We start from the raw sequence: 59,181 nt of genomic DNA on the forward strand, positions 1-59,181 counted from the left end.
TAGGTGGTCATTGACGAGTCCCCCGTTGCACCGATCTGCCTAACTCTGTGGATTACTTGTACAAAGTAAACAGAAAAGAGTGAGTTTACATAAACCCAGTGTGTAACCCCACAGAATTAAACATGCTCACAAATGTAAAATCGAATCGATCGAGATCTGATTCGGCTTACGCCCATTACAGATCTGATCTGAGATATGCAAATCAAAATTAGAAATCAGATATCCTACCCCCATCCTCTACCCACCATCTCCGACCATCCCTATACACCATGTGGAGTTTAAAACACCCACCCTGCCCTACACACTATGTTGTACCGATGTGGCACATAACAGATATAATGCAACCATGCTGCCAAATAATAGGCATAAACTGCCTTTCAGAACACTTCCTCCAATAACCATCACCCCACCCCAGTAACAATATTATAAACAGAAACAGTTATGCAATTTAACATGCTCAACATGCTATCAATCAGATTACAAATAGTCATATAAATCATACAGTTTAGGGTTTGTTAACCCTTACCGACCCTACCGTATGCTCACAGTCATTCGGGATGACCCGTGCAACCTTATGGAAAAATTTAGATAAATGGGCCCACTTGCCAGTATGGGTTGCCCATGTGGGCCCACATGTCCGTGTAGCCCACACGTCCAGATTGGCCTTACCAGTGTGGATCACATGGCTTGGCCCAGTTACTACACACTCGTGTAACGTGCCCGTGTTGGCCCACACGCCCAATTTGGCCTGGTCTATGTGGCTCACATAGCCATACACCGGCCATCACACGGCCGTGTCTTGTGCATGGCCTGGCCTTCGTCGATCACACGATCGTGTCATTGCATACAGCCTACCACACGGCTTATCACACGGCCATGTGGCATCGACAGTGGGGTTTTTTGACTTTCACTAAATCTCGTTTTTCTACGTTTCGGGTACACACCTTTTATTGATTTGATACACAAACACTCTCAAGACCACCAAACCTAAGAAATAATATTTAAAAACCCTAATTCAGTGCACAATTACGAAACTCAATCCAAACTAATCTACACAGGTGGCTTAAAAACATCAACCAACGAGCTCAGAAACATACCACCAACGAACAGAGACCCTTAACAATCAAATCGCTGAAGGAGTAAGACTTGCTCATTGTCCTTCCCCTAGCCAAGGGTAACCACAAAGAAAACCCCTTTTAGAATACTAATCACAAAACAACAAAATTGTAGCAAAGCAAGACTTACTCGACAAACACAATCAAACGTTTGCACAAGAATGAGGTAGATTGGAATAATCGAAAGAAGAAAGAGAAGCAAAAATTCTGCAAGGGAAAAGGAGAAAAAGAACGTCAAAAGATGGAAAAATCTTGGGGAAAATTAACGTCAGAAAGTTTTTGGAAGGAGAGAGAAAATTTGAAAAAAAGAAAACAACATAAAATCAATAAAATAAAATAAAAATAATATCATATTAGCTTCCAATCCTTCAAATCTCTCCACTAACCCCACTAATAACCACTACTCAGACTTTTCGTTCAACCGAAACTTTGCAAGCCAACAAAGCAAAAATATTAGTAATCACACTTGCGCAAAGATTCAAACACAAGACTTCCAGCGAACCCACACTCCACCTAACCACCAGACCAGCAGGCCCATTCTAATATCCAATAGCAATAATTAAAAATAAACCTACTCACCAAAGGTAACATTTAATTCAAGAAAATAACAAATTTCGCTCAAGGTAAGTCTTAAACTTGGGGCCTCTCACACGCACCCAGAACACTTAACCACTAAAGCAGATACAAATTTGTGTCAAATTTCTACAAAAGCATTAATAAAAAGTTGGGGTGTTACAGTGTCGACCCAAGGTAAATTAATGCATACACAGTAACATAAAAGATAGAAAAGGTACCAACAATGACATCAGGAGCCAAGGCTTCCTATTGTGCACAAATCGCATAAGTTTAGTTGGAGATTAAGCTTCAGGTCAAAACATTGTATCTTTTGTCCCACTTCTACTGATTCCAGTTGTGCCACTATTTCCTAGCCATCTACCTCTCGTAGAAGTAGCAACAAATTTCACATTATGATCTCTGTTCAAATCAGCTCGATTCGAGCAGTCTTTCTTATAATGATCGAGAGATCCACAAACAAAACAAGACTCACCTTTCAATCTTCATACACAAAATGATTTTGACCACAATAACCATATTTGTAACGCCCCCACGCCCGAAACCGTCACCGGAGTCAAGCTTGAGGTGTTACTAAACTTATCTTACCTTTTAAACAACTCTAAATCATTATTTTAATTTTCGGAATAAACTGTTTTTCTGCGTCATGGTTGCTTAAAAATTCATTTCTCGAGTTTCAAAACTCGAAATTAAGATCCGTAAGTTTTTCCTGAAACTAGACTCATATATCTATCTATTAATTTTTTTCTATAATTTTTTACTTAGCCAATTAGTACAGTTTATTAGCTAAAGTTATCCCTGTTTCAGAATTCGACTACACTGGCCTCTACTTACTACGAACCACTTTTCTCTTTGTACAAAATTCATATGACTATAACGTTTGTTTCTATTAAAACATATAAAGTACACCACCTAGTTATTTTTGTAAAATTTATGGTGAATTTCTAAAGTTGGAACAGGGGATCCAAAAATCGCTCTGGCCCTATTTCACTAAAACCCAGATATCTTATAAAATACAAAACCTTTACCTGTTTTGCTTATTCCATATGAAAAGAGACACAATGAGATTTAATTTCATATATTATTCACCATCAACCCATGTCTCTACAATTTCTTGTGATTTTTCAAAATCACGATATTTCCGATACTTGAATCTGTTTTTAAGTTACTTTCACATTTTTCATAGTTTTCATGTGATAGTTACTACTTAATCATACATACTATTAAACATGTATATCATCAGCCATTCTATTAGTTAATCACTAGAAATTATTTACACATCATTCATTAATCATATCATATTAAAAGAAACTAAGTTCCTATACATGCCATACACAAAACGAAACATTTAACTATACCAATGTGGTTTCTTCGATAGTGTGATCGGTCTCCGACGTTTCCTTCGATCCCCGAGTGTCTTGATAAAAACTATAAGAAAAAGAAAATAAAGAGAGTAAGCACTAGGCTTAGTAAGCTTACAAGCAAATAAATTACAACATTCAACATGTTGAATAAATATACATAATGTCACCTAGCCTCATAAACTTCCTTTACTTCTCATTTTCTACCTTCTTCTTTACTCACTTACCTTCTTTCTTACCTGACCTTTCACTATTCATAAATATAATCTACCTTCCCTTTTTGCTGATAATTCACTGTAATTTAACATGTACAATGACCCATTGAACCACTCGAATACTAAGAATACTAGGGTCGTTCACATCATCAATATCTCGCTAATGCCATGTCTTCGACATGGACTTACATGAATTATTCCTGCCTCCAATGCCATATATATATCTAATATGGGCTTACATGGCTCATTCCTGTCTCCAAAGCCATATATTTGATATGGACTTACATGGCTCATTTCATCTGTCTGTCTGTCAACCCCAATATCCTAACATTCCTAAGGTTCAAACGGGGCTTCGATGCTTTTTCTCTGTCACTTACGCTTTTAATTCGACTTTAAATATTCTAAAAAAAATAAGTATATAAATTTTGGAAATTGACAATAATAATGTAAATAAAAGAATATTGCATTTATTTACTGTAAACTTACCTTGATACAAAATGTGACTAAACCTTACAATTTAGTCCTTTACTTTTTCTTTTCCTCGTTCTTCTTTGGATTCTTGATCTATAATATAAAATATTTCTACTCATTAGCATTTATTTGATTTCTATTTCACTTCACAATTTATGCTGTTCAAATTTTGAAATTGCACTTTTACCCCAAAATTTATAGTTTTTACAATTTAGTCCCTGCTCAATTCACCCATCAATTGAACTAATTTTTTCTCAATTAACACTTTTATTTTATCATTATAAACTATTTCACAACCTTTGATATTCTGAATTTCAACACCAACATCTAATTCACAATTTTGCTCACAATTAGGTCCTAAATACCATTTTCTATCAAAATGACTTAATAAAACAACCTTAATATGAAATTAGAACTTCAATTTCATAATAATTCATCATAAACTTCCCTTAATCAGCCAGGGTAACTTCCAATTTCAGCCACCAAATCAAAAACTAATGAATTAGATGATTGGACCTAATTGTAAAAGTCACAAAAACATAAAATTACTAAGAAATAGTAAAAATTGAACTTACATGGTGCAAAAAATATGAAAAACCAGCATAGGAGACCTGCTACGGCGTTTCTAGCTGAGAAAGATGAAGAAATGTCTAGATTTTCAATTACATCATTTTTTTAACTATTAACTTTTATGCTAATTCCAATTTTGTCCCTTGTTCACATTGTTTTCTTGCTTATTTCATACCCAAACCGTCCAGCCATTAACCTTTGGGTCTAATTGCTCTTTAAATCCATCTTTTTAAATACTTAAGCTATTTACTCACAATTTAACAAATTTTGAGCTATTTTCAGTTTAGTCCTTTTTAATTAATTAGCTATCCAAACATAAAATTTTCTAACGAAACTTTAATACTAACTCAATGACACTCCATAAATATTTATAAAAATATTTATAGCTCGATTTTCAAATTCGAGGTCTTGATACCTCGTTTTTGACCCGTTTGACCTAATAAATTATTTTAATTCACTAATTTCACCATTTCACAAATTCTTCTAAATTCTTACTTGACTCATAAATATTAAGTTACTATCTTGTTCAATCTTATTTGTCCAATTTAGTGATCTCAAATCACTATTTTCGACACCACTGAAAATTACGCCGTTACATTCTACCTCGGATTTGTGGTTTCGCAACCACTGTTCCGTTTAGGCCCTATTTTGGGATGTTACAATATTCAAGTCTATTTACATTCTGAACACTTCTAGCTCTAGATATTGAAGTCATCAATGGTCTCACATTACTCTATTTTGATCTATCTCTATCAGAAAACTCTGATGGTGCTGAAAAACGACTACTAGATTCTTTCATTTTTTTCGGCGAGGGGAGCAAGAAATGCTCTAGATATATTTCTCTTATTGAAGTCATGAGCTTCCATTTCACTCTATTTCTTATTGTTGCATATTTTTTCCATTTTCTGAGCCCGATAAGATAAAACTAGGAACTCATAGATTTCCATTGCACCAACCAACATCTTGATTTTATCATTTAATCCATCTTCAAAATGAATACACATTTCATCTTCAATCGGTACAATCTCATGAGCATATTTACTAAGCTATACAAACTCGCATTCGTATGCAACAACTGATCTGTTTCCTTGCTTCAACTTAAGGAATTCATTTTTCTTCTTATCTAAATATCATTTGCTAACATATTTTTTTCGAAATTCAGCTTGGAAGAAATCTCAGTTAACCCATTCTTTCGGTACCATTGCAGTTAAATTTGACCACCAATGGAATCTTTCATCTTATAATAATGATACCGCACATCTCAAACAATCCACAAGAGGACACAACATCTCATCTAAAACCATCTGCATATGCTCTAACTAGTACTCGACTCTAGCTTGATCATCTCCCACTTTACAGCGAAACTCTTTGGCTTTGGATTTTTGAACTTTATCTATAGAAAGCTTGTGAACACTCTGTTGAGAAATATGCTCATATTGCAGTAAACATGTAATTATTTTCTATGTATTTGAATGATGAATAAATAAATTTCACATTTCATGTTATGTCTTCTATATTTTTTTCTTTCATATTTTGCATACATAACGAAATTGTGACAAGCAAATATTAGCTCATTGATTGTCTGAGTTCAAACTGATGATAAGTGGCATTGTAAGAATGTTTACATTGCGAGAAAAAAACTTACTTCAGAGATAACCTGAACGAGTCTGTAATCCCGCAAAAGAATCAAAGTGAGCATTTTATTCAAATACTGGGAAGGATTATTATGTCGTCTATAATGAGAAGATGGCTAGTCTTGGTTGGTTAACATGCAAAGTTACGAAATTAACAATTAAATAAAAAACAGTGGTTGGTTAACATTGATGTGGTTCACTAATCCTCGAATTAGGGATTCAAATCGCTTAAACTCCCAAAATGGCTCTATTTTACCTCTCGGTCTCCATTTTACCAAGTTAAACAAATTAATCTGGATTATCTCTCGATCTCACTGGTTAACCTGGACTAATGAATTGATGCCCAACAAGGTCTCCTCTCGGTCTCACTTGCATAAATGTTCCCTTAGGGTCATCAATCCTAAGTTTTTAAGTTTATTCAAATTAGTCCAATTTATTACGATTTGGTCCTTCATCAAAAAATTAGCTTACCACATTTCTATCAACCAACCTCCTTAAAGGTTTAACCACTCATGCTGGAAATAAAACTAACAACCATGAAAATGAAAAGTAAAGAAGCCATTAAAGTAAAGCTTGAGAAAAATATAAAATTAGGATTTTTATGCAAGAAAACTTAACAAGAAAATCTAAAAAAATAAACATAAAAGGAATAAACTTTAACAAATTCAAAGTAAAAGAAACTAAAATACATTAAACTAAATCTGAAAATATCTTACAACCAAGGTACATGGACTAAAAGTGGAAATAATCCTAAGCTATAGTGATAACTAACTTAACTAACACTAAGAACAATTAAAAAAGGAAGAAAAGTTTATGGGAAATGTAAAATCTACAGCTAAGGAAATGAAAATAAGAAACCCTAGAAAAAGAAGAAGAAAAGCTAAGAGAAAACCTAGAGAAAACTAAGCCTAAACTAAGGTAGTGTGGCCTCTTTTCTCTCTTAGCCAAATTTTGGCTGATATAGCAACTATCCTGACCCAATTCTTATGCCCAAAATACCCTTGAACAGGCCTTCAATGATTAGTTCTTTGGGTGGATAAAGACTATCCTTTTTGTCTAATTTTTCCCCTCACGATATCGGTATCGTGATACCAAGGAAAAGAATATCGCGATACCCAAAGTAGAAATCACGATACCACTGAAGGGTGTCTTTAATCTCGGGTTTGTTGGAGTATCCCGATTCCAAGGTTTGTTTATCATAATACCCTCTCTCTTGGTGTCGTTCTCATTCGATTTCAGCCTCCAACATGTTTCTACATTACTCAACCATACTTTAGGTCCCCCAATGGAACTATTGGCTAATTTAGGTATCAAAATGAATAAAAATAAGGCATTTACACTTATTAACTTAAAATCTAAAAATTAAGAAAAACTACAAAAATATACTTCTTTTCTTGAGAATAAACTCCTTACGTACACCAGGAAAGCCTAATTTTCCATATCAAATTACGACAGATCACAAACCATGAAATGAAAAGAGTTAAACTTGGTTCATGTAAAGAATATGTTAGAAATATAGTGGGAAGTGTTGATTTAAGCTTGAATTGAGTTTAAACTATATTATTAGTCATGTTTCATTAGGGTCTATGTTAGAATTAAGTGACCCAAATTCTTATTTAAATAAAATACGATGGAAAATAAAATAAAAGTAAAATCCATATAGAACTAGACTTCTTTTATTTTATTTTAGAATAAGGTTTTAAACCTTATTAAACTCCATCTATTTTATATTGATTAGATAAGGTGTTTCAATCCTACTAGAATATGGCTTTGCAAGCCTATAAATAGACATAGTCTATTCCTCTTGTATTTGAGTAAAAAATTTTTCGACATAGTGAATTTTCTTCTCCTCTGCGTGGTTTTTTTCCGAAAGGGTTTCACGTAAAATTTATGTGTTCTTTATTTTATTTATTTTATTCTATTTTATTTTTCACAAATTGGTATCGAGCTTCCGGGTTATTCATCTCGATCACGGTAATGGCGTCTTTGAAGTATGAAATTCATTGTTGGATCGCAACACCGATTTGCGTTGTGGCAAATTAAGATGCAAGCGCTTCTTGCAGATGGATCTAGAGGATGCCACGCTAGGATAGATAAGATGCCTTCGACATTAACAGATGAAGAGAAGAAGCGTAAGGATCGAAAGGCATTAACACAATTACATCCGCATTTGTCCAACGAAATTTTGCAGGATGTGATGAAAGAGAAAACCGCCATTGCATTATGGAAGAGGCTAGAACAAATATGTATGTCGAAAACTCTAACAAGCAAGTTGCATATGAAGCGGCGTCTTTATGCTCATCGTTTGGAGGAAGGTGCGTCAGACACGAACACTTAACAGTGTTTAAAGAAATTCTCTCAAACTTGGAGGCCATGGAGGTTCAAGATGATAAGGAAGATCTAGGGTTGATTCTACTTTGTTCGTTGCCCCGTCTTATTCAACCTTTAGAGACACGGTTTTATATAGCGCGAGTCTCTCACGCTTGATGAGGTTTATGATTCTTTAACCTCGTATGATAAGATGAAGCATCTTGTGGTTAAACCCAACTCTCGGGAGAGGGTCTCATTGTTCGTGGGAGACAAGACCGGAATGTTGATGATGATCGTGGTAGAACACAGAACGGAATCCTCGTGGTAAATCGAGGTAGATCGAAATCTTCAAACAGAGGTAAAACTTGCAACTTCGCAAGAAGAAAGGGCACATTAAATCTGAGTGCTATAAGCTACAAAATAAGATTAAAAGGAGGTGCGAATCAAAAGGAAAACAAACGAAAATTTCGGTGAAGTGATGTTGTAGAAGACTACAGCGATAGTGAACTTCTAGTTGCTTCATCAATGATTCTAAAGTAAGCAAGGAGTGGATACTTGATTCAGTCGCACCTTCCACATGAGTCCCAATCGGGATTGGTTTACAACTTATGAAACAAGATCTGAAGGTGTTGTTTTGATGGGAAATAATGCTTCATGTAAAATCACGGTGTTGGAACAATTAAAGTTAAGATGTTTGATGGAGTTGTCGAACACTTAGTGACGTGCGGCATGTTCCGAATTGAAAAGAAATTTAATTTCGTTGAGTACTCTTGATTCAAAAGGGCATGATACACACACTGAAAGTGGGGTTTTAAAGATTTCAAAGGGTCCCTTGTTGTGATGAAAGGGCAAAGAAAGATTGCCAAGTTATATGTTTTCTGTGGTTCTATCATATTGGTGATGCAATTGTCGCTTCCTCTTCCTTGTCGATGATGATATTACTAAACTTTGGCATATCGCCTAGGGCATATGAGTGAGAATGGCATGGCGAAATTAAGCAAAGAGGACTTCTTAATGGGCAAGGAATTTGCAAACCGAATTTCTGTGAGCACTGTGTTTTTTGGGAAGCAAAGAGAGTTCGATTCACTAGAGGAATCCATAACACGAAGGAAACGTTGGAGTATATCCATTCGATCCGTGGGGGCGTCCAGAGTGCCTTCGAGAGGTGGAGCTAATTATATGCTAACCTTTATTGATGATTTTTCCGAAAAGTTTGGGCGTTCTTCACGAAGCGAAAAGCGATGTGTTTTCCACATTTAAGTCTTGGAAAATTATGATTGAAAAAGCAGACAGAAAAGCAGATAAAATACCTCCGCATGCAGACAATGGCTTAGAGTTACGCTACGATGAGTTTAATAGATTGTGCAAGTCGAAGGGATCATGAGACACTTGACGATTCGTCATACTCCACAAAGAAAAGCGGCGTTGCGAACGAATGAACGAACGATCATGGAGAAGGTTCGATGTATGTTGTCAAATGCCAACTTACCGAAGTCATTTTGGGCAGAAGCAGCCTCTACTGCATGTTTTTTGATCAACCGATCTCCATCCGTTGCCATTGAGAAAAAGACTCCACAAGAGGTATGGTCCGTAATCCCGCTAATTATTCGATTTAAAGATTTTGGGTGTCCTGCGTATGCTCATGTTGATAATGGAAAATTGGAACCGAGATCCATTAAATGCGTTTTCTTGGTTATAAAGTCGGTGTAAAAGGCTATAAGTTATGGTGTCTGAAAATAGAAAAGTTGTGATTAGCAGAGATGTTGTTTTTGATGAAACGCTATGCTACCTAACTTATCTCTTAAAGACTCTTCCAATAAAGAAAACCAAAAGCGGTGGAGCATCGATTAATACGTAATCAACTCCTCAAGCCAAGACAAAAATTGAGAATAGAGTTGCTTCTTCACCGCAATACTCTATCGCCAAAAACAGGACAAGAAAAGAAATTAAACCTCCAAAGAAGTATGCCGAGGTTGATCTAGTTGCTTATGCTTTAAATGTGGCTGAAGATATAGATGCGAATCAAGAGCCATTTAATTATTACGAGGCGATTAGTGTGAAGACTCGAAAAGTGGATGTTTGCTATGCAAGAGGAGATGGAATCACTCCACAAAAAGAGAACATGGGATCTTGTAAAACTTCCTAAAGGTAAAAAGGTTGTTCGTTGTAAATGGGTGTTTAAAAGAAAGAAGGGACTCCAAGAGTTGAAGAACCGGATATAAAGCAAGGCTTGTTGCAAAGGGTTACTGATCAAATTCCGAGTGGACTTCACAGATGTGTTCTCTCCAGGTTGTTAAGCATAGTTCGATTCGAGCTTTGCTTGGTATTGTGGCCATGCATGATTTGGAGCTTGAGCGGTTAGATGTAAAAACGCATTTTGCATGGAGAACTTGAGGAAGATATTTACATGCAACAACCGGAGGGTTTTATAGTCTCGAAAAAGAGGACTATGTTTGCTTGTTGAAAAAGTCCCTTTACGGTTTGAAACAGATCACCAAGACAAGTGGTACAAGAGGTTTGATTCCTTTATGACTTCTCATGATTTCAAAAGAAGTAGTTTTGACAGTTGTGTCTACTTTAAGAAAAAGCAGTGATGGTTCTTTTGTGTATCTACTTCTTTATGTTGATGACATGTTGATAGCAAAGAAAAGATAAAGAGAGATAAGAAAGGTTAAAGCCCAACTAAGTGAAGAATTTGAGATGAAAGATTTAGGACCAGCAAAGAAGATACTTGGTATGGAGATTCTCGAGATAGAAAAGCAAGTAAATTGTACCTAAGTCGAAAGGGTACATTGAGAAAGTTCTTTGCGGAGTTCAATATGCAGAGTGCTAAGCTCATTAGTACTCCTTTAGCGACCATTTCGGACTTTCATCGGCCTTATCTCCTCAATCGATAATGAGATTGAGTACATGTCACATGTTCCATACTCTAGTGCGATAGGATCTCTCATGTATGCTATGGTTTGTTCACGTCCGGTTTATCATATGCGATCGGTCAGCTTAGCGATACATGGCGAATCTCGTAAAGAACACTGGAAAGCGATTCAATGGATTTTAAGATACTTACGAGGCACTACTAATGTTTGCTTACAGTTTGGAAGAACTAAAGATGGAGTTATAGGGTATGTTGATGCTGATTTTGCTGGAGACCTTGATAGAAGAAGATCTCTCACGATTCGTCTTTACAATCGGAGGTTGTGCAATTAGTTGGAAAGCCACTTTGCAAACTACGATCGCTTTGTCTACTATCGAAGCTGAGTACATGGCGATTCATGAGGCTTGTAAAGAAGCTATTTGGTTGAAGGGACTATTTAGTGAACTCAATGAAGACCTTCAAATCAGCACAAGATTTTGTGACAATCAGTGCCATCTTTCTTACAAAAGATCAAATGTTTCATGAGAGAACAAAACACATTGATATTCGGTATCATTTTGTTCGTGATATTATTGCTCGTGGTGATATTGTTGTGAGCAAAATTAGCACTCATGAAAATCCTGCAGATATGATGACTAAGTCACTTCCTATAACCAAGTTTGAGCATTACTTAGACTTGGTTGGTGTTCATTGTTGAAGTTAAACCCTTAAGGGGTTTTTGGAAGAGGTGAAGAACTTGTTTATTGAAAGTTCGCGATGAAGAACTTGTTCATTGAGAATTTGTGTCAAGGTGGAGATTGTTAGAATTAAGTGACCCAAATTCTTATTTAAATAAAATACGATGGAAAATAAAATAAAAGTAAAATCCATATAGAACTAGACTTCTTTTATTTTATTTTAGAATAAGGTTTTAAACCTTATTAAACTCCATCTATTTTATATTGATTAGGATAAGGTGTTTCAATCCTACTAGAATATGGCTTTGCAAGCCTATAAATAGACATAGTCTATTCCTCTTGTATTTGAGTAAAAAATTTTTCGACATAGTGAATTTTCTTCTCCTCTGCCCGTGGTTTTTTTCCCGAAAGGGTTTCCACGTAAAATTTATGTGTTCTTTATTTTTATTTATTTTATTCTATTTTATTTTTCACAGTCTATATTGTAAAGAATGAAAGTTGTTGAAAATAAATGCTATGGATTGTTAGCTTGAGGTTCTTAGAGAATAAATACGAAGCCGGATTTTGGTTTGATCAAGAAAATCGAAAGATATAATAATTTTGGATATTAGGGTTATAATTGGGACTAATGTGAAAAGAGTGCAAAATGTGTTTTAGGTATAAGTTGTATGCTTATTTATGAGAAGATGATATCATTTTATATCAAAACTATCATACGTAGCTGAAGAGGAGATTGGATCGTCAAGGGACAAAGACAAAAATAAGCAAAAAATACGGTTTGTGCTAACTTAATATGTTCTTATTTTATGTCTTTAGTTTAAATTGAGTCTGTTATTATAATGTTACCACGAATAATATTATAAATTATCGCATGAGTTTGTTGATTGTCAAATGGTAGTATAAAAGCTAAGTGATAACTCAAGGCTTGATATGTCCATAGCAAGAATGGAAAGTGCCATTTCTAATGTACATTTATTAAAACAACGTGATTGAATATGTTCTATACTATGTAGAGTTGAGAAATGGTTACTAAAATGTTGTGGGTATTAATGTGGAAATGTTAAATACTAAGAGATAGTTAATATGTGACTTTGAACGAGATACAAGTCTTAATGGGGTGATTTTACTTAAATTGTATATATACATATATATTTATAAGAAGTATGAGAAATATGAGAAATATTATGTTCTTATTGAATTAATAATAGGAAAAGATATTGTAAGATTGATGTATGTATGGTTTAATATGTTAGTACAAAACTTCAATGAAGAAAATCTCGAACACACGAAGGAAACACGAACAGCAAATCAAATAGAAAATGAAGAAATATGACAAGGCTCCAAGGTATGTATCAAGCCACTATCTTTAAGGTTGGCAAATAAGTTTCAAGAAGATGAACTTTGAGGATACAATGAAGCTCGATAACTATTTGCGTTTTACACTGACAAAAATAGTCCACTAAGCGCTGAGTATAATTTTGATTAATTGTTGGTATAATTTCCAAATGAAATCTCATTCCTATATATAAGAATTTTCATGTCTCTTCATGGAAACATCTTTCAATAAGTATTTTTTCTGAATAATAATGTTTTTAAAAGAGACACAATTATTCATCCAATATCTCTTGATTAAACATAACTATTCAAATAATATTGTTTGAATAGTCATATTTCTTTGTCAATAACCAAAAGATATAACTTTTGATTAATTTCACCCTTTTCATTTATAGTTATGGAAACACTATAAATATTGTTTGAAAATGTTCCAACAATCTCCTCCCATTTTCAAAATATTTTAGAAGACTACTCGGATAGCAGAGAATACTACTCGGTCGAAGTGCTCATCCTAGACGAATCGAAAAGGTACAATTTTGATTAAATATTTATAATTTTAGATATCACAACCAAGATCTTGTTTTGGAAAAAAAAATTAAAATTCTGGTTTTTCCTTAAATTTTTTTTGCGTTGTGTTTTCCAAACTCATTTTTTTCAACATTATAGTGTTCGTCATTTTGGCTTTCACTTTTTTGGCTTGCTCTTCTACAAGCTTGCACTTTTGGTTTGCACTTCGATAGGCTCACTCTTCAATAGACTTGCACTTTTGGCTTACTGTCTTCGACAGACTCGCACTTTTGGCTTACCATCTTCAACAGGTTCGCACTCTAACAGGCTCACACTTTGGCTTATTGTCTTCAACAGGCTCGCACTTTTGGCTTACTTTTTTTCTTAAGAAGCAGTAAAAGCAAAACCAATGGCCCTCAAGGACTTAGGCTCATGATACCAATTGTTTGCATTTTACAACAGCAAAGGAGGAAAACAGGACTTGGAACAAAGGAGTAAGACACAAGAAATATTTTACTTGCTCACAAATGTGCAGCAATAATGAAAAATTGATTTTCATTTATTTTTCATTACCACTACATGCCTTTTATAGACAATTTTTTCTACCAAACACAACTACTCAGCCTAGTAAGTTGTGAGACATTGCTTGTACACTAAACAAGCTAACTAAACACATCATTCACTAGCTAAACATATCAAGCTGTCATCAGCTTGTTCATTTTCAGCTAAGTTTAATTACAATGTAACTAAACAAAAAAAAAAACTTACTATTGCAACAAGCATATGAGCTATATAACATGCATACAAGTTGCTAGCTCTTCAACAAAAATTATCATAGCAACATGGTTGGTCAATTTTCAACAATATCTCTTGACATCCCTTGTCGAAATCTGTCTTCATTGGACAAGATACGTCCTTTAGAAATTAACCAAAGGAATTGTCGGAATCATTGAGGGGTTGGACATTTCCAAACATATTTCCAAATCGATTCAACATCTCTCCAATTTCAACTTGCATAATCATAATAAGTTTTAGCAACGGAAAAAGTCTCATTCTTATTCCATTCTCATTCTAATACATCAAGTCCAGCATCATTTAAAGGTGGGATAATCCCCACCATTATTGAACCTAGGCAAATCCTACTTACCATTAGGTTTTCATTGAAGGGTTCATTTCCAATATAGTAATCTGTAACTTTATCAATTCTTTTAATCTACCTATCTCTGAAATAGGGGTGAGTATTTGATCGAGTAGAATCGAATCGAGTCAAAAAATTTCGAGTTAGTCGAGTTGACAAATCCTATTTTAGCATCCAAACTCAATTTGAATTTTTTCGAATCGAATCGAATCGAGTCAAATTGAGTCGAGTTAACGAATCCTATTATTTATACTTAATGTTGCGTTTAGATGGTCTGATTATTTAACTAGTAGATGAAGTATAAGATTATTTAACTACATGAACTTAATGGGTAAACATTTATCAAAACGACGTAGTTTTACCTTTTAAATTATTTTGAATTTTAATTTTTTAAAAAGTAAACACTTATCAAAATGACGTAGTTTTGCCTTTTAAATTATTTTGAATTTTAACTTTTTAAAAAGTAAACACTTATCAAAACGACGTAGTTTTGCCTTTTAACTTAATTATCTCGAATTTTAACTTTTAAAAAAGTAAACATTCATCAAAACGACGTAGTTTTGTCTTGTTTTATTTGAATTTTCGGATAACTCAAATTGTGTAATTCATATTCGAGTTAAACCGAAAATTTTAATTTTTTATTCGAGTCGATCCGAATAACTTGATTAAATCAAATAACTCGAACTATTTAATTCAAATTTAAATTTTTTATCAAGTTTTTCAAAGCAAATCGAATTTCGCTCACCCCTCCTCTTGCTCTGAAAGAACTTGTCAACTGACCATCACTAATCCACCAATGAATTCTTTGCATCACCTCATTCCACACTCTTAATTAAAAAGAGAGCGCCAAACATAAGAGCCCACTTGATGGAAGCTTTATTAATTATAATGCCAAGTTGAGAATAAAATATATTATGAAACATTAGAATTTCTCATCATATATATTTTTTATTTGTTATTATTGAACATTTCATTTTACTTTTATGGAACATTTCAGTTTGATGGCGTAACGACATTGCTTTCTGTATTGGTTTGAATAGGTATTTAAGGTATGCTTTATGTTAATTTAATTGGATATTTTTATTTTATTATATAAATTCGTTGTATTTATAAAATGTCTTAACCAAATAATAAAAGCATTATGTTATAAGCATTAATAATTTAAGTTGGATCTTAAGCTATTCTATTTCCTCCTCAATTATAAAATAAAAATAAACATGGAAATATTCAATCGCTAAAGCATAAATAATCTTATTTCCATTCTCTATAAACATGGTTTACTTCTACTATCTAATTCAATTGAATTAGGAGTGGAGCGAAGCGAAGAGGCTGGTAGGGCCCCGACTTTTTAAATTAAAAATATTTTATTTAATTTTTTATAATTGATAAAATTTTAGATTAATAATAATAAAATTATACTTTAACTCGTTAAAATGATAAATATTTAATTTAATTTTTAAAATTATAAAAATATGAACTATTAAAATAATAAAATTTTATATTTATTATCATAAAAATATATAATTTAATTTTGATACCTAAAATTTTCCAACTTCCCTTAAATCGATTCATCCTCCTTATGGCCCTCACCAGTGCACTATCATTGCATCCATTCCTTTGCAACTTTAACAGCATCGTCACCAACATATTATCCATCTCCAGCACCACTTTTCGTGCTCCTAAACTGACATGCTTGCTGAAGACCCTCCAGCGCCCCAAAAACTTTATTGTTCCTATCATCCTATGCTTTAAATTTAAACTAAAAAGTTATTAGTAATAATACTTAAAATATTAGTTCAATTAATATATTAATTTTGTTAATTATTAAAATTAAATTTATTTTGTAAATTATTTAAAGCTATGAATTTATATATGAATCAACTCCTTGAAAAACTATAAAATTCAATTTGTATTATTTAACATATACATTATTTATATTTACAATTATAACTTTTCTTGCCCATTCAACGTTGCCTAAGCGGGATGAGACTAATCAATTGATTAGATTAGATTAAGAATTGATTAGGTATTAAATTAATGAGAGGTAGAAAATTAATTAACTCTTAAATCAATATAAATTGATTGAATGAAATTAAAAAAATTTTAATCATTCGAATACATTTTGTTTAAAGAAAAACTCTGTAGGTTTCGTCATCCCCTACTCTTATCTTGCATATATATATATATATATATATATATATGTTTTATACTTATCTTCTAACCAAATATGTATATAATGTACCAAATACCTCCAACTCCAATGTCCACAGCTATTACCATGTCCATTCAGCTACTAACCGTAACTGTTATCTTCTTCCTCACCCTCCCATTTTTGTTGTTGATTATCAACAAAAACTCCAAATCCAGAAAATCATCAGCATCCAATGTTTTACCCAAGCGTTACCCAATAATCGGTTCCTATTTCGCCGTCAAATCCAATCTAAGCAACCGCGTCCAATGGATTACACAAATCCTCCACAACTGCCCCACTGCAACTTACACTCTCCACCACGTCTTGGGTTATCGCCAGATCTTTACTGCAAACCCTGAAAATGTCCGCCATATTCTCAAGACCCGCTTCTCCAACTACCCCAAAGGCTCTTTCTTCACTAGCGTTTTCTTTGATTTTCTCGGCAACGGTATCTTCAACGTCGATGGGGAGTCGTGGAAATTCGAGAGACAAGTTTCCAGTCACGAGTTCAACACCAAATCTCTTCGTAAATTTGTGGAAACCATCGTTGATACTGAGCTTCACGACCGTTTGATCCCGATGCTCTCCGGCGCTGCTTCCGACAAGACCGTGCTTGACTTGCAAGATGTTCTTCAGAGGTTTGCTTTTGACAACGTTTGTAAGATTGCTTTCGGTCATGACCCTGCCTGCTTGTTACCTTCATTACCGCAAACAGAGTTTGCGGATGCGTTTGAGGTTGCTACACAGTTAAGTAGCGAGAGGTTTCGAGCTCCAATTTTAATATTTTGGAAAATCAAGCGATTCTTCAATGTCGGATCGGAAAAGTGCCTCAAGATTGCAATCTCTCGAGTTCGTGACTTTGCGAAGAAGATCGTAAGAGAAAAGAAACAAGAATTAGCCGGTAAATCGTCTTTAGAGTCGGTTGATCTCTTATCAAGATTCTTGAATTCGGGTCATTCAGACGAGGATTTCGCTACGGATATAGTTATCAGCTTCATACTTGCCGGTCGTGACACAACATCGGCGGCATTGACATGGTTTTTCTGGTTAATATATAAACACCCTGAAGTCGAGTATGAAATACTAAAAGAAATCAAAGAGAAATCGGATATGCCAGTGTATGAGGAAGTTAAAGACATGGTTTACGTTCATGCTTCGCTTTGCGAGTCCATGAGACTGTATCCTCCAGTCCCTACGGATGGCAAACTGGCAATGGAGGACGATGTTTTGCCAGACGGGACGGTGGTGAAGAAAGGGACGTTAGTGACGTATGCTCCTTATGCGATGGGGAGGATGGAGAAGATATGGGGATCGGATTGGTCAATGTTCAAGCCGGAGAGATGGTTGGAAAGAGATGAGGCAGGGAAATGGAGGTTTGTTGGGAGAGATCCTTATACATATCCGGTGTTCCAGGCCGGACCCAGGATTTGTTTGGGGAAAGAGATGGCGTTCTTGCAAATGAAAAGGGTGGTGGCTGGTATTTTAAGGCGGTTCAAGGTGGTTTCGGCGACCGAGGATGATGGGTTTCAACCGGTGTTTCTTGCTTATTTGACTGCTAAGATGAAAGGTGGCTTCCCCATCAAGGTTGAAAGGTCTTCACGATTTATGGATTAAAAGAGAGTTATGAATACAAGAAAGTGATTAAGAAATTTACTATTATTATTATTAAATAGGTTTGTGATAATGTTATGTAAATATTATTATGTTTTGTAGTGAACCATGCAAATATATATAATTGAACTTATTTTCAAAGCTTTGAAATTATACATGTTACGGATACTCAAGAGAGAGCGGGGAGGTAAAGATATGGATAGGATCGGATCATTCATATGAAAGGTAAATCGTCAGGTTCAAATTACACGTTATTACATTCGTTATCGGAGTAATTACGATCTAATTAAAATCAAATTATCTCATCAAATGATTAATTCAATCAATCAATACATGTATACAATACCATATACAACTATTTTTGGGTCTTAACCGAGCTTACGAAAGTTCTAATACTAACCCAAGGTCAAATAAGACAAAATTATAAGAATTTCAAAATGTCGGGCTGACATCACGACATCAAAAGGTTCCTCATCACGACGCAACATACTGAGTAGGTATTGTCGCAGCGACACAAGCCCAATGTTGCGCTATGACATGGCAACATGATCTCTTTGCAATGTGACAAACTGTTTCTGCAAAATGTTAAATAAACATCAACATGCAATTTAGCAAACAAACATTATTCACATTCAACTTATAATTTCAAGCAACATATGCAATTTTCAAGTATCCATTCATGAACTACAACACTTTGTTCAATAATATTCCAATGTCATATCACTTACAAGTTAACTATCTAGTATAATTCATTCAAAATCCTAAGCATATATACCTATTCACCAAAGCCATTGACATTTGCAGTATTTAATACCATTCAAACCATATATGGAATTCATATCCACATTTCATTTAATTGGCTAATTTCATACATCAAAGTTCTATTTCATAAGCATATATAGACACAGTATTATACCAAAATTGACTCAACCTAGGTACATGTCATACTTAGAACAAAATGAAATTATACAAATTCTGCTAAGTTAGGGATCGTCTTCTGAATGTTGGATCTACTACTCATACTTTTGAAGATCAACTAAACCTGCGCATGGAAAAATAAATCGTAAGCTAAGTGAAAACACTCAGTGGTATTTCCATAATTCAAGTCAATTTAAAACAAATTAAACAAATGCATAAATTCATTTCAAATTCAATTCAAATTCAATTCATGACCTAATCTATTGTCATTTCATGCCAAAACACTTTCATCTTTATATAAACATATATTGGTTCTATGGAGAGACATCATGGAAACGATCTACTAGCTCTACGGAGCGACACCATGAAAATGGTTTACTGACTCCTTGGATTCGAAAGTCAATGGCTAGCCATGGTATGATTCAGTTGAGGATAGATTTTTCCATTTTGGCAAATTGAAGTTTGCCAGGACAGTAAATATGGAAGCCCGATAGGGCATACTTGCGGGGACTGCAATACGAACCGTGTGATGAAAAGCTTTTCATAACAGTTATGATTTATCAGGGAACGTCAGCAAACATGCGGACAAGAGGCCCCGCCAAGATGCGAAGGCAAGAGGAACATGTGAAGGCATCTTGTACGCAAATAAATGTCGAGAAAAAGGGTTTTCTTTCAAAGTATTTACAAATATGTATTCGCTATTGAGAGTCCGCCAAAAGTAACGAATAAGCCAACTTTGGTTATTAGAAAACGAAACTGTTCTCCAAATGTTAGTTTTAAGTATTTATTGGCAAAGAGGTTGCCAGAAAAGGGAAATCCGCCAAGGACTATCTTCAGTGGCATGTTTGCTAAGGACTATATTAAGTGGAATATCCATCAGGGACTATCTGTTCTGAAAATTCCGCCAATGACTAACAAATAAAAAGGATGTCTGTTAGAACTATCTAGTTTTGGGGAATCTGCTAAGAGCTATCTTAAAAATGGGAAGTCCGGCTTATCCAATCTAATGAGGAGATAGTCCGTTGGGGACTATCTGTTGATAGGAATATCTATTCAGATGGTCTGAATTGGGAAAGTCCAATAGGACTATCTTACAAATATAATTCTGCAAGGGAAGAATGGTGCTTAACTACCAGCCAAATCTTATATTCAAACGCCACCTACGAGGATGTTAGTAGATGGGTATTCCTGTAAAAAAAAAAAAAAGGGTATAGGCACAAGCTAAGTTATTAAGGAAGGGGAAGTCTATATAACGCAATAGGTTGATATCGGATTCGAAGCGAAATCAGGATGAGGTTCTGCCTTTTTAACAAAATGCCTGCAAGTCTGTCAAAGTAGTTAGAAATCTGGGTATCTACTTGTATGGCTATCTTTTGAAGAGTCAAAGCAGTAATGTAGAATAAAAGTATTGGATGAAGTTTGACCAGTTAAGTCAATCAGGGGCTGTCCGAAAGAGTATGATTGCTTCTGAATCTACCACCACTATATCCTTCCATGATTCGTTCAAGAAGATCGTATAAACATCGACCACGCCAGTTAAATTGTAGAAGCTTATAGGAAATTCAGGGAGTTCACTTACGCACATCAAATATTTATACTTGTGATAACATGAGTTATTCATTAATAATTAATGTAAGAAATATCACTAAGTTCATTTAAACTTATAAGAGGTTTCCTTTGATTGCAGGATCAAAAGTTGATAGGGATATTATGAGAAGGGACAAGCCAGGCCTCGTGGAATCCATGTAGATTTCTTCGATGTCGTATCATGCATATAAAGAGGCCCCCTTAAAAGCTACGCCTAAGAGATTGGATTAAGTGTAATCAGCAACATTCAAGTTCAGGATGCATAATATAAATATGCATATACATAATTTTGGTGAACAAAATGATTGTAAAAATTGAAATCAGCTTATTCTTCTACTCGTATAATAAGAAGTTATTTGGATGTTCATTCATAAAACATGATTGATAGTTAAGAGATTGGAATAAAGTCGCATGATCAATATGGATTAAGTTTGGCGTTGTATAAGTTAGTAAATAAGTCAAGTAAATTATATTGTTAAGTAATTCGGTTTAAGTCTGACATTTGGTACCTGAATCCGACGATCGGTCGGGTATAGGGTGTTACATAAGTACATCATCGGATAAACCGAAGTAAATATACTAACACGTATGTGCATCATCAAATATACCAAAATATAAACCTGTACAGTTAATAGAGTAACCAATTTCTAATTTCATCACATAGTTAGTTCACATCTCATCATTCTCAATTCAACATCAATTCATCATTTCATCATATAATGTAATACAATTCAACTCAATTTCATACCAATATCCTATATCAGTTAAGTCATACAATTTTCTGTTTTTAAATTCATGGAATTCTTGTAAGCTGGAAACGGATATAGGACTTAAATGTAATTTTTCCAAAAGGAATCCACAACGAGGAGAAGATGGAGTGATGGTAGTTGGAGACCCAATGAATGTCTTTTGGTGAAAACTATGTAATTTTTTTCATTTATTTTTTAGAAATAAAACGTTGGAAACCTTAGCTGATAATTTTATCACATATCCTTATATAATTGTTTTATAATTTTTTTATAATTTTTATATTATGTTATATAATAGTTTTGATATATATGTATGTGATTATCCACAATTGATCGATTAAAAAATAAGAAGTCAGTATGTCAAACCAAGCCGACGGTCCAACCGGTGGCTAAACCGGTTCGGTCAGGTTATCTTTGACTCGGACCGAATCGGCAACATTCGAACCAACCCGAGGTGTCGTAAGGGTGTCGCACCCACATAACTGGACACGGCGGTACTGATGGCTACGACGACGGCATCCCGATAGCCGACAAAGGTTGGTCGTCGGTGGTTGAGCAGTGGAAAAGTTACACTCGTACTAGAATTCTACTGAAAAATTTGATTTCATATTAATTATTCCAAAAATAATATTATTTTAATAATTTAATATTAAATTTAATTCAATATTTATCTTAATAGTATTTTATTAATTTAATATTAAAGTGATTATCTTAATATTAAATTTAAGTTAATATTTATCTACAAGATAAACATTCTATAATTTTATTAAGATTTAATATTAAATTTAATCTAATATTTATCAAGAAAATTTCTAGAGATATTTTTTTGATTTACAACTTGATCCAAAAGTTTAGAGAAATTATAAAATACCCCACTGGTAATTTTTGTGAAAAATTTTCTGATTCGAAGCAGGCCCACACTTGGCAGACGTGAGCCTAAGGATAGTAGAGAAGACTACTCGGTCGAAGCGCTTATCCTAAACGAATCGAAAATGTACAATTTTGATTATGTGTTTATTACTTTAGATATCACAACCAAGATCTTGTTTTGGAAAAAAATTAAAAACTATGGTTTTTTTCCCTAAATTTATTTTCCGCTACATTTTCCAAACTCATGTTTTCCAACAATTTTGTCTCCCACTAAAGAACCAACCGGTTCTAACTTAACTAAACCAAAATTGGAACCCAATTATTTTTTATTCAGCCACCAAAATTCTGAAGTTTTCCAGTAGATCCCAGCAACTTACCATTTTATTCAATTAACTCCCAACTCTCCCTTTACTTTGGGACTTTAATGTGAACCGGGTGGGATAATATCCTTAATCTCTTGGGGATAAATTTGTTCTCCCAATATAATCCTATTTTATCTCATGGTAACCATTACATCTTCCTTCATGAAAATTCAATTACTATTAAATGGTAATCAAGTCTGTCATCACAAAGATAAACAACCCATGATCACGTTTACTTTTCATCAACCATGAAATGCCAATAAGAGGATATCATTTACCCATGTCTCAGGCTATGAATTCCATTATTGTGAATAATGCTACATATTGCAGAAGTCGTATACTCAATGCACCAACTTTCGGTTCCTTATCTATTTAAACTCAGGCTTTTACTTACATTAAAGTATACAAGTCACGCATACATAGTCCATCATCCACTCAGGATTTAGGTATGTCACACTATGAACATCACAAGTGAATAAATTCATAAACGAATTCAAGATATATTCATCTAGTATGATGTTCTGTCAGTCCAATCAGTCACATATATTTTTCTATCTTCTAGGATTCATCCGCTCCGATGCCCAAGACAAAGCATCTCCCCAATTAGACTTGATAGATATAATATTAGAATTTCAATCAATTTATTTCAATTAGACTAAAGACATGCTTAGGTTCATCTACTAAAACAAGTTATCTTTTCATATTACGTAATATCATTTAGTATTAGTTTAAACATTAGACAACCAATGAGCCAACATTTGCTTTTATTTTGCTTTGCATACAAAAAACACATGAGGATATTATACAAAGTATATTAATGTAATCCATGAATTATTTTATTAACCAATCTATTCGAAAAAGTTATAAGTGTACATAGATAAAAATACTACACTTAGGGCACCAAATTCAACATCTTTGCATGCAATTTAGGGATCTCAGGGTCATAATACCATGACAATTATAGCTCAAATTGAGACTACTTTGGTAATTATTTTAGTGGATTCTGGTAGTGCTCACACTTTCATATATGCTAAATTGGTTGGTAAGTTGTCCCTCCCAGTATGGAAGTAGGGCTAACTGAAGGTTACCATTGTTGATGAAGGTAGTCTCTCTGGCTGTGGTACTTGTAGAGGGGTCATGTAGGAAGCTCAAATGTTTAACTGGCTTCATGGCTTCATGATATTGTCATTAAAAGGTTGTGACATTATTTTGGAATCCAATGGTTGGTCTCTTTGGGATTCATAATTTGGAACTTTACTTCATTGACCATGCAATTTCTCTATCAAGGGAATTCTTGCACTCTTTACGAGATCATGCCTAAAGCCATTCACCTTTTGTAATACCCCAAAAATTTCTACAGTAAGAAATTATCTTTGATATAGTAAAATAAGGAAATAAAGTGACAAAAAGGGAAATTTTGAGTTATAACAACATTGAGAAGTAAATTATGATATCTTGATTCAAGAAAGGACTAAATTGTAAAAGTGAGAAAAGTTTTGTGGCCCAAGACTAAATACTCAAAATTTGAGGGATTAAAGTGTAAATATGAAAAAGTAAAAGGACTAATAGTGAAAAAATTTTAAGGGTGGAATGATCTAGAAACCAAGGAAAATTGATGAATTAGGACCACATTGAATAGGTGAAGAATTATGAGGGACTAAATTGCAATTTTATCAAAATTAAGTGATGACTCAAGAATGGAATTTTAAAAGATCACAAATGGCAAAATGGTTAATTGGAAGAGAGAGAATTCTAGAAGGCAATAATGATGCTAGAGATATTTTGATATTTTATAACAATTTAATTAGATAAATATTATTTTATTAATATTTTAATAAGATATATTATTATTATTTTATTATTATTTTATTAGTATATAAAGGAAGAAAGATGAGGAATTCTCATCCATCTTTCCCATGCAAAACCAACGTGAGAGAAAGAAGAAGAAATGAAGTTTTCATTTCTTTACAATTTGGTCCTTCTACCAAAAATTTACCATTTTCACCCAAAAATCAAAAGAATTTCCATAGCTACCAAGAGAGAAAAATGTTAAGGAGACAATGGGAAGTTAGAATATCAAGTTGGATTCAAGAAATGGAAGCTGAAGGAGAGAGAAAATCAAGATGAAGATTGAAATCAATAGAATAAGTTAAGAACATCATCATTTCAATATATTTTTAAGTTTGATATTATTGAAAAAGCATGTGATTGATGTCAATGTAGAGTTTTCTTACATATGGTCCAATGTTCTTGATATGTTAGTGAAGAGAATATAAGAGAAAGTGAAGGGAAATAGTGTAGAGAAAGAAAATAAGAGTGTTATAAACATGGTAATTAATATCTTGCACTAAAACAGTTTTTGGCAGCAGTAGTGGTCTAACTTTGAAAATCACAAAAAATTGTGGAAATCGAATTAGGAATTGAATAAAATATGGAATTAAATATTATTGAGTCTAGTTTTTCATAGAAGAAATGGTGTAAGCAATGAAATTGTAAATTGTAAGATATAACAAATTTTGTTAGACAAGGTAAGAATGATTTCGGGTTCCCCTATTTTGACTTTGGAAAATCATCAAAAATTGGAGAAAAATAATTAGGGAATTAAATTTATATGCTTAGAATTCTGAATGATTTATTTTCAATAGAAATAAACGGGAACATCATTTGAATCTTGTACGAGGAGATAATTAATTTTTAGTGAAAAAGGGTCAGAACTGTCAGACAGCAGAACAGGGGTGATATTAAAGAATAAACTGTACTTATTGGCTAAACCAAAAAATTTGAAAATTTTATGGTAAGAATATATGTGAGTCTAGTTTCATGGAAAATTAGCATATCTTAATTTTGAGTTCTGTAGCTTAAGATATAAATAATTTAGTGACTATGATGCAAATGGTCAATTTTGAATATACATATAAGTAAATAGTGAAATTATTGATAATGTTACTTGTAGCATGTTATATAAATTAAGGATATGGAATGGAGAGGAGGAGGAGGAAAATAAATATATGAATTTTCAGCTAGCAAGGGTTTTGTTGGGTTTTCCACACAGGAAGAAAAAACAAAACCAAATTATCCGAATGAAATATGCTCTTGTTGAAGCTACAGCAACAAAGTAATAATTCCGGATGAAGTATGAAGTAAGTTTGAAATTCAATGACTTGAGAGTTGCAACCAAACGAACAGAAGCAAAAGGGATGAAAAATTGAGAGAAGTATTTCATGCGGGTAACATACATACTGCCGTTTGTTGTCACATTTAACAGGTTTACATTCAAAATGGATAATTTGTATGTTTTAGACTCAGGGATTAAATTGAATAAAAGAAAAACTGTAGGGAAAATTTTGTAAAAATGTCAAAAATGACCAAAATGAAGGAAATGAATTGTTTTATTGATTAAATTAACAAACTGAATGAAATTATTAATTTGGATTAAGATTTGGTGAAAATCGGAATCCAAATGAAAAATTTACCAAAATGCCCTTGAATCTTGATATTTCTGCAATTTCGCTAGGGAAGTTCGTGTAACTTGAATTATATTCTTAAATGTTTGAAATGTATGTTATTGATGTGAATATGATTTGAATGTTCATTATATGAAAATTGATGAAACATTGATATATTTGATAAAAATGGGAAGAAATCCCAGTTGAATGAAAGGAAAATTCAATGGATCTCTGAAAAGAAATTGACAGTAAAAAGGATCTAGCCCGGACGGGTGATCCTATTCTGGTATAGCCCTTCTGAAGAATATGTGGATAATGGATTTTTCCCAGACGGGTAATCCGAATTAGGGTCTGAATTTAGCCTGGACTGGTAATTCAGATCCAAGCTCATTAGAGTAATTGTTGTTGCAGGGGATTTAGCCTGGACTGGTAATCCCGCTATAAGGATGAGGTTTGCGGGAGTGTGCTTTCTGAAATGAAATGTGTAAAACTATGGTTGAAAGATACCATAGTAACATGATATGAAATGTATAAGACCATGGTTGAAAGATATCATGGCAACATGATATGAAATGTGTAAGACCATGGTTGAAAGATACCATGGCAACGTGACATGAAAAGAATAAGACCATGGTTGAAAGATACCATGGCAACATGACAAGAATGAATAAGACCATGGTTGAAAGATACCATGGCAACATGACAAGAATGAATAAGACCATGGTTGAAAGATACCATCTCAACATGACGGGGAAATGAATAAGACCATGGTTGAAAGATACCATGGCAACATGACAGAAAATGAGTAAGACCATAGTTGAAAGACACTATGGCATCATGTCGAAGATAAATAAGATCGTGGATGAAAGACGCCAAGGCATCTGTTGAACAACTAATATTCAGGTAATATGTACCAGATGACAAATGGTTATATGAATTGGTTATATAAAATGGTTGTGTGAAATGTTTACAGGAATTGGTCATATGAAAATATATGTACAAAATAGTTGTATGAAATAATTAAGAAGATAGATAAATGAAATAAGTATAGGTACATGGAATTTAATTTATGTTAAGTTTAATATGAACTATTACCAAATAAATATACATAAGATATAAGGAAATGATGGTGCATGAAATATTGATATAATGAAATGAATGATATATGCTTATGAAGAAAAGGTAAGAGAATAATATGTTTCGTGACATGTACATATATGATTATCTTTGATATGTTGATACAAGGAAATTATGTAAGTTGAGACTATTATTAAACTCAAGTGTGATATGTCAAGAAAATAGGTATATCAATGTTGAAATTATATGAAATATGTACAAGTATACTAACAATGTTGATGTTTGATACTTAGACAAGTGCCAAGCTATTGATTGAATGGTAATATGTTTATTTGTATGATGCATTGAATCGGTAAGTATTTAATTGAAATTTTTGTTAAATGATATGTAAATCTTGTTAATGCCCCGAAATCCTGTTCTGGCAACGGATACGGGTTAAGGATGTTACACCTTTTGACTGCCACACAATATTCCAAGTGTTCTTCTGTTGTGGGAAAGAGATAAGACTATGTGCTATGGCCATGGCTTCAACTGCTCAAGCTATACTATCAACAACTACAAACACCACAATCTAGAAATACAACCACTTCTGGATGAATATGTAGACATATTTCAAGGCTTGAGTAGCCTACCTCCTCCTCACTTACAAGATAATAGGATCCCTTTAAAGGACGAAGGCTCGATGGTGAAGCTTCGACCTTATAGGTACCCTACAGTCCAAAAAAAATTAGATGGAAAATTTGATTCAAGAAATGTTGCAAGCGGCATAATTAGGTACAACAACAATTCTTTTGCTTCTCTTATTATCATATTCAAGAAGAAGGATGCGAGCTGGAGGCTTTGTGTTGACTATAGGCAACTCAACTAGCTCACTATTAAATATAATTTTCCCATTCCTATTATAGAGGAGTTGTTGGATGAGCTTGGAAAGACTATCTTCTTCTCCAAATGGGACTTAAGATCTGGATACCGTCAAATTCAGATATGGGAACCTGACATCCATAAGACAGCATTTTGAACACACAAGGGCCACTATGAGTTCATGGTTATGCCCTTTGGCCTCACAAATGCCACATCCAATTTTCAAGCTTTAATAAATGTTGTGTTTAAACCACTCTTGAGGAAATCAATCCTTATGTTCTTTGATGATATCTTTGTTTACTCAATGACTTAGTCTGAGCACCTATTACATCTCAAAGAGGTTTTCCAATTGTTTAGAGCACATCAACTTTATGCTAAATAAAGCAAGTGCAGCTTTGTCACTTTAGAAATTTAGTATCTTGGCCATATTATTTCAAAAAGGACAGCGGCCATGGATAGCTCCAAGGTTGAGTGTGTGGCCAAGTGGCCTGTCCCTATACCAGTAAAAGAACTAAGAGGTTTTTTTGGCCTCTCAAGGTACTATCGTAGATTTATCAAACATTATGGTACCTTGGCAAAACCTCTAACTGATTTACTTTAAAAAAATGCATGGGAATGGAATGTAAGGGTTGATGAAGCTTGAAACAATCCTTATCTAACCTGATCATCGGGTCTAAGCTACAATATGTCACATTCATTGCCAGATTGGAAAAAATTCAGTTCGAAAATGATTTTCTTGCACAACAGAAAAATAAAATTTTGAAAATTGAGCCGGTTTGTGATTTTTATAGCAATAAACTTTTTCCCAAAATCGCACCTGTGTTTTGGGCTAAACAGAACCATGCCGTTCCTGACTTTCAACCTTACAGCCTTCTTTGCTATTTTAATACCATGAACTGCTTTGAGTGTGGGCTCGAACACTTTTGAATTAAACACAAAAGTAGAAAATATTTTCTTTATTTTTAATGGGAAAGTGTAACTTCCTCTCTTATAGAAACCAGTATAATTTTTATTCCCGAAAAATAAAATTTATATTTAGAAATAAATTCTCACTATTTTCGAGTAGAATAACAATATCTCAAAGTTGTGTAAAACCTATTATGTATTTAGCTCTATTGGTGCCGTCTATTTATAGGGAGAAGAAGTAAAAACCCTTGGTGAATTAGTAGAAGTCTATTTCAATAGAAAAACAACTTCAGAGTTGAATTAAGAGAGAGAGGCGCAGTAAACCTAGTTAAATATACTAGGGTTTGTCCTCCCATGTATTAACATGAGGGGCTTTTGAGCCTCTCCCGTATCGAGTCCAATTACATGTGCATTTTAGACTTTAAACCCAGCACTTTATAATTCAATCCAACCTAATACATGTCTTTTTCTATTTTCCAAAATAAACATCATAATAAATTAATTTCCCAATTAATTAAACATCATAATACAAGAGTCGCGTGAGGAAAATATACAAAGAGTATTAATGTAATTCATGAATAATTTTATTAAACCAATTTGTTTGAAAAAAATACAAATGTACATAGAAAAAAATGCTACACTTAAGGCACCATATCCAACATGTCGGAGAAACTACAATTAATTACAACATAATTTCTATTGTTTCTACACATTGTATCCAACATATAATCTTATTCAGGATTTATACGAGCTTACGAAAATTCTTTTGATAACTCGAAACCATTTGAGGATTAAAATACAAAGCTTCAAAATATTTCTAGTTAGAGTTGTGACTTCAGAGGTGTGATGTCACAACCTTCAAAATAGTAGGTTGATATCACAACTCGAGGATTAAAATGTAGAGTTTCTAAACTTCACCAAGTTGGCATCACGACATCAGGGTACAACGTTGCGATGTCGTGACCTTGAAAATAGTCTACTATTGGATCATATCATTTTTCAACTAGTGTTGCAACATTCATGTGGTGGTGTCGCAACTCTATAGGTAGAATACAATAATTTCAATCCCTTTTGGATTCAACCTATAATTTTACATTTAATCGTTCATATGTTCTTTCCAAAAAAAAAAACATAACATCATTTCATGCCATTCTATACCAAATATAGCATGCAATCATTGAAACCAAACATTCAATATGGCACCAGCCACATGATCAACATCTAGGCATATCCTGGCCATTTAAAACCTTAATATAGCAAGTTACTTCACCTTGCAAGCTTTAATATATAAGGCTTATGCAAGCTTCAAGTCATGAATCAAATTACATCAATCATAATCAAAACTAAGCATCAACTAGGCCACATATCAAACCTAACATACAACTAAACCTTAGCCATAAATACAACCTTGGAATTCACAAATAAAGATGATCGTTACAAAATCAAGACCTTATATACATGCCACAATATTAGGACTCAAAATGAACATAATTCTACTATCTTGATGATAGTGTATGATCCGTATTGATCTAGCTTGATGAGTTTCGCAAGTCAAGAAATCTACATGTAAGAAAAACAACGATAGTAAGCATTGAATGCTTAGTAAGTTTATATAGAAATAACAACACTTACCTTGCTCATAGGTGAGCATGTTACTACCAAAAGGATTTAGCATACATTTAGCTAAAACTTAACACATAATATCACAACAAGGTGCACATCAAACATAGGTATACAAATATGTTAAGCATTATAACATATCCAAAACATCACCACTCATTCCAATTTATACTATATCATCACACTTTCAAATACTATCATTAATTCACAAAATCATACCATTTTAATTTGAATTATATATCATAATAGCTTACCAAGTTTGGTTCATTTCATTTTTCTGATTTCAATATTCAATTTCAATATTTCGCCCAATGGAACCTAGTAAAATGGACTCGAATACATGAATGAACTACACTACAACAAGATAGCTCATATGAGCTTAAATTACACCACACCAACGTAATAACTCGTTTTTTAATAGTGTCGAAAACAACAGTTTCGAAAACCCCTTTTTGATGTTCGAGTTTGTAAATATTAATATTTAAAATTTGCGATGTTATTATTATAGTTTATTAAATTTTTTTCTCTTAATTTTATCAACTTAATAGTTAATTAAAGCACAAGGACTAAATCATAAAAGTCATAAAAGTTGATTGTTATAGATTTTTAAATAACCGAAAGACTAGATGAGCAATTAAACCATTTTAATGGCTCCAAACGGTGGTGGTGGATGTTATAACCCATTAATTTTAGTTAATTAGGATTATAGTTTAATTAATTAGGGTTTAATTAAATTAATCTTCATTATTTAAGGTTAAAACAAAGTATATAAAGACTTGTTAGTGATTTTTGTCATATTTTTCCTTCTTCCTTCATTGAAAAAGCGTATAGAAAATTTAAGAAGCCATTTTTTATATTCAAAATAATCAACCTTTAAATTGTAAGTTTAATTAAGTCATTTTCTTGTAATTTTTATATTTTTGAGATCATGGAAGCTAGATTTAGCTAGCCCATGTACCAATTTGTAAAATTGTTAAAGTTTTTGAAAGTTTCCATTGATGATTTCTTGATGGAATTGATGTTAAATTGCAAATTTTTAAGCTTAGATGTGAAAAAGAGACTAATTTGTAAAATGTAAATTGTTAGTTTTGTCCAAAATGACCAAAGTGCATAAATTGAATGTTTGGTGAGAAATTTCTGTAATTATAGACAATAGCGAGTACTAAAAGGATGTAATTGAGATCGATTTCGAAATCGAAGCTCAAATTTGAAAGATATTGCAATTTTGATTTTAAGGACTAAATTGAATAAAATGAAAGAATTTAAAGGCATTCGAAAAGTGAAATTGAACTAATCCATGCATATGATAGAATATTATAAACTGTTTGGAATTGATAAATTGAAACTGAATTATCGTATAGATCGAGAATTGAACCAAACCAAGGATAATCGGGGAAAAGGCAAAATTATCGATTAGTCCTTGGAAATTCAACTTGTTCGCTAATTTGACCAAGTAAGTTCATATGGTGTGGTCGTGTTTAAATTGTTATGTATTTGAACTATAAATATGTGTGTATTTGAACTATAAATATGTGTATATTTGGTTATGAATTGAATTGTTTACGAATTGGTACAAAAGGTTAGATATGGACTAAATTGTAAAGAAATGTATATATGTGATGAAAATGCCCGGATGAACTTAGTAAAGGTCTTGTGCACATTGATACGGATTGATTACCGAGATCCAATATTTGTTGTGAACTCGAAGATACATGTGACACAGGTTTAGCCTAGATTGTTAACCTGATGTCGTTTTAAAGGTTTAGCCCGGACGAGTAACCTGACATGTATATTTTCAGCTTAGCCAAGCAATTTGATGTGTCATTAAAGCTTTAGCTTGCGCTAGTAACCTGAAACGAATATATTTAGCTTGAATGAGCAATTGATGTCATTTAATACTTGTGTATTTGAGTTTATTTATTAAGTTTCATCGGGCAAAATAGACTATATGAAATTAAAAATTAAAATGATAGGAAATGAATTTAGTATTCAAATGATGAATTAGTGAATATTGTGAACATAAATTCTATAGTATGTGTATATATATATGATTACATCACTCCCAATTGAAATAAGAGTTAAACTTGTTACCTAAAGTGACATGAGTGGCATGATAGATAAATGTTTATACTTGGTTTGATGTTATTGTATAACTCACCTTATTGATTTTTTTTTTTGACATGTTATGTTTAGCCAAATATGCCGACATTTTGGCAACTTATCGTATTGGGATTGATTTTTATTGCGGAAATTATAAGTTTCGGGCTTTTCATTCGAGTTTAAATTATATTGGAATTGATTTTTTGCTTAATTTTTATTATATATGAGTCCAATATTGTATTAATATTATTTTATTATTTATTTATTCTGAATTTTGGATATTATTTAAGTATTTAAGTTATTTAAGAGTTATTTAAGTTATTTTAGATATTGTTCAATGATTAGATTTATTAGAGCCATTAATTGAGTTTATTAAAACTTATATCTCAAAATGTTACTTACCCTTCTATCCATCAATTCACTCATTCTATCTTCCATTTTGTCTTTTTTTTCTTTTTTCTTTTTATTCTTTGTTGTTAAATTCCTTAGTTTAGTTGTTTTTGCTTTTGTTGTTTTGTTAAGGTGTTCTCTTTTTAGGTTAGATCCACGTCTTTATGCCACGTAATAAAATTGATAATTTTCCTTAAAATTGTTTAAAATATAAAATTAAAAATTAGATGACTTAAATTCTTGTAATTTATAATTTTATTTTTTTACTTTTAAACATTTCATCACATGACGCATCAAGACACAAAGCTCACGTGTCATGAGGCGAAATTAACAATGTCAGGGCTTGCACTAAAATTGATTTTCCGAAAAATTTATTTTATTGTTTATATTCAATTAAGGAAATATTTTCAATTGAAGATTCAATTTATTATTGACTTATTTCACACGGAAGCTTTTGATACATTAAGCCTTATTATTCAGTTTTCTTGCCTTTTTGCAGTTTCTTACAGAAAAATTACTGGAGCTTTGGAACAAAAACATGAAGACAACAGAGTTGGTTACTGTATTGAAGCTGTTTTGCCTCTTGGCCTGTCGGATTAGAGAAACTCAACTACACATCACATAAATCACTAGCATCTGTAGTTCTGTACAAGTTTCCACAAAAATATCTAAATTATGAAGAAAAACATAAAAAGACACCACCATTAAAGCAAATTACTTCACTGAACATCTACCCTTAGTAGTCCCCTCCTCGACACCGCCTCCATGGCCAAAATCCGGAATATGCCCACCTCAACAACTGCTAATATAAGTGTACAGTACATATGAACTACAAGAAAATTACCAGAGAGCATAGGAAATGGATAATCGCGTTACCGACATGACATCTCAATAGTAAGAACCATAGTAATTCTGAGGAACAGTTGCAGCAGGTTGCTGAACTGGGGTTAGTGTCATGGCGGTAGTTGGCTGAGGAAAACTCTACAGAGAATTATAGCTAAGCGTTAGAGCTCCAAAGAAGGAGAACAGCTCAAACTTGAATGTTGATTATGAAGAAAATAAGGAAATTTATACCAACATTCCAAGAAAATTTGCTTCAAATCTTAGGTGCATGCTGCAGTGCACATTACTACCCTCAACTAATTAAGTACGCCCAATGACAGACTTTATTATTACAAACGTCCACAGAATAGGACACTGCAAGTGCCATGAATCTTTCAAAAGCTTGTAATTTTTATCAAGAGGAGCCACATTTAAATCCTTCAATCAAAAATGAGTAGAGGCAAGTGGGATGATATCAATATTTGATATTTCATTTAGGCTTTGCTTGGTAGAGTAGAAAGAAAATTACAAAGATGAGAAATTGAGGAGTAGAAAAATAGAAAGAAAACATATTTTTCCTTTCCATTCATTGCTTCACAAAATGAAAAATGAGAAGAGAAAAATGAAACTTTGGAAAAATGCATGATTTTTATTTCTCTCATTTTCTCTCTTTTTATCATTCCAATTTGGAACAATTTGTTTTTATGCATTAAGATGAAAAATAGTCATCTCTCTTGTTTTCTTTCCTACCAAGCGAACTCAAGATTTATTTTCTTTTCACTTGCCCACTCACTCCTTCCATCCTTCCGTTTTTCCACTCAACCAAACACACCCTTAATGAAATTGGTCTTGGTGCATCAATGTGATAGTTGTCTCATTAGCTTTTGAAATTGCAGTTTGCTAAATAACCATAAAATAAATCAGAAGCAATTATCCAACTTTATACCTGAACAGGGTATGTAGCGGGATAAGCACCGTAACCGGCACTTTGTGGAACTGATGTGGGTGCTTGTTGAGTAGCATAATTGCTACCATAACTACTACAAGCACCATACGCTCCCTACAAGTAGAATAAAAATTATGGAACTGTCAAAACAACATGACAAGGACTACACGAAGCATAATATTACATGCTAGCATTTCAGCTAGTTTTCCCTTCACAATATGCACCAAATCCAACATGGAATAGAATAAAATAAGAATACTAACATAAAAAAGCCATAGAACTGATATGCACATCCATGAGATCAAAACATTCCCATAGGCTAAAATAAGTCATGAAAATAAGACAAGCATGTCCCTATATACAATTAAAAGTATCAAAAAGTTCAACCAACCTGTTGGCCATAGCCAGGGGTCCACGGTTGTGCCTGTGCCTGTGCCGGAGACTGTGTAGTGGGTGGCCAAGTTTGAGGTTGCGCACCATAACCAGCTTGCCACTGGTTTTGTGCATTTGGATATATACCAAGTAAAGACTGGCCAGGTGAAGGGGCACCTGAGTAGGATTTTGCCAGCTTTGTCTTATCTGAAGATGAAAAATCTTCAGCTTGACGTTTTCTTAATTCAGAAATGGGCCTACGGGGTAGAAAGAGCTTAGCATGCCGATCTTCAGCCCTTTTAATAGACTGTACATCTCCAAAAAGACCCAAGAACTGCAAAATTATTTTCTACAATGAGCTACAAGTAAAAGTTTTCATACAATATTTAAGCATAGAGACCCGTATTTTCAAAGCAAAACACCAAACTAAACAATCAGAACACTGAATGCCAAACTTCAAACAGCATTTACAATCTTAAAATAAAGTCCTCAAAACAAACTCAAAAGATTTCAAACTGCAGATAAATTTTGATAGAAACATCTTCAAGCAAACTCAAGACAGTCTTAGAAAAAAAGGAGGTCAAACTTATGGTTATAAACAATTTCTGTCTTCCATGCAAACTCAAACCTCCACTCATGTCCAATATGTCTGGGCAAAATACAAGCAACTCTTTTTACACAAATTATTACCTCCAAAAATATGCTAGATAGATCTTCCTTGTCTGCAGTACTGCCATCCAAACTCGAGGCCAAAAACTTGTCAACCAATGATTCTAAATAATCAATCTGTCTTAGAGGTGGCAAAATTGTTTCAAAATGTATTAAGGCCTATATATAAAACAAAAACAAAATCAGAAATCCCATTACAGAAGAGACTGTTCAAAAGATGTAATGGAACAGTGTGTCTACATGTGCGTATGCGAGTGTCTGAAAGAGAGAGAGAGAACCTCAAGGAATGGTTTAGATAGTTGGACATGATCAAGTGCCCTAGTCAGAATTTCCCTAGCCTTCTCTGCATTTCCAGAAACCTACAAAGAAAATCAAGGGAACAAAAAAATAAAGGGCCATCAGCGAATGAATTTAACAATGACAATAAACACTTGGAACTAATGGTAATCAGACAAAATGATGAACAAACAACAAAAACCTTGTTTCAATTCTATCATAAAAATTCCCAATAACCATAACCATGGACCTAAGAACAGAGAAAAACTTCCTTAACTACAGTAGGGTGTACCAGGGTTGTGCTTTATTTTATTCTTTAAAGAACTTAAGACACAAGTTCAGCCTCTGACAAGGAATCTAGGACAAAGTAAGAAAATAGTCAGAGATAGGTATTTAGAGAAGCCATACGAAACAAGAGAAAACACAAATGCCTACATGGCAAAGGATACAAAGAAATGCTGGGATATGGCATAATGCTTATTTAAGCTGACATTAATGGCATTTGAAACTAGAAAATAACTAGTATAATATTAACTAAGTACATATTTGGACATAGGTGGAGACAAAAAATCATGGATAATATTAATATTGACCCCTGAAATCAAAGAAAATTCCCATTTTCATTCACATGAATCACACATTAAAAGAACAAAACAAATTAGGCCCACCTACCAAGAATGAAAATCTAGAGTACTGTGCATACAACATTGGTAACGTTTGAGAATGCTCCTTTCCTTTTTCAATAGCAATGGCTTGCTCATATAAAGAGAAGGCATCATCAAGTTTCCCCTGCACAATCAAGATAAACAACCCATTTGAAACAGGTAACCAGATTTACCACAACTGAGACCAGATAGGCAGGCTAGCATGATCTCACCAGACGGCTTTCCATATTTGCATGCTTAATAATTGCCTCAAGAAGACCAGGTGAAATTTCACTGTGAACAAGTTGATATGCAGCTCGAGCACCAGGTATGTCCCCATGCTGTTCCTTGAATCGAGCATCAAAAAGATGGATCTCTGGTTGCCTCTGTCAAATATTGGTAACAAAGAAAAAACTAGTAGATTCAAACACTGTAAAATATTAAAACAACATTAAGTCTACACAAGAACACCCACCAACTATACTTCTTTAGCATATCAATGCTAAAAGTTTAAACAATTATAATAGAGTGAAGACCATACCAGCTATGCATATAAGAAAACTAACTCACAAGCCAAAGAGTTTCCTTAGAAAAGAAAACAAACATCAAAGGAAAGACAAAGTGTTGATTCTTTAATCAACCCAGTCAGGGCATGGAAATAGGAGGTGAATGAATTTGCGCGAAGGCAATTTTCTAGCAAACAGCTTTCTCATGACAACTGGTTACATAATTTCCTTAAGTGGAGCATCTTTAATCAAGTTATGCAATGATTTTCTATCCGTTAATAACAAGAAAATTTATCCCACCCATAGCTAGTGGAATTTTTGGACTCCGTAAGCATTGTTTGCAGGGTGGCACATACCTCTTAGGGTCCAATAAAGAAAATAATAATAATTAAAAAACATAAGTGGAACATGTGACAACCTCTTAACCCACTTGTGAAGTTAAAAAGTTTCCACTTCCAGGTGCATCAAAGGACTCTAATAACAATATGTTAAAAGTTACAGCTGAAATGGACTGAAAACCATACTGCTCCCTCTATCCCACTAGTCGCCTAAGTTTTTTAGGTCAAATTTTGTCGGCTTTGAATTCATTTATTTGGAAGTTGTTAGTGCTTAAAATATACAAAAACAAACCCAAAAAGGCTTTAAAAGATTTGATTCTGAACATTTTATTTTTCAAAATTTTAATTTAAAATATTTAAATGACAACAGATTTCAAAGTTGAGAGGGTTTAACACTGGCATCAAAACCAAAAACAGATCATGTGAAAGGGAGATAAAATTCATCCCAAAAGTATTTTTCATCCTTCCCAAATTGTCACTTCATACCTTGACAAAGACTCGCGTAGCACGCGCAAGTGCATTATCAGCAAGATCCATTCTTCCTCTGGCTTCCATACATAAAACATATCGTATCCAGTATTCAGGATAATTGGCACAGGCTATTAGGCACCTTTCATATAATTTGACCACCTGATTCACAAATGAAATGAAAAAAGTGAGAAGTTATTCCAGTGCAACATTACACACAGGATGATATAAAGCACAATGAGAAATTCATAAAAGTACTCCAGAATTGGAACAGAGAAGCCCCACAAATAAGATGGGACCCCCCTAGATGAAAGATAAATGATTAGGAAGACAAGAACAGACCTGCAGGCATAACATTGGAACTTTAAAAAGTATAAAATGAATTCACTATTCAACGTATTACAAACCTAAGATGTCCACTGACAAATAAGGGTTTGATGTACTTAGCCTCAAAGAAACCAAATCGAAGTCCATGCTTTAGTCTCAGTAAGTTCCCGTTTAAAATAGTTGCTTCACCCAACGGTTTAGCCAACAAAGCAAATGATGCAGCAGATGTTACTTAACTGTAAGTCAATATATAACAAACAGGACAACTAGAAACTATAAACCATAGCTAAAACGAAAAAAACCTCAAATACCTTATTGGCGTCACCCTCTCTTTCTACGAAGTCCAGGTATTTATGCCAATTTTCAAGCTCAGAAACATTAAGGGGACGCACATGAAAGTAAGGCCTCCTGATAGCTGTTTCAAAACCAAGAATCTTAGAGTCGAACTCTTTAGCCTTCTTATACAGCTCTTCTCTAATGGCAACATACTTCTCCAACTCAACAGCTTCTGTTGAGCCAGCACTTACAGGCTTAGGAGTTTGTTCTGCAGCACCAGGACGAACCTCTCCTTCAAGTACTTCCCCATCAGCCTCTGAAGCTATACCTGATACATATGCAGCAGCTTCCTCGGCAGTTCTTAATTCCGACAAAGGTCTACTTCCTGCTAGCTCTTTAAAACTGTAATACCATTAGCATCAGCGTATAATCAAGTTAGAAGAATAATAACCAAAAGAGAACAATGCATTATGTGCATCATTCTCCACAGAATCACTTTTTTATATGTAATGTGCAATGCGTTGCATTTTGAATCATCCGATGGGAGGTAGAAAGAACATAATCTTCCCTCCTTTCCCGAGATTCAAATCTGAGTTGAAGTTACAATTTCAAGTTCTAACCTTCGCAGTTTATCCTTCAGGACTACCTATACATTCTTTGGAATATCACAGAACAACTTAGGAAAATTCAAAATTCATTTAGTAAATAGAGAATATTTCTCCGTAGTCTCCATCCAATTCTGGAAGAAAAAGGAATTTATCTTCATATGTAAAGGCAAAAATGCTTTAATAGATCAAAACACAAAATTCAGCAGTAATTTATAAAAAGCAAAGAATTAAATGATCATACTTCTAAATGAAACCAAAAAGCATGAATTAATGTTACTTTCAGCTATTTCCTTATTTGTCCTGCATAGTCAAGTTCAAGAAGAAAAGATAGCATCATGTTTGGCCAATCTCCCTAGGAAATATCAGACAACTGTGGTGACCTTATGTACATAAACAATTAGATATGAAGAGGCAAAAAAAAGCTTACCTGTTGAAATACCTATCTAGCTGGTGATTGGGGTTCTCTAATATTCGTGTATATATAACAGCAAGGCGACTCCATTCCTGATGCATGTATTCGTATTCAATGTACTTATCCCAAAGAGGGAAGGAAAGATAATCAGTTCCAACATACGCTAATCCTCGTTCAAAAAGCCTGAAACGCAAAGCAAAAGAATCATTATTACAAATAATAAGAAAAAAATTCCAGGCAATGCAAACATTCCACAAACAGAAGACAGTGGGAACAATGTTGAAGCAGAAGGAAGAATTCACTCTAGACACATCCAAAACGCTGCATTTACCTTACTGACAGAAATCAAACTATATCTGAAATGGAGCAGTGATAGAGGCGATCTAGCCCTTATCTGGATGAGATCTTCCCAGCAGCATTTTGCATATTGATGCACCTCAAAGTGTCAAGGTTAAAATAATAATTCATTGATAACTACAGGACTATGATGCAGGCTTCAAAGAGGAGGGGGTGAGTACAGGCTTGGGAACTTAGTCAATATCCTAAAACAGTTTCAACTGCTACACATACAGTAGCCTCAAAATCAAGAATGGGGATAAAAAAAGCATTCTAAAGTTCATTCCCATCAAACCTTTCCGCCATAAATGCGTGGAATTGCTGTTGCAGGCATACCAAAATAATGTTAGAAAGCAACAAAAATCACCAGATCCTCACAACTAGAAAAACAAACAATCACAACCACCTAATGCAGACCAGGAACAGCAGTGGGTAGACTAACACTTATTACCTGCGGATAGTTTCCGGATCTCCATATGTTTCTATAGCAAAAGAACAATATAGCACCCAGATGTCCACAGAATAAGTCACTCCTTGAACTGCTCTTTCATAAACCTCCACAACTTTGTCCATGGAGCCTATGCGTGCTTCGTGATCCGCATACTTTTTCCAGTAACCATAACACAAAGGAAACTCAGCCAAGAAAGCATCATAAACTTTTCGAATCTTCAGTATATTGTCCTGCATACGAGTAGATGAAAACATCAATTGGCAGACAAGATACCAAACTTATATAAACAAAGAGAGTGGAGAATTTATGAACTAGGAACTTAAATAAGCCAACTTTGGGGATTATTAGAAGCAAAAAAGGAAGAAGGGTAGAAAATAAACTAATAACTGTATGGTATGTTGTACTCTTGGCCCAATCCACTAAAGAAAGTTTTTAACATTATTGCATACGACTTTCATGACTTTTCTCAAAGGTAAAAAGGTGGCTATCCAGTATCCTAGTCCCCAAAGTTATTCATTAGGTATGGTCCAGAACATATTCAAACCCACATACCTCTGCAACCTTCTCTGTCTCCTCAATCAATGCAGTCCAAGCATGAAAATCCAAAGAATTAGCTCTCACGATACTCCACAAACGATCCTCTTCACCAGACATGGCTGGCACTATAAGATGAAAATAAAAAAACACAAATGAGTTTCACATTCTCTAAATTCAAATGCTGAAAATACAAATAATGAAAAGGAGATGCATAACGTTGAATAAAGCAAAAGGATACTCATAGTCAATATTAAAAGTAGATGTCCAAAGAACTACCACATGCATATGTTGATTGGGAAAACAGCTCCATGGCTGATTGCCAGCATATAAAGTCTGTTTGGGTGCTCAACTATTAGAGCTTTTAGCCATTCTGGAATATCTCAGGAGGTTGGTTTCAGATGCCAAAAAAAAAATTCTATATGAAAATCATTTGAGAGGCCCACTCTTTCTTTTTTCCTTCTTTAGAGATGATATGAACATAGATTAAGAAGATAAGAAAGTTTTATTCAGTTTAGAATTATCCAGGTGGCTAAAGTTTATTCCTAACAAGTATTCATTGAAATAATCATTTAGCAAGAGAGTTCACGTTAGATTATTGAGCAGGTTTGCAAATCATATCCCATAAAACAACCTTCAACACAAATAGAAATCAAGAAGAGGTGCCTCATGCATGATAGACACTTGTAAAAACATTCCAGAGAAAAACATACCAGAACCCACAAACTCTGGTGCATTAGAAGCTATGCCAACATTATCTAAAACATTCCCATTCTCAACCATTGTAGTATTTCGAGCTTCATTTACAATATTGCCATTTAATGAAATACTATAACCAGCAGTTTTAGTTGCATCTACTGCTGTGTTTCCAGCATTGATAGCATTCCCATCGGTTGATCCACCAGTTGGCTTACTTTCATTCGTTACGCAGATTTGACCCTTTTGACCAGCTGAATTCAGGTAACCACCAGAAGCAGCATAAGTTCCATCTACTGGTGCACCAGAAGCATTTGGATCTCCAGTAGCCTCAGGGGGACAAGCACCAGAACCAGTAGAATTATAGACTGCTGATGTATAATCCATACTTGCTGATGAGTCAGTAACTACTGCTTCACTATCTCCCATCCCAGCGTGGGAACTTCAACCTTAAACTAAGAGTATACAAACTGAAATGAAAACCAAACGAATAATTTACTGGCATTGTTTCATTTTACAAGAAAACGATATCCTAACAAAATTCAATAACATTGTTCTACATTAAAATTATAATAGATGGACACAAAAAATGACAATTTCACATAGACATTCTTTTTCATTCCCGAGATTCCTAATTTTTTGTTTTCTTTATATACGTTAAAATCGAAAAGCGGGAAAAAGAACTTAATCCGACATTAAATGATTATGGCAAAACCAAAACCCTAAACTGGATCAAAAGAACCAGAGAACACAAAGGAAACAGCTGGAGACGTACCTGGAGCAGAGATGAGGACGTCGGAGAGTTGTGGAATTGATAAGGCTTTTAGAGAGTTGTTAAGAGCAGCTGAAACCTTTCGCGGGTCGCCGGTGGCGGTTTTTACTTTATGAGAGTGCAGATAAATCTGGGCCGTAAATTTTTTGAATGAGGGTTTTAATCTGAGCTGTTGGGCTTTGAAGTCCATTGGGTTCATAGTTGCCAGATCCTGAGAAATGGGAATTTAGGAAAGTATGCAACTATTTTAGTAAATATACAACTTAATATCGCTTCCCAAAAACGGAATTATACAACTTAACTCTATTCTCTCTAAAAAAAAATCTCTAACTTCGCTCTTGAGCTTGAGTTTAGTATCAAATGAGCTTAATCGAGCCCTAACTTGATATTGAATATAAAAAATAACAAATAAATTTAATCGGGATTAAACTTAAAAATTAATATTCTTTCGAGCTTAAACTAAATATTAAACCACAAATTTTGAGTCAAGCTTGACCCTATCGCTACTCGAGTTATACTTTTTTTCTCTAATCACTTTTTATACTGAAATTTACTAATTTGAGCAACTTTTTCAATATAATTACTAGTACAAATTTAAATTTTTAATTGAAAAATATGAAATAACGCATTAAAATAAAAATCATAATAAAACATCACAAAACATTATTAGATTTATAATCTGAACCTAAATGGATTCACACGTTTAAATATTGATATTTGTCATTAAATTTTAGCATCGAGAGTTAAACTAAAATAATTTTAAAAATAATCTACACATAATTTACAAAAATTTCAACACAATATCTAATCTAATTAAATTTAGATACATAAAATATGAACTACTTCTTTTTCTTAATAAAAATAAATAGAAAATATTACAAGGTTAGTGTCAAAATCTCCTATTATTTGAAGAGGAATATTTGAAATTTTGTAAAATTGTTTTCAATGTTATGTGGATACACATTATTACATAATTAAATTTTTATTTATGAAAATATATGAATTAAATGATGTTTTAATTTAAATTAAATTGATTTTTTTAAAAAAAGGAAGAATTACGTTCAAAGTCATTTAATTATTAGTAGTTTATGTTTTAGTCACTTAATTTCAAAAAATTATAAAATAGTTACTAAATTATTCAAAAGTTTTTATTTAAGTCACTAGGATGTTAAAATTATTGTTGTATGGCTTTCTCTGTTTGCATCGCATGCACCAATCTCTTTTCTACAATTCAGTTTTTTTCATAAAACAGCTTTAAACATCACGAATCTGCAAACCAAAATCCAAATAGCTTTTTTCTTCTAACTCCGACACAGGTCGTCAATTTGACTTGGATCTAAGATGTTATTCTACTCATTGATGGTACTAGTCCACTGTACCAGTCGTCAAATCGTCGCTTAGAGCTCGCTAGCCAAGACTTAAGAAAATACCTTAATAGCTTAGTGACTTAAATAAAAACTTTCAAATAGTTCTGTAACTTAAATGAAAACTTTTGAATAGTTAGTGATCGTTTTATAATCTTTTAAAGTTAAGTGATCAAAGCGTAAATTTACTAATAGTTTTGTGATCTTGGATGTAGTTGACCCTAAAAATTATGATTACTTAACTTTTCAAACAATAATATTTTATTGGGTAAACTACACAGATGGTCATCTAACTTTCAAAAAATTTCATTTTAAACACTAAAAAATAATTTACAAATTAGACACTCACGTTATATATTTTGATCATTTTGATTACTTTCATTAAAATTGTAAATAGAAATCTGAGATAGAATATTTTTAAAAATAAATTATTATTATTTTAGAAATCCACCTAATACTTTAATTTGTAAGTGAGTTTTTGTTTTTAAACCAAAAAAATATAGAAATGGTGTAGCTTTTATATCTCTGTTTTAGTCGTACCCTCAACCAAAGGTTTGAACCAAGCTGAGCTCTGGGGTTATTTGAGAGGATAACTGCTCACGACGTTGGAAAGGGTTTAAAAAAACTATTTTTTTAATTTTTTATTTAAAAAAATTCAAATTAAAATAATTTAATTAAATGTCTAAAGTTTTTAATTTTTTATCATAAATGCTTGAATCTCCTAGTATTTATTTGTAGCCTAACTCAATGGCTTCTACTAGACAATCCAATTTGCGAAAACGCTGCCTTAAGGGCCCCGAACAAAGTCTCTAGTCAGAGGTGCATTTTTGATAAACTTCTTCGACGTAGCCAAAGGCTTCTTCTCTTTAATCAGTTAAACCCAAATGTAATTATCATCACACATTTCAAAATGGTACAAATTTAATAAATTTCAAATTAAACTAAATTAAAAATTGAGCAAATTACTTGGGAAAGTCCCATGGCTTTGCGCCAAATGATTTCTTCGAGAATGTTACGAGGAGTGTTGCCGTCGTTCTGCAAACGAAACTTGAAAGGACCCACATAGTGCAACGAGGAAGGGGGGAACTGGCGGAGGCTGCTGCTGTATTTTGATGCAATGTATGAAGATTAATTTTGGGCACAATTTAAGAATGATAAGTTCGGGCTCAATTAAATTAGTTCATATTTAATTTTTAGATTAATTTTATTTAAAATAAACTTTTAAACAGTATAGTACAGTAAAATCACTAAAATATTAAAATAATATTTTTTAACACATTAAAATATATTAAAAATATTATATTAAAAACACTACTATAAATATAATAAATATTTTATTATATTAAAAGCACAAACAAATATAATAAATATTTATTGCATTAAATATAATTTTAAAATTTTATATTTTGGGTTGTGTTATTTAGTTAGTTTTTTTTTTAGGTAATGAGTTTAATTATTATTGGGTTAATAATTTAATATAAATATAAATATATAATTATTACTTAACATATATGATTAATATAATAATATTTTATAACATAATATATTCGAACTAAGTCAGGCCGAGCTCGGGCCAAAAAATCTTATCCAAGACCCAGTCCATATAGAAAACGAGCCTTAAATTTTATCCAAACCCATTTTTTTAGCCTTATATTTTGTCTAAACCTTCTCATTTTTTGAGCGAGCCTTCAGGCCTAAACGGATGGCCAAACTCATGAGCAAGTCTAATCATACATGTAATTTACTTATTTTATACAAACATTTTTTATTATAAAAATAGTTTACCTAAAATGATTTTTTTAATAAAAATACTCTATAGTCAAGCTTAAACAATAGGGCTAAATTAGTCAAATATGCCTTTTTTTAATTGGCCAAATAGACCCTATTTTAAAAATTTTAGTAAAATAGGTTGATTTTGAAGATAGTGTGTGAAAACGCATCCTCAGTCTCTGATTTTTTAAGTGTTTTTTTAAGGTTAGGATTAGGGGTTTTTTGTTTAGAAATTAGGGTTTTGAGATTGAAACCGTGAAAGTTTATAGGTAGATTTGACAGGATAGGAATGCGATAACGCGTCTTAAAACACATACATTTCATATGTCATGCCAGGATAGGATCATTACCTTAGAAAATGCCAACTAAGGTTTCGATGGTTCTATTTGTAGAAAACAAATAAAAAAAATTACATAGTTTTTCACCATAAGGCATTCATTGGGTCTTCAACCATTATCGCTACATCTTTTCCTTGTCATGGACTCCTTTTAAAAAAATTACATTTAAATCCAATGTCCGTTTCTGGCTCATAAGAATTCTATGAATTATTTTTAAAAAAAATCCTACATGGAGATGATAGTTCACGATTTATATCCTAAGAACCACAACTTTTTCAAAAAAATAACAATTATATACAAATATATAATATCACATCCATTCTCATATATAACTTAAAACATGTATAAGTATGTGAATATATTTGTTTGACTTGAAAATTAATTCATCTTGGGTCCAGTCCAATATATTATTCTTCCAATGAGTACATCTATGTCTCTTCATGTGAAGTCAATTGCTCCGATAGTTAATACTAGTCATTTTCCCAATTGAAATTGTTCTTTGACACCATCAGTTCCGGAGGAAGGTCTTTGAAATTATCTTCCAACCATTTCATATATATTCAGCCACCTTAAAACTTCCTCAGCACATTCCCTAAAAATGCCTCGCAAAAGGCTTCTTTATTTGGAACGATCACTAACCCCGTAACGAATGGCCCATCCACCAACAAACCAAATTGCAAAGTTATGTCATCAAGTGTGATTGTACACCCACCGAATGGAAGATGGAATATGTGTATCTTGGGTCTCTATCTTTCTACCAACATGCTGATAAGTGTAGGATCCAATTTGTAGCCCCCGAGCATCTGAGACACATGTAAGAATATCATATCTTGTAAATAACCACGAAATTCAGTGTCTGAGCTTTTTGACAAATTGTGTATGAGCTCTTCCAAAACACAATCATCCACCTATATATATCAACAAAATAAAATAATTTTAAAAATTTTAAAAATTAAAACACTTTAAAATTAACCTAATTGAAAATAACGAAATTAAATTTTGTTCCTTACCATTACTGATTGAGCGACAGAAATGTGTTTGTTGTCGAAATGAATCAGTAAACTTGTCCTTTGTAAAAATTTAATTGAAATAAAAATATATAAAATAATAAAATAAAATCATAATATTTTTAACTAAATGTATTGGAAAATTTCGAATAAAACTTAAAAATTTGAGAGATTTGAGAGATTTGAGAGTTTAGAAAGAATAAAGAGAATTAAATTTAATTGAAAAGAATGAAAAATAACCTAATATTTATACCTCTTAAAAAAATTTATTGTTGCCTCATTGAAATTTTGACAGTTGGAAAATGGGTTCGAGAAAAACACGTCCATCTCTCCAAAATTGACCAATTTTCTTAAATTTTGAAAAAAATAACATATTTTACCAATAAAAGAAAAAAAGTATATTTAGCTAATTTGCGAAATAATAGTGATGAAGAAAAAACCTATTTTGACCTCCGTATCTAATCCCTCGACCTATAAAACTGGCGTATAAGTCATAACAGTCAATTTCTCCGAGTTCACTACTCAGTCTTCACGTCAAAACAGAAAACCCTCCAACAAAAACACTGTCGGTCCCTCCTATGGCGGCCCAACCCAGACGAGGCGGAATTTCCCTACCCGAGAGATCATCCGCCTCCAAACCCCATTCCAACATTCTCGCCAGGATCACTTCTTCCCCCATTGTTTCCCGTGGTAAGCAAGCGGCCTCTGATGCTGCTTTCGTCTCCAAGAAACTCCTCCGTAGCACCGGCAAAGCCGCTTGGATCGCCGGAACTACCTTCTTGATCTTATTTGTCCCTTTGATCATTGAGATGGACCGCGAGCAGCAGTTCAATGAACTCGAGCTCCAGCAAGCGAGTCTCCTCGGTGCCCCACCCACTGCACCTGCACGCTCTTGAGTAACCGAGTCAGTGTCATATCAGGTCAGAGGAGCTTGTTGTTTATCAAATTTTATGGCTGTCCTGGTTTAGTGAAACTTCTAGATTCAGTCTTAGGATTTTTTTCCTTTTAATTAGAGTTTAAGTTTTTTATTTGTCGGAATGTTGTTACTGGACTTTGTTTTATCGATAGAGTTTATTCGTATGAATTTTTAAGTGAAACTGAACATTGTTGTGATAAAGTAAAATTGGGTGAAACTAAATGGTCGTGGAATGATTTTTATTTTATTTTATGTTTCATTGCAAATAATGGTCTCGGGATTCATTGGGATACCTTTGATGAAGTGTTCTAGTTTGTATTTTTTTTGTAAATGAAATTTCATTGTTCTAAGGAGTAAGGACTATGTTTTATGGTTGTATATGTACCAAACATATAAGAAAATGCATTTATCAGAAGAAAATGCATTTATCTTATCGCTTTGCATTGAATCTGTGTTTATGGATTATGTTGCAACCATAGATAGATATGTGAAGAGTTCATGCTTTTGTTTGGGATCGCCCCTCCCCCACTACCAGGCAAGTCATGGGGATGGGGTGAACGCCCTTGCCAATGGGCCAAACATGGGGTTTGCTTACCATTGGCATTGGTGATGAATAGTTTGGAATCAGGAGGTGTAGGAAGGTGAAGTACTAGAAGACTTGAGTTATTTTTTACTAGGACGACCTTCATGACATTGCAAAGCATATTGGATGATTTAAGTTCTCGAGGGACTGTCGTTGTTAGATTCATAGTTTGAACAATTATTCTAGGAGGGTTTGAGGCTGTTTCTTTTGCAATTGCTATTAGATCAAAAAGCTTGGCATCTGATATCAGAGGCAAGTATGAGAATTGAGAAGAATGTGGTCTGGATCAATCTTAGGTCTCTGACGCCTTTTTTCTTAGTAACTTTTTGCTCAAAAGTTGGGTTGTAGGAAAGAGAGTACTGTAAGATTTTTTGATAAGACTCTTTCGCTACAACTTCACTGCTTGATCTTTGCTCTATAGAGATCAGGATTAGGACACAAGTTACATGTTCTCCAGAAGATAAGAGTAATATTCTTCTCTTTAATAAGCTAAAATCCCTCCACCAAGGATGAGGCATTGCAGTAGTGCTTCATATTGTTAGATTTCCTTTAGCATCAACCTGAATGAAGTGAAAATATTTGGTACATGGCTTTTCATCATTCTTTTGGTGGTTTCAGTTGCAGCCATGTGAAAATGCAATTTTGCAGATTAAATGCTTAGAGTTAGAGGTGTAAATGATTTGAGAGTACTTTGTCCAGGTGGGGGATGTTTATGAGAAGATTTATTTATATAGGACAGACCAAATTATATATTACTATTAAAAGTTTACAACAGTTATATTACGATCCTTACACTAGCCCTCTTGGATGGTGCTATACCATGTTAATTATCCAATAAGGGGGCAAACAAAAGTAGTAGTCTAGAGAAAGAAACTCAGAAGCTCTTGTATTCTGTTCATTGCCGAAGGATATATTAGTCAGCTTCCCTGCAACAAGAAGAGAGGCACACCGCATTCTAATGAAGCAATAGGTAGCCATAGGAGCAGCAGCATCTGCAAACTAAGTTGAATGTTCCGAGTATTGTGAAATGTAAAAGGGTAAAGAAACAAACAAAGATTCAGTTAGACACCGACGGTTAGGAACTAGAATTTTCTTTGTATACATAGCCAAGACTTAGAGAATTTGGTAATGTGATCTCGGCTTAGGTCATTCGACAAACTTCATCATAAATATCCTGGTCGGTGGAGAATTGGAGAGGTTGGGCCCTAGAGCAGACTTGTGGATATGATTTTCTCTGCTTTTAAGGTCGGCGTTGGATATCTTGTTGAACTTAACGGCATTGATGAGCCCGGAGGGAGGACAAAACAACTTTGACCCTGATGCACTAGGTGTAGGTGACAGCTTTGAATGATTAGTGAAATTGGTGGTGGCCCTTTGAGACAAGAGAATCAGAAAACCAACCGTGCCCAGCCCCTGATAAATTTTTGGGACAAAGACTAACACAGTCTTTAGTACATAACAATAATGATAGAACAGGTAGTTGGGACTTGGATGCTAAATAGTCATTGCCTTAACAGTGATGCATTATGTTTTTTATGATTGATTCTCACACATAATTTACTCGATTAGGTGGCTAAAACCAGTCAAAGAATAAAGCTACCGTACCATTGTATTTGCAAAGTACTTTGCAAAATTAACAAGATTGTAAAATTGTATTACTCATGTTATATCTACATATGTACATATATACACATACGTGGAGTGACAAAAGACTGATTCAGTCTTTGAATAATCCTATCCCTTATATTTGAAAGTTAAAAAGGTTAGTATTTATTTGTGGGGAAGCTTCATATTTTTCCATGAAATTCTCACACTCCCAGCTTTGTCTCTCTCAATACCCTGCGCATAATCATATGAGAAATTATATAGTTTCCAACAAAAGAAAGGCGTGAGAGATGAGTGAATGTTTTAGACATTGTAACATAACCTTAAGATTTACTCCTCCGTTTCTTAAACACTGATTTGAGAAACATGAGACAAACGATAATGAACCCCAAAGCTGCCACTCCTCCTACTGCGATTGCCACTGTCCTCTGAGCATGTTGCCTTGTCCCTGTCCCTGCCCCTGTCGCTACACCAATCAAAAAGCCCCAGCTCACCATATTCCATTTTATTCAAAGACAAAAATGGGGCCAGGCTAATAACATAAATTAAGGACAAGTGAACTTGTCCACTAGAGGCTTTCGTTAAAATAAAGTATTGAGTTCGAATTTTCAACACTCTATCCCTCCTTTATATATATATATGAGTTATTATTATAATAATCTAGATTAAATGTAGGATGAAAAATACTTTGGAAATTTGGAAATTCTATATTCAAGTTTAAATTATATATTTGTCATTGTAAATAATTAACAAGCAGTGAAACTAAAAGCATTTTGACAGTAACACAAAAACCTAAGGAAATGAAATGGAAATCCACCTGTCTTCTTCACACAAAGAGACCAATATCTTTTTCTCTGGCTACAGTCCTTAATTATTTTTTAAGTCACCTACGTTATCTTTAAAGAAAAAAACAAAGCTGAGAGGTCCAGGTGGAGACTTGGCCCTAGAATTCAAGATTGAAAATAAAGGACATATTAATGTGAAAGATAAATTATTTTTCCTTTTTTCCTTTTGTCTACAGCTTTACCTGAAGGTGAGGATATGGTTGGAACACCATTAGAATAGTAGCTATAACTAATATAACACTTGTGCAAGTAAACCTGTCCTGAAACTGAGTCACCACAATCATCTTTAGCAGTCTCGAAAGCAGTTTTCACACAATTCCCACAATCACTTGCAGCCAAATCACCTTCACACTGCCCCAAAACATAAACAGACTGATAAGTTCCGGTGTAAAACAAGCTGCTCCCACTACCACCATCGCCACTTTTTACACCATTTTCCGCCATGTTGAAAGCGGCGTCTCTCCTGCTCTCAAACTCAGTCCCTCCTGCCCGAGATGACCCACAAACCTTGTACAAAAACTCAGTCCCTGGAACCTGTTTGAACCCAACAACTTCGTACTTTAGGTAACATCCAGTCAGCTGAACCCTGGCAGCAACAGCTGAACCACAAAGTTTATCACTCATTTCTGGGATCTTGCTCACGCAGGTGTAACACTGGCTTGGTGTGAGGTCTCCCCTGCATTGGTAAAGACCCATGATTGCATATGGATCCTCACCAGAGCTTGTGGTGGAGAATGTTTTCTGTGATGACTGTGAAACCAAAGTTGACATAAGGTTTTTGAGGTTCTGTAAGTAAACCCCTGATGGGTCTTGAAATTTCTGGTTTGCACAGCCCTTAAAGACCAAGTTGGTATCATCTGCAGCTATGGTAAAGAAAGTAAAAGACCCACCACTAAAGATTGTGACTGAAAACAATGAAACAAAGAGCAAAGAGAGGGACTTTCTGGGTAAACCCATTTCAGAGAACTGGATTGTTTTATTTTGACAAACATAAAAAAAGTATGCTTTGAACAGGGGTTTCTATAGGGCTTTCTAGATGTGTTTAGCAGAGACTATATATATATACATGGTGTTATCAGCAAAGTTTCCGTCTGAGTTAATTAAGTCCAAATTTAACTAGAGTTGATTATGATTATTGTTGAGGGATATTTATCCTGAGAGAAGTATCCGAAATATTTTCTATCGGGTGATCGAAATGGCCTTCAACAATAGTAGATATAGTCTCGGGCTTAGAATGGTCTGAGTCTTATCTCTCGACTCCATGGAGTAGAAGCGTCTCGGTTGGTGAAAATAGTATATACTTAAATGACATGTAAATAATTAATTGATAAAATCGTGCACGATGTGAATCGAACCACCAACTAAGGCACTCTTATTCCGTGAACTCTCGTGGCTCTTTGCAGAGTTAGGAGACAAAACCCGAACCATCCCAAGTCCAAGACAATCTATATAATTATTTGGGGTTGTATAAATCACTTGATGAATTACACTTTAAAGACTTTTCCCACTAGATGGATACCCCTCAACAATTATCAAATACGGAAAGACTAGCTTTACGTTTTGGTTGCTTTCCTGATTGTAATTTTGTTTCTTTCATATTGAAGTTGTCAGCTTTAATTAAAGTTTGGAAGAACATTAGTAAATGGTTAAATTTGTTATTAGACCTTATATTTTGTATAAGTCATGAGTTTAGTACATATACTTTAATTTGGTCATTTTTAGTCTCTATAATTTTAGAATCAGAAAATTTTAATCTTAACCAAATGATAGATATTAAATTCATTAAGTTATGTTTTATTGTTTTTAAAATTTGATGTGTCAAACATATTATTACATGTGTAATTGTATGTCATTTATTATTTGATAGGTCAAAAATTTAAAATTCAAAAATATAGTCACTAAAAATAATTCAATTGATTAACATAAATTAAATTTATAATTTTACGCATAATACATAGAGGTGTCCATGGGCTGGGTCAGGCCCAACAAAAAATTTAGACAAGTCTTGACCCAAAAAATGAGCCTAAAATTTTATCTAAATCTAGCCTAGATAAAAATACTAAAACCCGAGCCTGGCTTGCCCATATTAATTTTTACATAATTTTTATAAAATATAATACATCAAAATACTACAAACATTAAAATAAATGTTTCCCAACAAATTAAAAATAAATTAAAAATATATATGTATACTTAAATAACACTAAGATAAATGTAACTCAACAAGAAAATGTAAAAAATAGTAACAAAATTAATAATAAAATAAGAGTTATATAATATCTAAATAATAAGAACAAAATAATAGTAACATAATTGTGAAATAGTAGCAAAATAGTGAAAAAAAAGAAGAAAATAATAAAAAAATAAAAAATAGTAGGGTTTTTTTGTTTTTGTTTTTATATTTGGGTTGGGCTCGGGCTAAGAAAGTCTTACCTGACGTCTAGCCCGTTTTTCTAAACGAGTCTTATTTTTTTCTCAAATTTATTTTTCAAGCCTATATTTTTACCTAAACTCTCCCACTTTTCAAGCGGACCTTCGGGCCGAATAGACAGATCTAATAATACATGACTAAAGCCATAATTTAACCAAATAAATTTAATTGTTATCATTGAGTTAAGCACTAAAATTTTAAATTTTAAAAATATAAAAACTAAAATATCGTTAATCTAAAGAAGTAATTAAACCTGTGATTAATGAAAACCATTTTTAATTATGTTGGCTATTAAAACCAACGATTTGACAAAACGAGAAATGTGAAACGACTACCCTTAGCATCCACAAATTTAATCTTTTATTTTCAAATAAAATTTTATAAAATATTAAAATTTATTGAAGTTATTAAAATGATAAGAAATTATTAAAATATTATAAATTTTAAAATTTAATGAAAGAGTAAAATCAAATAAGTCTTTAATAAGTTAAATATTTATTTCTTTCCATATTAGAAAAAAATATTCCACATAAACTCTTTAAAACTAAGAATTTTATTATAATAAAAACTCTTTAAAATCACTAATAAATATTAAAATCCTATCACTAGTGCATAAATAAAGTTTTACCTAAGTGATAAATCAAAGGTTTTATTAATGCAAAAAGAGTTGGGTTATTTAAGAAGTGCATTAGGAAAGTGTAACACCCCATACCTTACGGGATGCCATATTCGTTGTCGGAGCAACTACGATCAATTACAATTCAATCTAATAGTTAATACATATTATTAAGTCCAAAATTTTTTTCGACATGTTATACAATCATATACAAACCTTATACAAGTTTATGAAAGCTCTTTAGATAACTCGAGGTTGAATAAGGACCAAATTTCAAATTGTAAAATTTTCAAATAATTGGGTTGAAGTCATGACTTCGAGGGTTACAGGCCACAATGCAACTCAGTAACCATTCCTCATTGCGACGTTGAGGATCTGACGTCGTGACTTCTCTCATTGATTCCAAAAAGTCCATTTGGTACCAATTCAGGACACCTAAAACAAATGTATAAATGTCTTATTTAAGCCAGTTTAAATGTTATACCTATTCCATACATGCTAAATAAATCATATTCTTAATTCAGTTGACATTAATTATCCAAACTTCCGAAATGACCATTTATAATACAAAATTAGCTCAAAATCTAGGTACATGCCATTATCAAAACTAAATGAACTATATAAACATTGCTGAGTTAAGTGTCGCAGTTTGGATGCTGGATCACTTCTTGAGTCTTCGAGATCTGCTTATACTTGCGCCCAGAATAAACAAACTGTACGCTGAGCTATAAAACTCAATAGTACTTTCATGATTCAAGTCAATATAACAATACCATTAATCAAATGAATACAATCAATTCAAGTTCAATGTAACCAATTCACATTCCATTCATGCCAAGAGTTACCATTAACATATGATATATGCATATAACAATTTTGTATACCAACTCATTTGACTCTTGTATTTAAACTTATCATATCATGCCATTCAACAATATCGTACATATAGTTTTATTTCATAGCATACCAATTTCTCATTTTTTTTTAATTCATCTCATCCTCAAATATATTGATTCATTCTATTTCTATATTGATCCTTTAGGCTCGTATAAACCAGTTCGCATAGTCATTCACATGTTATCATTTTCCGCTTGTATAACAAATTCATTCACATTTCATTTCAATTATCATATAATCAATTCATGTTTTATAAACCCTATTAACTCGATACGAACTTAGGATGGATACACGAATATATTACTCTGTCATCTCTGGTTGCTCGACAATGATGACTACTAAAACATGTACATACTACCATCTCGGGTTGGGCAACAACGATGACTTTCACAATCTATTTATTCTATCATCTTAGGTTGCTCGACAATGATGACTATTAGAATATGTACATTTTACCACTTTGGGTTGTCCCGCAACGAAGGTTTCTAATCATTATACCTAACCCTATGGCATGCCAACTATATCCGATTCTACCTAAAAAACTAGTGGGGTAATCAATGTTTCAATTACATATTATAAACCAATTCACATATCATGATGTAACACCCCATACCTTGTCACACCCCATTACTCGATTCGATCGCTGGGTTCGAGCCTAAAAGTGCCATATTCATTGCTAAAGTAACTATTATCAAATTACATTTGATTTAAAACCATTAAGCATTAAATATAAGTAACACATATGTATAACACGATACATGATTGTTTTTTGGTCTAATACAAGCTTATGAAAGTTCTTTTCCAAGGTTGAAATAAAATCAAATTGTAAAGATTTCAAAACTCTGGGTTGACATCGCAACGTTGGGGGTTCCTCATCACGACGCAACTCTCTGACTTAGGCTTGTCGTGACCTGGATTACATGCCATCACAACATGAATCCTGAGTTATTCCTCCTCGTGACATTAGAGTCACGTTGTCGTGACGGGACATACTGTTTCCACAAAAATCAACATGGTATAAGTTTGGGTGACCTGAAATCATACATAACCATTTCCATACAGCTAATTTAACAACATACCAAATGCAACCAAGCCAAGATATGCATATATGGTACTTCAAAATAACATCAAACTACCAATTTCTAGCTTTTGCCATATACAATACAATACAAAACAAAAACTTAGGTACATGCCACATTCAATCCAAGTAGTACATTACACAATTTGCTGAGTTGGAGAATCAATTCTTTGATGCTGGAATGACTTTTCAAATTCCTAAGATTCACCTATACATGCACACTAAGAAAACAAACCATACGTTAAACAATAAGGCTCAATGGTACAATTACAATTCAAGGTATATGTGTAACATAGCATTAACATTTTACTTAAGGCTAAAACATACAAAATTTGTACATAACATCAAGTTAATATATGTGTTAACTATTAACTTTTCCATTATCAATCAAAACATATAATCATGCTTATAGCAAATACCAAATAACTTATCCAATTTATACATCATGATTGACCAATTCCAATTTACTTATCAATATCCGACTATTCATCATATACTAATTCAAAATTTAGTCATGGGTTAAACATTCATTTAGGATTCTTTACAATATATCATTAACAATATACCAATCATTAACTATAATATACAATCCATTACTTTGCCATCACTTTATTTAGCTCATTTATGGAGTCATCGACTCATTTAGGTTCGTTTCGGCCTATAGGCTCAATTTCATTTTATTTTCATAATCATCAACATATTTCCCTTTATCTTAATTCACATATATACATATTTAGTTCAATAGCATCATATATTACCATATTCAAATCATTTATCAATCTTACAATTTACACCTCCTATTAACCTAACTCGGACTCAGACAAATACTCGAATCGTCCAACCAACACACCTTACTGACACCAAAGTGCATCATCGGATAAACCAAAGTACATCATATACTCGGACTCAGACAAATACTCATAACGTGCATACTGGCATACAAAGCGTATACTGGCACACAAAGTGCATCTTAGCACACAGAGCGCGTATCAGGCACACGAGGTGCATTTTCACACTTAAAGTGTATCCTCGCACATAAGCACATAATATCGTATACAACTCAATCCTATGGCATGCCAACTATATTCGACACGGCCCGAACAACTAATAGGGTACCAATATTCGATTCATTTACAATTTAGTACAATTACCATTTATCAATTATATTCACAATCACAATCCAATCAATTTAACATATCACATAAGCTTCATGTCATTTGATACATTTTCCTCCAATCTCACAGCACATATCATATTCCGAATAAATCATAATATTTTACAACTTATTCAATTTAGTTGCTCATTTAAGCAATTCACAATCAAGCTCAAATTAATAGCTTTCATTATCAATAGTACTCACCTTGATATTTCTAAATGCAGTTAATATGAAGATGCAATCAATTAATACAAGCCTAAATCATAAATGTACAAACTGTGGTCTCGTGTCACTCGCCGACAACTCTCGTTGTTCCTTTCCCTTTCGAAGGTTCCGCGACGACGTTAGCTACAAATAATCACAAAACATATCATAAAATAAATTTCCAACCAATTCATAACCAATTTCAATTTACACATATTTTATAATTATTCAATCTAGTCCCTAAAATCAGGATAACCATTACTTTCAATCTAAAGCTTTAGATTAAAATTTGGTTTCACTTATATTAATTATGGCCCCTCTACTTATTCCTCCTGAAATTTGATAATAGTTTTAGATTTTATTCAATTTGGTTCCTAATGTACTAAACTAACAATTTAACTTTACAATTTAATCATTTTCTTAAACTAAACTTAATTTCTAACAATTTCACACCAATTTCATTCAATTATCAACAATGGCAACTTAAAAAACTTTAAGATTTTTATAATTAGTACATGTGCTACCTAAATCAAGCTCCTATGATTCAATTTCCATAAGAATCAAAGAAAAAAAGGCTAGAGACTTACTTGAATTAAAGACCAAAAGCTTAAAACCTTAGCAATGGAATTTTCCTCTTTCTTTTCTCTTATGGTCGGTTGGATGAGCTGATGTTTTATCTCTCCGTCCACCAAATTTCACTTTTATGCTAAGTTAATAGTTTAATTAACCTTAATTAATCATACTTTTCTTAATTAATTATCTAACATCATTACCGTCCACTGTAACATGTTTAATAATGATTTATAAACTATTTTGGGCCTTTGAATAATTGCAATTTAAGTCCCCAAGTCATTTTCTAATTAAAAATCTAAAGCAACTGGACTTTACAATTTTGTCCCTAGGCCTTAATTAATCACAATTTCGGCTAAATAACTTATCCAATTTTTAGTTCATCTATACACCAACTCCGTAAATATCCTTATTTATTGTTTATGAACTCAGTTTACGAAAATGAGGTCTCAAAACTCATGTTTTGATACCATTGGAAATTGGATCGTTACATACTTGACCCGATCGTCGGGTTAGAGCTACAGAATGCTACATTCGTTGCTGGGGCGACTAGGATTGATTAAAAAAATTCATCAATTAATATTAAATTACAAGTATTACAAACTTAAAAACATGATATACAATCATTTTGGGTTATATACGAGCTTACAAAAGCTCAATACCATCTTGGGGTCAAACTAGGACTAAATTGAAAAGTTTTCAAAATATTTCAGATGGGTGTCGTGACTTCCAGAGCTTGGTGTCATGACATTGAAGACAGTAGCTAAGCTTCCCAATGCAAAGTTTTCAAAATAAAACAAGGCTGACATCTCGACCTCAAATAGAGGACGTCGTGACGTGGTGGTTGGCAACAAACCTTTGTGTCCCTATTTTCCATTA

The 59,181-nt window shown here is 33.3% G+C and overlaps 4 protein-coding genes across 8 annotated transcripts; 2 read left to right on the plus strand and 2 right to left on the minus strand.

Annotated features, from left to right (window-relative positions):
* The first annotated feature begins 16,992 nt into the window (after nucleotides 1-16,992).
* On the plus strand, nucleotides 16,993-18,724 carry LOC108483382 (cytochrome P450 94A1-like). The gene has a single exon (XM_017786753.2). It carries the CDS (start codon nucleotides 17,009-17,011, stop codon nucleotides 18,584-18,586), a length of 1,578 nt encoding a protein of 525 aa, XP_017642242.2. The 5' UTR covers nucleotides 16,993-17,008; the 3' UTR covers nucleotides 18,587-18,724.
* Nucleotides 18,725-34,026: 15,302 nt separating this feature from the next.
* On the minus strand, nucleotides 34,027-43,081 carry LOC108453837 (pre-mRNA-processing factor 39-1). 4 transcript variants are annotated; one of them, XM_017752181.2, is made up of 14 exons: nucleotides 42,926-43,081; nucleotides 42,168-42,605; nucleotides 41,473-41,582; nucleotides 40,921-41,150; nucleotides 40,149-40,316; nucleotides 39,149-39,515; nucleotides 38,529-38,672; nucleotides 37,432-37,584; nucleotides 37,227-37,343; nucleotides 36,557-36,637; nucleotides 36,300-36,437; nucleotides 35,629-35,943; nucleotides 35,238-35,351; nucleotides 34,027-34,450 (listed from the first exon to the last, which is right to left on the minus strand). In XM_017752181.2, the coding sequence occupies exons 2-14, from the start codon at nucleotides 42,577-42,579 to the stop codon at nucleotides 34,358-34,360; spliced, it is 2,442 nt and encodes an 813-aa protein (XP_017607670.1). In that variant the 5' UTR covers nucleotides 42,580-42,605; nucleotides 42,926-43,081; the 3' UTR covers nucleotides 34,027-34,357. The 4 variants fall into 4 exon arrangements, with proteins under 4 accessions (XP_017607670.1, XP_052886568.1, XP_017607660.1 ...); XM_053030608.1 differs by having other exon boundaries at nucleotides 42,369-42,620; XM_017752171.2 differs by having other exon boundaries at nucleotides 42,168-42,620.
* Nucleotides 43,082-47,871: 4,790 nt separating this feature from the next.
* On the plus strand, nucleotides 47,872-48,539 carry LOC108481628 (mitochondrial import receptor subunit TOM9-2-like). Its single transcript, XM_017784741.2, has one exon. The coding sequence runs from the start codon at nucleotides 47,980-47,982 to the stop codon at nucleotides 48,295-48,297; it is 318 nt and encodes a 105-aa protein (XP_017640230.1). The 5' UTR covers nucleotides 47,872-47,979; the 3' UTR covers nucleotides 48,298-48,539.
* A 1,985-nt stretch (nucleotides 48,540-50,524) lies between these two features.
* Nucleotides 50,525-52,550, minus strand: LOC108470231 (plasmodesmata-located protein 1-like). 2 transcript variants are annotated; one of them, XM_017771523.2, is made up of 3 exons: nucleotides 51,533-52,550; nucleotides 50,828-50,965; nucleotides 50,525-50,739 (listed from the first exon to the last, which is right to left on the minus strand). In XM_017771523.2, the coding sequence occupies exons 1-2, from the start codon at nucleotides 52,305-52,307 to the stop codon at nucleotides 50,829-50,831; spliced, it is 912 nt and encodes a 303-aa protein (XP_017627012.1). In that variant the 5' UTR covers nucleotides 52,308-52,550; the 3' UTR covers nucleotides 50,525-50,739; nucleotide 50,828. The 2 variants fall into 2 exon arrangements, with proteins under 2 accessions (XP_017627012.1, XP_017627004.1); XM_017771515.2 differs by having other exon boundaries at nucleotides 50,828-50,971; nucleotides 51,533-52,544.
* Between the last annotated feature and the right edge of the window lie 6,631 nt (nucleotides 52,551-59,181).

This window comes from Gossypium arboreum, chromosome 7 (assembly GCF_025698485.1).
Source record: "Gossypium arboreum isolate Shixiya-1 chromosome 7, ASM2569848v2, whole genome shotgun sequence".
NCBI classification, from domain to species: Eukaryota; Viridiplantae; Streptophyta; class Magnoliopsida; order Malvales; family Malvaceae; genus Gossypium; species Gossypium arboreum.

Bases quoted from the DNA above. Each gene is read 5' to 3' on its own strand.
- LOC108483382 (XM_017786753.2), top strand. From the start codon at position 17,009: ATGTATATAATGTACCAAATACCTCCAACTCCAATGTCCACAGCTATT.
- LOC108453837 (XM_017752181.2), bottom strand. From the start codon at position 42,579: ATGGGAGATAGTGAAGCAGTAGTTACTGACTCATCAGCAAGTATGGAT. The intron at 41,583-42,167 runs GTATGTTTTTCT...TTCATCTTATAG, and splicing joins ACCAGAGTTTGTGGGTTCTG to TGCCAGCCATGTCTGGTGAA. The intron at 37,585-38,528 runs GTATGAAGTGAC...AATATTTGACAG, and splicing joins CTACGCGAGTCTTTGTCAAG to AGGCAACCAGAGATCCATCT.
- LOC108481628 (XM_017784741.2), top strand. From the start codon at position 47,980: ATGGCGGCCCAACCCAGACGAGGCGGAATTTCCCTACCCGAGAGATCA.
- LOC108470231 (XM_017771515.2), bottom strand. From the start codon at position 52,307: ATGGGTTTACCCAGAAAGTCCCTCTCTTTGCTCTTTGTTTCATTGTTT. The intron at 50,972-51,532 runs GTAAAGCTGTAG...TGATTGGTGTAG, and splicing joins AACCATATCCTCACCTTCAG to CGACAGGGGCAGGGACAGGG.